The sequence below is a fragment of the Adelges cooleyi genome, unplaced genomic scaffold (genome assembly GCF_023614345.1).
Source record: "Adelges cooleyi isolate 19-005CV unplaced genomic scaffold, UGA_ACOO_1.1 ACOO_flye_CR_arks_rails_tigmint_CR_PRNA_307, whole genome shotgun sequence".
In the NCBI taxonomy this organism is placed as follows: domain Eukaryota; kingdom Metazoa; phylum Arthropoda; class Insecta; order Hemiptera; family Adelgidae; genus Adelges; species Adelges cooleyi.
The window spans coordinates 3576269-3648357 of NW_026095978.1; the positions used below are offsets into that span (position 1 = coordinate 3576269).

Below are 72089 nucleotides of genomic sequence, written 5' to 3' on the forward strand. Positions count from 1 at the left end.
ATACTTAATTGAATAAAATAAAAACAATAATAATATAGTTGTATAATATTATTTTAATACTTAATTTGGTCATAGAATAAATGACAGTCATTAGGAAGTACTTGTTTTAATTGCTGAAGATAATCCCATTTTGTTTTAGGTATTTTTAAACTTGATTCATGAGACTGGTAATAAACAATAGAGGAAATAGTTTGTCATACCTCTTTCTTTTTTTTTGTACAGAATTTTTTTTTTGTACGCCTTGAGACAGGCGTTGAGCATGGAGAGCATAAAGGCCGGATCGGCCTTGTACGTTTCGCAAGGATTGGGTTATTGATGCAGTCCGAGCCAAAGGGCTTTCTTCCTGCCTTTTACCCGTGCGACCGCCAATCCGACTTCCTCCCGCGTGAATACAGGATGGTCGTCGGTTAGCGGTCTCGAAATCTGGACCGGAACGAAGACACCATCGTCTGGAAATAGGGCACTTGTTACCCCTTCCAGAGTGGCGGCCTCCATCTGGTCCGTGACGGGAGCCCCCTTAAGCTTCTTCATCACCAGCCTTTAGGGTTTTCCCCACGGGTCCTGGTCCACGGACTGCACAACCTCGTCCCAGCACCTCCTCTTGCTGCGTTGAACTGCCACCTTGAGGTTCCGCCTTGCCTCTCTGAGCGCCGCCAGGGCTTCTGCAGAGATGTTCTCGGCTTCTCTGCCGCCCCTAGCCGCTTCCCTCGTGGCGGCACGCTTGACGGCCCTCCTTGCTCTCGTGCACGTCCTCCTGAGCTCGGCTATTTCAGCCGTCCACCAGTGGGCCGGGGGTTTTGCCCCTGGTGAACCCTTCCTGGTGGGTAGTGCGAAGTTGCAAGTGTCCGTGACACGCCTCTCGAACTCCGCCGCCCACCATTCCACGAGCTCGTTGGGGTCTTCTGGCGGCTCCATGCTCTCTCTTCCCCACTTGGCTAGCGCATACCCAGCGGTGAAGAGGTCCCTGCCGATGCCCTTCGTGGTATTCCAGCCTTTGAGATGTTGAGTGGTGCGGTGCGGATGCCTACCAGTCAACATCTCGAACTGAATGGTGTGGTGGTCGGAGTGGTTATCTTCCTCCGACCGTACTTTCCACCCACTCAACGCTCCAATAGTAGACTCACTTGCCAGGGTGACGTCTACTATTGAGCCTCGGCCCCTCCCAACGAAGGTTGGTTCCGCCCCCTCGTTGACCACCACAAGGTCTAGCCCGTCGACAAGGGATACCAGGCCATCTCCTCGCGCGTCGGACACCCAGTCCCCCTAGGCTGCCGAGCGCGCATTGAAGTCTCCCGCGATGATGATTTTAGCGGTTGGCCCTAATACCCTTAGGCTGTCCTCAAGTCGCTGGAGGAACGCCGTGAACTGCCTCGCAGTTTGATTCGGAGATACATAGCAACTGTAGATGTATACGCCACCTACCCTAGCTGCTACGTACTCGTCATCTCGCTGGATGGCCGCTACCGGGATTCCGTTACCGAAGATCCCGATCGCTGCACGGCTGGTCCCTCCGCTGGTGATCCAGCCACCGACGTCGTTGGTAACGCCATGAGGGTCAGATGCTATTGCCACATCGACCCTCTCCTCCGAGACCGTCTGGGTTAGGAGGTCCTGCGCAAGTCGGCAGTGGTTGAGGTTAATTTGCAGAAACCTCATGCACTGCCTCCCTACGCTCCCGATGTTGACTGGGAGTTCCGCTGCTCCCGGTCATCCTCGCTAACCCCTACGTCCTCGATTGTGACTGAGGGGGCTGGACGGTGGCGGCCCTCTTCACTCGAGTCGATGCGCTTGGATTGCTTGCCCTTGGCGATGGGCCCCTGGCAGTCCTTGGCCATGTGGCCCGCCTCATGGCACCGGAAGCAGCACCCAGTGCGGTCCTGCCCTTTACATTCGGTGGCTATGTGGCCGCGTTGTAGGCACCTGAAGCACCTGGGTCCCCTGTCTTCGAGGACCCTGACACGACAGTTGCTCCAGCCGACTCGGATCTTCTTGGTCCTGGCCAATTGGACCGCCACTTTCATGGGGACTGCCATGTGACTAAATCCGCCCCTGCCGGTTTCGCTCCGGGTGATAACCGGCAATGATATCTCACCCTGGAGCTCTGCCGCCGGCCAATCGCTCAAGGCTGATCTGACCGCTGCTTGCAGGTCCTCTGCCTCGACCCACTCCTGGACGTCGAGAATCAGGATCGACGCTTTCCTACTAGGTCTGCCGACCCTGATTCCCGGTCCTATTGCCTCCCTCAGCTTAGCGGCTACTTCGTCAGCCTGCATAGGGGTGCCTTTTAACTGCAGTAGAACAGCGCCGTTGCGCGTGCGGGTGGAGCTACCGATGGTCATCCCTAGCGGCAAGTTGATGGCTGCAATAGCCTTCTTCATGACCACACCGTAGGACGCGCCATCCGGTAGTGGTCCGATGACTCCGTCTTAGACAGTTTCTTCTTTAGCTCGTCGGGAGTGGGCCCTCTTCTCTGCGGCTCTCTTTCTGCAGGCCTCCTTCTAACCACCTCGCTCCACCGCACAGTGGGCTCCACGAACCTGACCCGCGGATTATTCCTATTTGCAGCGCCAGCGTTGGGAGAGATCGAGTCCCCTTGCTGCTGTAGCAATTGTTGCCGTTGCTGCTGCTGCTGCTGTCGTTGACGCTGCGGCTGCTGTCTTTGACGCTGCTGTTGCTGCTGCTGTCGTTGACGCTTCTGCTGCTGCCGCTGCTGCTGTTGCTGCTGCTGTTGCGGCGGCCGCTGCTGGTGCCTCATTTGCACCTGCGGTTGTGGCTGCTGTAACTGCTGGCCCTTCCTGCGCCGCCTTGGCCGGGGCTGTGGCTCTGGCTGAGGCTGCTGCGGCTGCGGTTGTAGTTGGGGGTGGGACTGACTTTTGATCGGTGACTTCAGCAGTTGCTTTGGCTTCAGTGGAGACTGAAGCTGCGGCGAATCCCGCATAGGCGAATACGGCTCCCAGTTCGGCGTATGCATGCCTACGTCCACCATTACTACTTGCCTTTTCTTCCGCGGGGCTTCCTGTTGGAGGAGGAAGATCAGAGTAGTTGCCTTATTCGTCTGGACGGTTTGACGTAAGGCGTTCCTCTCGGCCTCCGAGTTTTCGCGAGCAATCCGCAGCTTCTTGCACACCATTCTCGCGTCCGCCAGGAGTTCCAAGTGCTCAATGACACTCCTGATGGTTGCTTTGTGCTTTTGGCTGACAGTGCCATCTGACAGCTCCAACAGCCGGTTCAGACCCGGGTTAGGGTCGGTTCTTTTCTTGGGCTCGGCTGGCTGCACGAGCTCCTTTAGGTTCATGATGATCCCATCGACCTTATCCTCCTGCGCCTTTAATTTTGCGTGCAGATCCATTGATCTGTTCAGGGCGTGGATAAGGTCGAGGTCGGCCTGTCCGCACAAACTCGATCTCCTAATTGGTGAGGTGATATGGTGGTGGTCCGAGGCATCCTCGAACACCTCCATTTCTACACCAGGATCTTTCCGGGCTTCGGTAAATTCGAGGCCATTCGAGTCGTATCCATCTCCAGTTTTTCCGTTTACAGGCGGTTCAGTGGCTATTTCACCACCGGTGAGGCCCTGCTTCCCAGCCCCACCTACGTTTACTTTACCAGCCCCGCTGGCGGCAGGGTCACGCGAATTCCCTGCACTTTTATCGGCTGTGCTTGATGTCGACCAGCGGGACGAGCCACTCCCACCTGCCGTATCCTTGGGCTCCGACCCTCCCAGTAGGAGGGACCCAGGATTGGTTTTATCGTTATTTTGTTGTACTTCCATTTTAATTATTTTTGTATTTGGTTCAATTGGTTTACAATTGCGGTGGGTTAAACCCCCCAACCGCAAAGGAGCTGTTTCACAGCTAGTCTTAAGAGCGTCGGCTGGCACCGCGTATGTGCTCCCGAAATGTCCGCCAGGGCGGACATGACGGAACACATAGGCCGCGCCAGGGGCTCCCTCCCGGTGACCGATGGTGGCGCACTTCGGCCGATCTCTCTTCACCCTTATCCTCTGGCGTGGGCGTGGAAGGGAGGGGCCTGCTCGCCGGGTTGGGCCGCAGCGCCTTGGCCACCTCCTTCCCTCCTCGAGCGCCACTGGTGCCACCGCAACCGCCGCCGTGGGGGCGCTGGGCGCCAAGGTCCTGACCCCCTCCCTCCATTTTGCCAGCCCTAGCTGGTGATTCTTCCAGCTCGGGATTTGGTCGACCTTATTGTTGTTAATGATGGTCCCGTTGTTTTTGGGACCCCACAAGCTAAAGTTGAAGGAATTATTTTTCAATCCTTTGGCGATCGCCGTCGCCCCTCCGCCGACCAGCGCCGCGCCACCGGCCGAACCGAATGCGGCCGTCTCCCACTTGCTGCCTTTCTGATCCTTGGAGGCCGGCGTGTCCCAGACCGAACCCTTCTTCGGCGGCTTGACCTCCGAGTGAAGCTACTCTCGGAGGCATTCAGTCGCCTGGTGCTCGCTGTGGTGTCCATCGGCCTTCCCCCCAGGACGCTGCTCATCTCGGAGCTATCCAAGAATGAGGGGAAGGACGTGGTGGACGTGTTCGGCGTGTTAGTGTTAATCAGCCGGCCGAACTCCACCTCGCCACGCGACCTTATTCCGCTGAAGCCGGGGAACAACGGCATGACTGGCCGCTGCCAACGGTCCAATCCGAAGGTATCAACCGCTGGCAAACTGGCAGTTCTGAACCGATTTGCCCGAAACTCGGTAGCTGGTGGTTTTTGACCCCTACTCTGACGGTCACCGAGTTTGGACCTCACAGCCCAAAAAGGGGAGGAGTCGAATTTTTGGGCTCCCCTCAGGGGCGCACAAATGGTCCTAGCTCCTCAAAAATCGGTAGGGACCGTCGGGCAGTTGTCCCAAGCCTGTATACCAAATTTGAAAGGGATCGTCCCAGCGGAACCGGGGGTCAAAATTTCCGTCCCTTCGCAGGGATAGGCGGATCCCTTTGAAAATCGGCAGGGGCCTTCCTTAGGCCAAACCGAACTTGCCTGCCAAAATTCGGCGCTCTAGCTCGAAGTCTCCGCCCAGGGCGAAGGATTCAAGATTGGGTACCCTTTCAAGGGATTTAATCCCTTCGGGCCGCCGGTGCCCGTTAGCAGGACCGAGAACCAAACCGATTGACCCTTTACGGCCCTAAGACCTAAACTAACCTAACCTAACTTACTTTTAACATTACTTTAACTTTTTCAACCCTCACGGGGGGCACATGTTTGCCCATTACTGACCCCGTGGGTACCATTTATTGAATCAATACACACATAATACAATACATTAATAACACAAATAACATACTCTTTTAATGTGGGTCCTTCGGCTCACATTATAAAATAAACTATTTAACTTTTTAGTTACGGTTACTCGTTTGCATTCTGTCGGTCCCTCTCATGTCGCTCCTTCTCCGACATTACGTGCGTCATGAAATCCGCCAGTTATTGCCATTTTTCGCGACTCTCCATCATTTGTTGCACTATATTCGGGACTGACAGATCTTCGCCCAATCTGGTCGACACCTCTCTTCTTCTAGTCTTCCACATTGGGCAAATTAGGATGGTGTGCTCCGCATCATCTTTATTGGCCTGGCAGTAGACACACTTGGGTGTTGATTATCTCTTTCTCTCCCAAAGGTAAACCTGGTCCGCCTGTCTCTCGCGGGCTAACTGGACCATTAGGTCCTACGCCGCTCTACACACTCCAACGTTGATCTGCAAACATTCGATCATTAGTAGGTCGACTGCCCTGAGTCATGCCGCCTTCTATTGACCGGCAAATGCCCTGATCTCTATGGAGCTACTTCATGTTGCCGCGAAATGTCCCTCTTTTCCACAGCGCTTACAGGCCTTACTCCTATCCGGGCCTGTAACAGACGCCAGCTTCATGGCCGAAACCCAAGCACTTATAGCAACGAATTCGCCGCTCACACATTCGCGGCTGCCCTGGTAATCTCCGTTCTGACGGCCTTAATCTCTTCTGAGCTACCACGCATTTCGATGAGCATGTCCCCGTTACGAGTCTTCCTCAAGCCGACCAAGCTCCTACCGATGACCTGTTGATCGACTTCCGACCTCAGCTTCTTGGCCAATGCGGGGAACTCCTCGTCTCTCGCCTTGACCAAGATAGCTGGATTTCTGGTTCTTATTTTGCTCTTCAGTGTATCCATCGTCTGATCCTCTTTCGCCGTTTGGGCCACTTTGGGTTTACTTTTTCTCCTCACGACCGACCATAATCTTTTTAATGTCTCCTATCGACGAAAGTATATTATCCAACTTGTTCTCCGGACCCTCCGTAGAAATCATCGTCTTGTCAATTTCCTTTAAGGTTTTTTTCTGCCAGGCACTTCTCGTGGTACTTGCCATTTCCCTCGTGACCTGTATTCTACCGAGCACCTTTAATGAGTCCGCAATGATATTTTTAATACTCAGATTGGTATTCTTTCCGGGCGGACTTTTGATAAGGCCCGAAATACTTTCAACTCTCCTTTCCAATCTAGCTAGTTCTTCGTCCTCAACGGCTTCTAACTCCAATAGTATTGCTGCTGTTTGTTCTAGGCTAGCGCTGTCGATAGATTCCACCGCTCCAATCCTGTCCTTCTCCTTCTGTGTGAGTACTTCCTTTCCGGAAGCCCGAAGTCTATTAATCACCGATAGCGAATTAACGTTATGAGCGTCATCTTTACCTTGTCATCGTTTGTGTTGTCGTCGCCATTTTTCGGGCTCTTTGAACCACCAGGGCCATTATTTAGGCCAGGCATGTTACTTAACCGTTAAATCCGTAGGTATCAACGGCTAATAACGCTGCCGGACGCGCAAATCTACACCGATCCGCCTACAAATCGGTATCCGATAGTTTTTGGGCCCTAACGATGTGCTCACCGAGTTTGGGGGATTTGGCCCCAAAAGCGGGGAATATAACAGATTAAAAGTGACCTTTGACGCCCCCAAATTCCCGAATTTTGGATCGGCCACAACTCGGCGGGAAGTGGCCCGATCGACCCCGAACAAAGACCGATAATTTTGGTTTTAGGCAAGAACCCTTTGCCGCCTCCTTGGCTATTTCCCGTCCTGTGTTTATATCATCGATGGTTGATCGTCCTTTGCGGAAGCCAAACTGGTACTCGGAGAGTCCGTTGTTTAGCTCTAGGAAAGGCTCGATCCTTTGTACAATCAGGCGTTCTAACAGTTTGCCCGAGGTGTCTAGTAGACACAGTGGTCTGTGTAGGGGGTTTCCGGTGGTTTGCCTTCTTTTGGTAATAGAACCAACCTGGCTCTCTTCCATTGTGTCGGGAGGTCCCTTCTCTTAGACAGGTGTTATAGGTTTTCAAGAACATGTGGGGGCCTCTGTTGGCTACGATTTTGATAATTTCGTTTGGTATCCCATCGGTCCGGGTGCTTTTCCGTTTAGTAGCCTTCTGATTGCAGTCAGTAGCTCGCTTGGCTGAAATAGGGGTATCGATGGTACCGTTGGGTTTGGTGAGTACGCTGGCGTTTGGTGTATGGGAAAGAGCCCGTCCAGGACTTTTATAGGTTTTCCCGGTTTCTGAGGTAGGGTGTCCGAAATTTTTTTGGACAGTTTTTTGTCACTCTTTCGTAAGGTAGGCCCCATGGGTCTTTGTCCACATCCTCGCACAATTTGGCCCATGATTTTTCCTGGCTTTTCTTGATTTGAAGCTTTAGAGCCTTCTTGGCCGCCTTCAATGCCGTTCTTTCGGGTACGCAGTTTTCGTAGCTCCGTTTTTTAATCATTTTTTGAAGGTTTCGCCTTGCTGCCATACTCTCCCTTCTTAGTTCCGCTATATTTTCACCCACTAGTGTACCGTAGGTTTGTGTCGGGTATTTGTTCTTTTCCTTGGCATCGCTGCGTCACACACCCCAGTTAGGACTTTGTTTAGGCGTTCGGCGTTTCGGGCCGCACTTTCTGCTAACTCGTTGGCGTTTTTTGGGTTATCTAAGAATGTGTGGGCTTTCCCAATGACCATCTTCCTCAGTACCAATCCATCTCTCTGTGGTTCCAGTCTGGGCTTGGGCCCAGTTTCTTTGAATTCATACTGTATATAATAGTGGTCACTCAGTGATTCTTTATCTAGCACTACCCAGTTCGTTAGTTTTGCCACTAGCGTATGGCTGGCAAACGTGACATCAATAATGGAATTTTGTTGACCTCTTTGCCATGTAGGTTTCTGTCGTATATTGCAGCATGCTAGTCCCAACGTGGCCGTCATCTCAGCTAACGCCAAACCTTTTTGTTCACTTTGGCGTGATCCCCACTCATACTCTTTAGCGTTAAAATCTCCGCCGACTACTACTTTGGTGTTTGCCGTTCGGATGCTGCGTTCCAGTTCTTCTAAGAAACTCTTAAATTCCGAGATAGTACAGTTTGGAGTCCTATAGCAACTGTACCACCTCACTCCATTTGCTTCAACCCAGGCAAAGCCAGGCTGCCTTTGTCTACCACTACATACTTTGCCCTGGCTTCTTTTGTGATCGCAATCGCGCAAGTATTATTTAGACATGCTGACCATAGTAGCGTTCTCTGGTCATGGTGGTATTCCGAAATTAAGAGTATTTCTGTTTGCAATTCCACCACTGTTTGAGCCAGCAGTTCTTGAGCTGCTGCGCTCATGTTTAAGTAAATTTGTAGTATACGGGCGCCCGTTGCGTTTCTTGTCGCCTATTCGGCGCCTGTCCGCAGTTTGCGCTACCTGGGTAGTGACCTACACCCTTTGGATTTTTGTTTATTGCACATACAACGCAGTTTGGCTCGTTTTTGCACTCCCTGGCTTTGTGGTCGGGGGATCCACATGTCATGCATAGACTAGCCCTGTCTGTGCCGCTGCTGTCTATTTTCATATGGCCAATATCGTGGCAGCGAAAACACCTAATGGATCGCGTCTTCTCTCTTATTCTGCAGTTGACCCATCCTATTTTTAGTTTTCCTATTCTTAGCAACTGATTTGCTGCCGTTGAAGGTACTCTTGCGACCGCCGACTTGGTGCCACCCCTTCCCATTCTGATGTTATACACCTCAATCTCATGTCCACTCACTCCAGTTGTGGAATTTATCGCCTCCGCAATCTCCTCTCTTGTAGTCGTCTCGTCGAAGTCCCTAATTTCAAGTGCCGTCGTCTGCACCAGCTTCCTCGCGTCTCCTTTGCCATTTATGGCATCGTCTACCGCCGACTTAAAAGACATTAGAGATTCAGGGTTGCTGTTTGCCACCTCCATGAGGATATGACCCTTCGCTGTCCTCCTGATCGTTTGGATGCTTATACCTTATACCAGAACGTCTGATGGCATTGGTCCAGCATTTCCATCTATTAGTCAGATTGACAGGACCCTCTGGCGACGACCGAGGGGGTACCGCTAACAACGGCTGACCAATAAGGAAGTGTCCCGGGGAGAAATACTCCAAGTCATGCGGATCAGTGGATGCCGGGGTCAATGGTCGGAAATTCATTACAGCTTCTATTCGCGTGATTACAGTAGTGAATTCTTCATAGGTGAACGTATGCACGCCCATAACGCGGACAAGTAATCGCTTGGTGGACTTAACTGCAGCCTCCCAAAAGTTCCCGAAGTGTGGAGCGCTAGGCGGATTGAAATGCCATGTACAATCTGGCCGCGCGTTCGCGACTACTTTTTGACCCTCCACGCCATTGATTAACATCTGCAACTGTTTGTCAGCACCGACAAAGTTTGTCCCACAGTCCAAGAAGATGTTTGATGGCATTCCACGACGAGCAACAAACCGATCGAACGCGGCCAAAAAGGCGTCGGTAGACAAGTCCGTGACAACTTCAAGGTGTACTGCCTTCACCGAAAAACAGACAAAAACCGCTAAGTACACTTTGTAAGTACGGGCCTTCCGTAAACGTGTCTCGCGCATCTGTAGCGGGCCAGCGTAATCGATGCCCACAGATGAGAATGGCCGGCACACCTGAACCCGTGCTGCCGGCAGATCTGCCATGATAGGCTGTGGGTGGCTGGCGGTGAAGCGCACACATACCGTACAACGGCTTATTACCGAATGAATGACCGAACGCAAGGACACAATCCAAAAGTTACGGTTAATGAAAACCGACATTACACGAGGCCCTGAGTGGCATGTTATTTTGTGCCAACGCCGACAAATTAATAACGACAAATGAGACGCTTTTGACAATAAAATAGGATGTTTGCTGTCGTACGGTAACGCGGAGTGACGCAGACGTCCACCAACACGGATGAGGCCGTCCGGGTCTATGAATGGACTCAGCCGAGCGACTGGTCTGGAAGTTATGTGATTTCCTCGCTCTAACTCGCAACGTAGTGCACCCAATGTTGAACGCTGGGAGGCCATGATGACTACGCGACGGGCGGCGTCCAATTCGGTGCGACTAAGTACGTGAGTTGGCCCAACATAATTACGACGACAGCCTGTCGCAAACCGGAGCATACGAGCGACGACGCGTATCAAAATGTCGTAAGATGAAAAACGTATTCTGATGTTCTTATTTAGGTCATACCATAATTTATCTTCTTTCTCCAGTATTTGGGCCTTCTGATGCCAGGCTTCTTTTTTATTCACCTTGTCGCTAGTAGTATTTAACTCGACTTCCAGCTCCACATTTTTCTGGGGAGTCGTCACCAGGTCATAGCCCACCACCTAGTCTGAAGCGCTCGTACTCCTCCTGTGGGGGATTATTGCTACATTATTCTTATCCGCATCGTAATCCTTGCCATTTCCAGTCACTTTCGCGGTCTTTTCACCGGTGGGTAGGTCTTGGGTGAAACCTAGCCCTGCAGTCATTTTACCAACTCCGTCGTTGGCGCTAGAAGCCTGCCTCAACACTTCCAGGCTTTGGGTGGTACTCTGGAACTTCGACTTCTGGGGTAAGTACCCATGCGTTATGCCGCAGCGCTAACACTTACCTCACCGGTAGTGTTCACGCACTGTGACCGGTATATCAAAAATCAAGGTGTGAGAGCAGTGGTCATAGCAAGAAAAATATTCATTACGGCACCATCATCAAAGAACTCTATGGGCAGTTGTGTTCGATAGTAGAGTCATTCTTAGTTTCGTCTTTTTCTGCCGTTTACAGCTCAAAGCTTAAGCGTTCACAACTTTGGATGGGCCCTGCCTCATATATTAACCACGATTGTGAGAGCAATTGTGTGATATATTCTGTAGCAAAAGATGGTGCCTGTGTACGAACCGTCAGAAAAATCCAAATCGGCGAGGAAATCACCGTATTTTATGGTGAAGTCTTGGATCTTGGAAATGAAATGTGCTTATGTAAGAGCTGCGAGGCGAAAACTTTAAGCTTATGAAATTCCTTCTCTGCTTTGAAATAAATGTGTGAGCATTAGAGACCATTTTTAAAGTACAGTGTAATATTTTTAAGTGTTATTTTGCCAAATTTGCTGTTTTCTTATGAATAGTTTTAGCTACTTTTGGTTCAACTTGTAACTACTAACAAAACGGCGACAAAATATGTCCAGGCACTATAATTATATTTTCTTCTTTTTAAAACATTATATCTGTACGTTTCGTATAATAATTGTAATCTACATTTCTTATGTATTGATTAGAATATATACATAAACATATTTTGGTTAGAGTTGACTGTACATTTTTGAATGACATTTAAATTGTTTAATATATTTTTAAATTTCATTAGATAAATTTCATTTTCATACTTTTCTGCGTTCCCTTACTATTTTTTTTTCAATTCAAATACTGGGAACGAACATTCCTTCGGTTTTAGACTATCTTGGAAATAGCATACAATTGAGTTTTTCTGTATTATTATTATTAACTACATATTATTACTCTATTTACAAAATAATCGTCTTATCTGTATAATAAAAATAAACCAAAAATAACCCGTTAAGGTAAAAGTTAAACGAAAAGTAACCTCGTTTAAGAAACAGCTTTGACGTTTTTCTTTAAAATAGTTTTTTTTTGTTATAAAATCTCAACTAAATTTGAAAAAAACGTCGGGGGGGGGGGAGCAACCTTTTTATTTTAAAAATAAAAATTGCATATTCCCTCGCCGTTCCTTTGAGTAAGTAATTTCGTTACTTTCAACGAGCAAGTCTTTAGACTTTACTTAACAAGACTGGCTTACCGCTGACCAGGCGCGTAGAGAGGGACCTAACCTCAGTAAGAAACACAACGGGAAGCACGTGCCACAGGCTCCCATTGACTTCACTGGATTGCTGCTATGCGTTTTTCTCAGCTCTGTCGCATTTTCGCAGCACCTGGGGCACTCGTCCCCATCGGTGTCCCGGGTTTTGGAATCGAACTGATCAGCGGCCGAACTAGATTCGCTCTTTTCGACCATTTCATACGTACACTCCAATATCTGAATAGGAGGGTGATGGGAAATAATTTGTTTGGAGCTTAATTTTGTCCTAAATTATCAAATTTTTTCAGTGTACGGTACCCCAAAACTCCTAATGGCCCCCCCCTCCTAAAAGTTCGTAAAATGCTCATATCTTAGTCGAAAAAATAGCCTTTCGTCATACAATAACGTTTGGGTTTAGCTCTTGTAAGCTTTTGATTTCAGCTACTCCCGTGTAAGGCATTTAATAATAATGGACATAATAATATTTATATTTATATATTTTATTCATAAATCATAATACGAATCGCTATTTTATTAGTCAAATTGCTTATAATATAAATATTGTAGCATAAGCGGTGTACTGCCATAAAAAATAGGGCCGGTATTGTTTCTAATGAACTTAAGTGGATTCTGCGTTTATTGTTTGATTTTCTAGTTACACTGTTAAGTAAATTTAAATAAATGTCTAACTAAACTACTACAAGTACAATTTTTTATCTTCAAAAAAACCGAATGAATCACTGAATCAATTTACTGTTAAAAGTAAAAGACATTTGACAGTCTGAAATACATACCTTCATGTGCGGACTGACTAAATAGAGCAACGGGTTGGCCCGGAGTCGTTCATTTTCTTCTTCCATTCTTCGGATTTCCTCCCTACGGGCCGAACTTAACAGTGATACTTCCTCTCTGGTGATCGACGCTTGTGCGTAAGCAGGAACTTGTACGTCCGGCAAACTCTTTTTCCGCTGCAACGCCACTTGGACGGAAACTTCCTGTACGGCACACACACAATCGAGGAAGTTTAGCCAAGAGGTTTATGTGTGCAATCACAAAAGGGGACTTGTGGGAGGGTCAGTGGCAGGTGCGTAGCCAGGAATTCCAAAGGGGGAGCGTTATCTAAAATATTTACTTCAAGTATAACTTAACAACATTTTATATTTTTTTGAATCGTACAATCATACAAATTTGTAATGTTTACATTTATCATACTATATATATATATGTAATGTTATATTATATATTATATATATATATATATATATATATATATATATAATGTTTTATGAAATCATAACACAACCGAGGGGATGTTACAACACCATAACACCCCCCCTCTCTACGCGCCTGGTCAGCGGTAAGCCAGTCTTGTTAAGTAAAGTCTAAAGACTTGCTCGTTGAAAGTAACGAAATTACTTACTCAAAGGAACGGCGAGGGAATATGCAATTTTTATTTTTAAAATAAAAAGGTTGCTCCCCCCCCCCCGACGTTTTTTCAAATTTAGTTGAGATTTTATAACAAAAAAAAACTGTTTTAAAGAAAAACGTCAAAGCTGTTTCTTAAACGAGGTTACTTTTCGTTTAACTTTTACCTTAACGGGTTATTTTTGGTTTATTTTTATTATACAGATAAGACGATTATTTTGTAAATAGAGTAATAATATGTAGTTAATAATAATAATACAGAAAAACTCAATTGTATGCTATTTCCAAGATAGTCTAAAACCGAAGGAATGTTCGTTCCCAGTATTTGAATTGAAAAAAAAATAGTAAGGGAACGCAGAAAAGTATGAAAATGAAATTTATCTAATGAAATTTAAAAATATATTAAACAATTTAAATGTCATTCAAAAATGTACAGTCAACTCTAACCAAAATATGTTTATGTATATATTCTAATCAATACATAAGAAATGTAGATTACAATTATTATACGAAACGTACAGATATAATGTTTTAAAAAGAAGAAAATATAATTATAGTGACTGGACATATTTTGTCGCCGTTTTGTTAGTAGTTACAAGTTGAACCAAAAGTAGCTAAAACTATTCATAAGAAAACAGCAAATTTGGCAAAATAACACTTAAAAATATTACACTGTACTTTAAAAATGGTCTCTAATGCTCACACATTTATTTCAAAGCAGAGAAGGAATTTCATAAGCTTAAAAGCTACAAAACCAAAAATACGACACTCATTTACTTTTCAAACATTTGCAATTTTGTAGTTTCTTTTTTAATACATTTTTGTTAAGGTTATTTTACAATATTATGAAATAACTAATTATTTTCCTTGATTAGTATTTTCCAGCGCCCTATATCAGCGCTTAAAACTTAAATGGGATGTATTGAATAATTGTTTAAACAAAAATAATTTGCTGATAATCTTGACTGGTCAATAACCAGATTTAAATAATTCTTTCTTAATTAATTAAAGTTTTGTGAAGTTCCCGCAAGTCTGTGGCCTTTGGATACTTAGCACACAAAAGGTTGAAGAAGGAAGATGGAAGATTTGTAAATAAAGTTAATACTTTCAATCAAAAATAGGTATTATATGTATTACAATATAAGCATTAATTTGATACACAGATAACGAAAATGAGTGTTTGTTGCAGGTATGACACAATACACAGCCAGAACACATCTAAATTGCTGTGGTGAAACGGCTGGTATTTACGCAAAATGCCCATCCGGTTCGAGTGGAAGGAGTCCTTCGGATCCCCGCCTCGGTGACCTTTTCTCAGTTGTGCAAGCGTTAATCCGGGTTGTTGGAGAATGGCCAAGCTGTCTTCTGCTAAGTGCTGAACACACTAATGCTCACACATTTATTTCAAAGCAGAGAAGGAATTTCATAAGCTTAAAGTTTTCGCCTCGCAGCTCTTACATAAGCACATTTCATTTCCAAGACCAAAGAAGTCTTCACCATAAAATACGGTGATTTCCTCGCCGATTTGGATTTTTCTGACGGTTCGTACACAGGCACCATCTTTTGCTACAGAATATATCACACAATTGCTCTCACAATCGTGGTTAATATATGAGGCAGGGCCCAACCAAAGTTGTGAACGCTTAAGCTTTGAGCTGTAAACGGTAGAAAAAGACGAAACTAAGAACGACTCTACTATCGAACACAACTGCCCATAGAGTTCTTTGATGATGGTGCCGTAATGAATATTTTTTCTTGCTATGACCACTGCTCTCACACCTTGATTTCCGATATACCGGTCACAGTGCGTGAACACTACCGGTGAGGTAAGTGTTAGCGCTGCGGCATAACGCATGGGTACTTACCCCAGAAGTCGAAGTTCCAGAGTACCACCCAAAGCCTAGAAGTGTTGAGGCAGGCTTCTAGCGCCAACGACGGAGTTGGTAAAATGACTGCAGGGCTAGGTTTCACCCAAGACCTACCCACCGGTGAAAAGACCGCGAAAGTGACTGGAAATGGCAAGGATTACGATGCGGATAAGAATAATGTAACAATAATCCCCCACAGGAGGAGTACGAGCGCTTCAGACTAGGTGGTGGGCTATGACCTGGTGACGACTCCCCAGAAAAATGTGGAGCTGGAAGTCGAGTTAAATACTACTAGCGACAAGGTGAATAAAAAAGAAGCCTGGCATCAGAAGGCCCAAATACTGGAGAAAGAAGATAAATTATGGTATGACCTAAATAAGAACATCAGAATACGTTTTTCATCTTACGACATTTTGATACGCGTCGTCGCTCGTATGCTCCGGTTTGCGACAGGCTGTCGTCGTAATTATGTTGGGCCAACTCACGTACTTAGTCGCACCGAATTGGACGCCGCCCGTCGCGTAGTCATCATGGCCTCCCAGCGTTCAACATTGGGTGCACTACGTCGCGAGTTAGAGCGAGGAAATCACATAACTTCCAGACCAGTCGCTCGGCTGAGTCCATTCATAGACCCGGACGGCCTCATCCGTGTTGGTGGACGTCTGCGTCACTCCGCGTTACCGTACGACAGCAAACATCCTATTTTTAATAATCCGGGTTGTTGGAGAATGGCCAAGCTGTCTTCTGATAAGTGCTGAACATTGTCGGATAGATAATTTATACAATTTATGTGTTTGTTTGTGCGTTTTTATAATCTTTCAGTTGTACAAAGTATATGATTTGCATAAATAAATTGGCTTTTACAATTTATAATTTGGATTTTACAATTTATGACGTTGTTTACATTTGGTTACATACAAAGTATAGAATAACTCCTTTAGGTCGTATACATATTAATATTCAAGGAGAAATCGGTCATGACGTAAACTTGGCTGGACTTAGTAATCCATTACAGTTTAAATTGTAGGTCGAGAGGAAAGATAGTGTTTAGTATCAGTTTTATGTGTGCGCATTGCTCTACTACACTCCACCCCGTCTGTCCTAAATTTTAAACTTAAAAAGTAGTTGTCCAAAACTGGATATCGAACAGTCAAATTTGTTAGGAAAATATTCTTAATGAAGTATATACGTTACTATTTAAGTCTTAAAAGTTACAAATTTCAATTATTTTAAGAGATAACCAGTGTCTTATCTGCGATGTATCGCCTTGTATATGATATGTGAGAATAAACAGAAAAAACAATATTGACAGAACTATGTTGACCGGGATTATTATTGATAAATCACCAGCAACGCACTAGAGCTCGTTAATAACTGTATCATTATTTTTTTTTTATAGTGGAAAATCGCGTGTGGTAAAATCCATTCAAGGTCTATGTTATGTATTTTTAAAACATTGTACGAATATTTAATACTAGTGTTCCAAAAATAAAAGGTGTTGAACTTGTACAAAATAAACCGAGCTAAGACGCCAGAGAGACGTTTATCAGTTTTTACTTTGTTTTTTTTTGTTGTTTGTATTATAAAGTTTATTAATTTACTACACAAAAGAATAGAAAAGCATCCAAAAAAAACTGGACTTTTAAGTTCTCATTTGGCATGGCAGATAAACCTACTAAGTTTACCGACTTAAGCGACATATTAGCAGGCCGACCTTAGTAGTATATTTAATATATTATAGGTATGCAATGCATACATGCTTAGGGCAAGAGTGGGACAAATTGTCAAAGTCCTATTTCCAGTTTTAGGCAATGATAGTTTTACCCAGATGGTTTATCTATTCAGTTTTTTAGGCGTTTTTTTTTTTTTTTGGTGTTTTATCGCAGGACCTACTAGTATAACCGTACCTAGCAGTTATCGATTTAGCAACAAACCAAAAATAATACCTCAAAGGGCGGTGTGTCGATCCAACTCTCACTGGCCCGGCGAGCCATTAAAGCAGGGCTGAACAGCAGGTTTTCATCCTCTTCGTCGTCGTCCGACAGGAACCAAGACATGACGCCGGTCGATTCGAACGCACACACACACACACACACACACACACACACGCAGCTGGGAAGGATTAATTATTAAGGATTGATTTATCAAGAACAAGCACAAGTACAAGAAAAAAAGAAAGAAAATTCCGATTGTAAACCACTAACACAGTGTTCGCGAGCGTTTGATTGTGTGTGCACACAATATTGTTCGCCCGAGACGGCGGTTATCAAAGAAATAAGATGTTAGAACGACCGACGTTCATATACCATGCCAAACGGCAGAAATATTATTCACATGGACAATATCCAAGTTTAATTTTAAATGTTTCCATTCTGCGGAATCGTGCAAAACCGCCGTCTCACGGCCGACACGCGCCAACAGGTGGTTAGTTATTATTATTTTTACAATCAAGCGCCCGTTTAGCCGATACCGTCGTTATGTCTCATTAGCCCCATGTTGGATTTGAATCTCCAAAAAATCCGTCCTTATGTATTTATAACCGCCGTGCCTATCCGGTCCGTACCGGGCGACGGTCCAAAAGGCGGAAGGAACAGTTGGGGTAACGTTTTTTTGCCCTCCCCTGTCGGCCGTCCTCTTGTTTTGTGAATGATAAATACAACTTCGGGCTTGACGACTTAAATGTGTTATTATGGTTAAACGGAAATTTGAAAACTGTATAACATGAGACTACTTAGCAGCAGAAAAACCACACATCGTTAACAGCTATACAATAATTTGGTTACATTTCCAGTTTTTCAAAATTCAAATAATTCAACGTTCGAGCTAAAAATCGAATAAAACGACTTTACAAACGGCCCTTCTGCTATTTGTGTGACGCTAATACCAATTATTATATAATAGTAAGATAACAATATGTAATTTAAAACAAATAATATTAGTCAAATTAAAATGCTCATGTCGTATACAGCCGAAGAAAGCGGAGACCAATATAAAAAAAATACATTGTAAAATACCATATAATAATTATAAATTTGTTTTTTAACCGGTTTTACCTTTCTTATTTGTTTTACTTGAAATTATATATAAACTTGGACGTTAAAAATTGTAAATTTTTAATCTAAAGCTTCTTGTTTATATTCTTTGTTCTTAAGTATTACAAATTCCAAAATGTGTTTGTTATAGAAATACAAACAATTCATACAATTGCATATTTTATTATAATGTGTGTGGCCAGAGCAATATAATACTAGTATTAGTACTAAATATTTTGTGATAAAAAAATACCCTTAACTTTTTAAATATACTTACTCTAATTGTTGGTTTAACAATCAACATTGTGATTTATGATGTATTTTTTTTTTAAATATTTTCATTCAAGATAATTTTATAAATAAATTAAGATACCGTAAATTAGTCAATCTTTCACAGACCAAAACTAATGGGAATAAAAAACTGGCATTGAAATCGGCTTTAAAGGTTTTGATTGCTTGTCACACAACCATCCAATAGTTATTATATTTTACAATAATACAATTTTAAATGTAGTAAAATAGTGACACATTTTCAATTATGAGCATTAAAGAAATTCTGATTGATATTATTTTAAATTCAATTTAAATTGGTAAATTTGTAAAACTATGAAAACTTTTTCAAGGTTTTATAATAAACGTCCAACCTTTTAGGAAAAACTGTAATTTCCAATTTGACAAATTCTTCTTAACATATACAGGGTGATCCAACTAACGTAAGACACTCATTTTCTCGGAAAATATGAATATTTTGAAAAAACATTTTTTCCTATTCTTTTAGGTATATGTTTTACTACATTTTTCAATGCATCGAAAATTTTTATTTTCATCCCTTATACGATAAAAAGGGTCTAAGTTCACGTTTTCAAATGGCAACATATGTTTTTAATTCCATAAATTTGTATGCAAAAAATTTAAAAATATGTTATCGTTTGAATTATTAATTTTTATCCATCTAGTCGTTAGCTATGACTTTGTAAAGATATTACATTTTCTCTTAAATATTGTTATATTTCTTTGGTTTTCCAAAGACCGGGAGTCAATAAAATACTTATTTATGATCGCATTGTCCGATAGATGAGTACACAGATAACCAAACACAATAAAATGTTTTGTTTGACCAGCGTTTCATATTTATAGATTACCGACTTTTCTAACACACCGTCATGACAGGTAGGTTGACAGACCTATATTGACAGCAGCTAACGAATGGCTATTTAACCACAACAATCAAAAACCGTGGTACAAGTAGGTTGATAACTGCTGCTATGATGATAATACAAAATATTATTATCATTAGTTATCATATTTTTCTACTATCTATGTTCTACATTCAGCAAGTAACAGCACAGTACAACAGATCATTATTATGCTATTTGAAAATTATAATTTTTAGTTTTTATAGGTAGTAAACAATAGCTTTAAAATTTGGCTTACAATCTCATAAGTGCATACATTAAATGGACACGCGTCGCGAAGCGTTACTATTATTTGTTTAGTTATGTTCAATTTATTCAAAATATGTTCTGTGCTCAAATAATTGTTTTAAACAATTTACACTAAATAAGGAATTTTGGATTTAATTTGCTTACTATTTTAATTCTACAGTAAATATTTAAAATGTTGCTTATTTTACATTTATAACTAACTTTTTTTTATTATATAAACAACTTTATTAATAAAAAATAATGCAATAAAGTGGACTGTGTTTAAATGATTAAGTTGTCTAAAGACTAGATTTTTGTAAACAGTGTATTAGGAACCTACAACAAAATCATAGTTAAGTTTGAAATTGTATTAATTATCAACTTAATTTAAGTCGGTAGTTCCAAACTGTGATTCAAAGTACTTTTACTTTTTTTCTGTTTTCCCCATCCTGTTGGCAAAAAAGATTTGATTTTTCTGTAACGGTAAATTTTTCAACATCATTGATATTTCATTTTTTTTTAAGTCAAGTTATTTCTTATTAAGATCCCGTTAATAAAAATATGGATCAATAGTTTGTGACTCAATTACACAAAATCACACAGTGATACTCAAACTTCAGAAATAAAGTTAGGGTTTGTGTCACGCAAACATTAAATTATCAGAACTTGTCTTTTTTATTTTATTAATAACTATTAAATTAAATAGTTTATAAGTTCTTATCTTTTTATTAGTACTTGCTACTTGCTAATTATTATTATAACTTATAAGGTGTATAATGTTATAATAATAGTGATTCTAAAGCCTTTATAATAAAATATGTCTGTTTCAAAAATTTCAAATTGAAAAGTTAATTCTTTTACAGTTGAATCTGCTTATTTTGATTTTATGTATAATCAGTATTTTCTTATTTTTATTATTTTCTTCACTATTTAATATCTAGAAAATTAAAAGCTTAATAGATTTTAGTTGTTTAAAAAGAAAACCATTATTTGATATTTCCTTGTTTACTATACAAATTAAAGTATTGACATTATTAAACTATTATAACGGGTACGTTTTACTAAGATTATGTAAAAGTGGCAATATTAAATCAAAAATAGCCTTAGCTAAATTGTAGTATCTAAATTTAACAATTATTCTGTAATAAAACACATTTTTAAGGATTTAAATTTTATGGAATTTGTACGCGACAAGTTTGTCTGATTTTATACACATACACACATGTATACTATATTTATGTATGAATACAAATAATTATAAAATCAATTATACTAACTTATAATGCATAGTTGTTAAAAATAAAATTTGATTACCTTTAATGATGCAAATAATGGTTAAAAGAATATTTGCTGTAATGCGTATGCGACAATTTTCCTACTTTAAAGAGTTAAAAACAATTTTTATTAATTTTTACTGTGTAGTTTACAAAATTTGAACATTGATAACACATAGTCAAACAATTGTGTTGATAAATTTCAACGACAAATATATAGTATAGTATAACATTTAAAGAACAATAATAATCTTTTGTCTGATAATATAAGTATTTAACTAATAAAATATTCATAAACTAATTATTAATACAACAATAAATTTAAAAATTGCAAATGTTACTATTTTGAAAATATTCAATCAAAAATATTAAACAAAAACAATATCTATACATTTGAAATTGTTCAACTTCTATAATACTGATTTAAATTTTTTTCTTTTAACAATCGTTGGTAATTAAACAAATCTAACAAAATCAAAATTCAATAAATAAAATTAACTATAAGAATTATCTTAGGCAAGTTCAAAAAAATAATTTACTTGATTTACTGAATTCATTAAATACAAATTAATAGAATTACTACTTTTTTAAAGAGAGAATTATTGTATATTAATAAATTTGATATAAAATTTAACTTTGATAGCCAAATACCTGTGTCAGTTATAGCTAAAACTTTATGATAAAATATTATAGTATATTATGTATATATTGTCAGACACACAATATATGGGTTATATCATTGTAAGAAATAACTAAACTGAAAGCAGACATTTGAACTACCTTAGATAAGTTTAATCAAATAAAAATAATATACTTACATATTATTATAAATATTGGTATAATCAAGAAGCGATTCCTTGTATGTAGTAGTATGAAATTCATACATTAATTACTGATATTTTTAAAAATAAATGAAACGGGTATATGAGTATTATCAACCCACATACACAAATACATGCATTAATAATTATTTTAAGTTAACACAACACACTTTTCATTCAAATTGCTTAGTGTTGATATTATACATTCACGTGAAAAAATGTCACATTAGAAATAAATGTTTTATACTTATAATTTACACCTTGATATATAATTGTAAGGTCTTGGGTCCGATTGGAAAGACATTTCCATAGCAATTGATATGTCATACTCAAAACCAATTTTACATGATAACATTGGTTTTTAAAAGATGAAATATTTTCAGTAAAAAAGCATTCAACCTAAATTAAAAAAGCTAATTGAAATCGTATTGAATTAAATTACCCATTAAACTCTAATAAACTTACCTATTAAATTGATGCTTTATATTTATAATTTACACCTTGATATAAAATTGTAAGGTCTTCAGTCTTGGGTCCAATTGAAAAGACATTTCCATAGTAATTGGTATAGCCTATTCTCAACGCCATAGATATTTCTGACATGATAACATTGATTTTTAAATGATAAAAGATTTTCGGAAAAAAGCATTCAACCTAAAATAAAAAAGCTAATTGAATACGTTGTATTAAATTATCTATTAAACTTTAATACACTTACCTATTAAATTAATGGTGTGTCCAAGAATGTAACGTCAAAATAAAGTCGAGAGCAAATATTATCAATTGATATATTTAAAAAATTATAAAATAACGAGTTATGACATAACTACAATAAGCATGCTATCATATTTACTATAAAGTAAAATGTAAATTTACTAACATTTTTTAATTACGTTTGCAATTTCTCATTTCACTAATGGAAAACGTGTGAACTTCGAAGTCGAAATTTGTTAGCGATGAGGTTATGTACAAATAATAAATATAATGCGATTTTGTACAAATAATAAAATATATTATGGGTACTGGTCACTCGATTATTCCGTGGTAACTGATGCATAGTTTAGATACTAGATTGTTATCCGAGATAACCAGCTAATGACTAGCTCCAGCTAGATTAGGTTAAAGTGTAAAGTCCGTTATCCGTAACAGTCTACCTTTCGTCTAATAATGTATGGTTATTTATTATATCTGATTATGATACGGAATGCGTTAACATCAAATTATTATTATATTTGATGTGATGACCGTCGTAATAAAACTACTTGTCTTTGTCGAATCGAATGAAATTATTAAGAAATATAGACAAAAATTCAAATCTTTACAAAGTCATAAACAGCGAACAAATGGATGAAAATTAAAAATTCAAACGCTAACATTTTTTTAGATTTTTTGTCTTTATATTTATGGAATTTAAAACATATGTTCCCATTTGAAAAAACGAGGTTCGTACTTATTTAACGTATAAGGGTTGAAGATAAAATTTTTCTAAATATTGAAAAATGTAGCTAAATATGTACCTAAAATTTTAGGAAAAAAAAAATTCGCAAAATATTCATACTTTCAGAGAAAATGAGTGTCTTACGTTAGTTGGATCACCCTGTATACAAAAAATACTATTTCAATATTTATGTTTTTTAATATTGGGTTTTTTTTCTGAATTTCGAATAGTTTAAAGTAAATTAGAACAATTTATTAAAGTGGAAATTAATTTTTTTTAAACTTTAAAGGTAAAATAAAAGCATTAAATAAAACTTAATAAGAAGTGATTTACAACAGTAAAGATTTATTTTTTTTTGTTGCTTCACACATGGTTTCAAGTGCATTAAAATGTCAATATTGACTCCAATCAGTAACATGGATAAAAGTAGCCTTACCTAGGTATTAAATAACGTGAAAACAAATAAGTAAATAATTATTTTTGCCTCTTCCCATGACTCATCATTATTGTACCGATGCAAAGTTTATAACTTAGATATCGTTCCCAAAAGGTAATTTACAAAGCCAAAAATCGGTAAAGATCAACATCTTAAAAATCCAAATCGTGAAAAACCCCATTTACACATTTTTCAACTCTTAAAAGTATAAAACTGATAATTTTTTTTATGCCCAATAAATTTTTTTTCTGTACACCTTTAGTAAACTTACAAGGTACACGACACATTATTTTAAATTATAAACACTATTGCTTATTGGGAATCATTAGAAAGTTTATTTTAAAATATTATTTTCGAAAACATACTCAATATAATAAATAATAATGTTGTTTTTACAAAAAATGTATATTCACAGTATACAAATGATAAACTTAAAATTATAAAAACACAATGGTTATATAATTTTGTAAGCAACGTAGTACATAAAAAAAAAACATGTAATTAAAAAACCGTTTACCAATTATTATTGGTTAACTCTACAAACATAAATACAAGTGACAACTACTTTGTTTAAAATTATTTATTGTGGTTTCCCCTCCCTTAGTTATTACTATACGTGACATTGTGCATTGTACTGATGGTGCGTTTTATATTGAACAAAAAAAAAACCGGAAAAAGCTAAATGTATATCTAATGTACAAATAAGATAAAATAAACAAAATGCAATAGGGTTTTGGACTGAAAGTTTGCCGTTGTACGACTCAAACTGCAGGCGAATTTCGATTTTTCGCAGTTTCGCGTTCGTGAGTTTTAATGTGCGTTTTAAGATAAGCCTTGTATACAAACCCTTTTTGACATATGGCACATTCGTACGGTTTCTGGCCGGCGGTGTGCATCTTCTGGTGTCTCAGCATGTTGGTGCTGAAACTGAAGCGCGTGTTGCACCACTTGCACGAGAATTGTTTCTCCTTGCTGTGCGCCAGCTCGTGCATCGTCAAGTTGGACTTGCTGGCAAATGCTTTTTGGCACACGGAACACTTGTGCGGCTTCTCGCCCGTGTGCACGCGGATGTGCATCGTCAGGTGCATGTTCTGGGCGAACTTTCTGTCGCAGATTTTGCACTGGTATGGTCTGTGGCCGGTGTGCACCGCGCGGTGTCTGATCAGATTGGACAGACACGTGAACATTTTCTTGCACACCTCGCAGCCGTACGTTTTCTCGGGGTTGTGGGCTTTCTCGTGCGCTCTCAAATTGGACCTATGCGAGAACCCCTTGCCGCACGTGCCGCACGTGTACGGCCTTTCTTTCGTGTGGATGCGGCAGTGCACCTGCAGGTGCATTTTCTGGGCAAACGATTTCTCGCAGTCGGCGCACTTGTACGCCCGCTCGCCGGTGTGCAATTTCCGGTGGCTCATCAGATTGGAAGCGGCGGTGAAACGTTTGTTGCACACCTCGCACTCGTACGGTCTTTCGTTCGTGTGACCGCGCACGTGTACGGTCAGCGAGGCGTTTTCGGCGAAACTGCTCGAGCAATACTCGCACGCGTACGGCTATTCTCCGGTGTGCAGTCTGTGGTGTTTGGTGCAGTTCGAAGAGCAAGTGAAACCCTTGCCGCACACCGGGCACTTGTACGGCCTCTCGCCCGTGTGACTTCGCGTGTGCACCGTCAGAGAGACCTTCTGCGTGAACCCTTTGGCGCATACGTCGCACTTGAAGGGTTTCTCTCCGGTGTGCGCTTTCCGATGCCGGATCAGGTTCGACGAGCAGGTGAAGCATTTGGAACACACGTCGCACCTGAAAGGTTTTTCGCCCATGTGCGAGCGTTCGTGCACTTTCAGCTCGATTTTCTGATTGAATTGTTTAGCACAAACGTCGCACACGAACGGCTTGACGCCGGTGTGCATGCGCTCGTGCACTTTGAGACAAGACCGCTGAATAAACCCCTTCGAGCACACGGCACAAGAATAGGGTTTTTCGCCGGTGTGGATCTTTTCATGTGTTGGTTGACGTTGGACACGCTTTTAAAACATTTAACGCACCACATACATTTGTAGTATTTCTTACCGTGTCCGAAAAACGTCAGTAGCCAGCCTACCTTTGGTCGGCGACATTTTTTCCTCTTGTTTAAATAACGTTTAGGAGTGTGTTTGTTTGACAAGTGATCAGTGATTTTGTCTCGGCTGGTATATACTTCACCGCACGTACAGCATAGAAATAGACGTTTTTCATTCGCAATATTTTCCAGCGTTTTGTCGCTTTCTTCCCGTTTCTTTGACATCAGAATGCCATTTTTTTCTTCATCCCGTAGAATTTCGCTTATTCTAAAAAAAAAATTAGTATTATTACTATCGGTTAACTTATAAAAAAAAAAAAATTAAAAAATAAGGTATTCTTTTGCATCTTGCAAATGAGTTTCGGTCAGACAACTTTCCTCTGCCCTCACAAATTGTTGGCCCCATTTGTTTATTCAATTTTTTCTTTCATACTCATTCCTCACGCTGTCTTTATACTATTCCTCATTGCCTAATCATCCCGTCCATTCGAAAAACAAAACTAAGTATAAAAGGATAATATTTTCTATTTGTAATCAACCCTCAACACCTTTTAAAAATCAATCAAACATTATTTTAACAAACATCGGTTTTACTAAAAAAATCTACTTACTTTTTTAAATGTACACGAGGCCTGGTTTGGACATCCACGGTGGGACATTTTTTTAAGTGACAGGCAATTTGTTTTTTAGTAGTGAATGGCTTATGACAGTTGTTGCAAGTGTATGTACGTGTGTTCAGACATGTTGTCTCCTCAGGAATTTTCATTGGTCCTATTTCCAACAATATATATCCTTCTTCTTCATTTTCTTTTTCTCCTTCTTTTATTATATTTTCTACCGGTAAAATAGAGCTTGTTCTAAAAAGAAAACCCCATATTATAATCAGTTGAATTTTTGACAGAATCTTAAACAAGGTTATACATTTTATTTGAAAAATACCGAATTAGCCTAATTTTAAGTAATTTACATCGACAATATATGTAGAACGGTGAAACAATACAACAATTTCATAAATAAATCTCCAGTTTACTTGAAAAACAGAACAATTTATATTTTTCCAGCAGTATTACGAATTAAAGAAAGCGAAAACATTTTATTGCTCGTTAAGCATACCTATTTTGTTTAAATAAACTGTAGTTAGGTTTTATGTTAATATATTCCTAACTCAAATCCGTGCATACAAAGTGTGATATTTTTTTTAAAGTACCTATTACCTAAAGTCTAAAAGTAAGGGCGGGAGAGGAAGTGCGGTTAAGTAATACAAGCAGATAAAAAATATTACTACTCACCACATTTTCCTCTCATCCTAAACTAGAAACATAAATAACTTTAAGAATATGTATCCAAAACTAGTTATCGACCAGCCAAATTTGTCAGTATTTTATTCTTAATTTAAAAAGTCAATAAAATATTTTCGCTACCAATTAAGATTCAAAAGTTGATATAAATATAACTAATTCGTCAAAAGTTGAGATAACTTTGTATAAAAACACTACATAATAAAAATTCTATAACTGATATTAAACCCTATGAGATATTGAGTGGGATGAGGATCACTTTAAAAATGTCACCCTGTATAAATATATGTATACAGGGTATATATATTTGTTTGAAAGTGTTTTCTAACTTTTCAAAATGTTTAGCAGTCCATTATATCCTCATATATAATTTAAAAAAAAAAAACAGTTTTTCATACAACTTAGTTGATACCTATTGTTTAATATGTATTGCAGTTATAACGATTAGTCAAGATATTGCTACAGTACTCTAAAAGACAGATAACCTGATCTGTCTACTTAACATGCATACTTATCAATGTCTTAAATATAATTAAATAAATTGAATATAAATTCTACTGCTGTCAAATTTGAACACAAAATTTGTAAAAAGGTCATACTATCTAAAATTACTTATTAAATATTTATGTTTAGTTTAAAATGGGGGGGAAGAATTTTAAACCTAGTAGACACCTTAATCTGTTTCAGACATACACAATATGAAAACCATCCAACTGTAGGGTAATATCTTATTGTTTAATATTTGCTTCTGTTAGCCAACAACTGCTATAAACTTAATAGACTAAGACATGTTCGGTGATGTGTGAATATCAATAAAGAGTTTTACTCAAAAAATGATCTTACCTATCGGTGTTTTCTTCAATATTTGTACGTTCAACGTTAATGTGAGATTCTGGCAGCTATGTGTAAGTTCTTTCTTCACAATGTTTTCTGTCGGTTGTACGTCCAGCACATTTTCGTGATTTACTATCTCTATTAGGCTCTCAAAGTAAACATTATCGTCTATCTCATCCACTTCAATTTTAACATTCCTCGTTTCGGCTACGTCAATGTTCTCCATGTTGTTCTTTCTGTTAAATAAAAATAAAAAAACAGTTCAGTTTGGTCCGGACAGGTAAAATTTGATACGAGGGAGATTGAGATTTCCCTCGGTCTCCAAGAATCCACCATAAGAGTGATAAAATAGAAAATTCGCCCGTTCCCCCACAAAATAATAAAAAGGCCCAAAAAATGTTTACGTGTAACTTGGAAATATGATACGCTTTATACGTTTCCAAAAACCAGTCAAAATTTGTTTCATTTTGCATTCACACAAAAAACTACCATCCATGTTAATTTACTAGTTACTATCAAAATATTATGTTATGCAATCATTTATGTATATACACTATAAAATATTAAATTCATCGACTCATGCTAATATCTTTATATCTTAATATCTTGATGGTGTTTTATTCACTAGGTGGTCTATAGGTCAGAAGACAAATTTAGCCAAAAAAAAAATCTAATTCACACACACTAGGCCGTTAAAATAGAAATATAAACTATAAGACAGTTTAACCGTATTAAACGTTGTTGAAATAATGGGGAGAAAGAGTTAAACTGATTGAGATGTACATACATTTTAACCAAATAACAATACTAGTGAAATTAACAATAATCCAAAAAAAGCAAGTTTATAAAGAGTCTAAAGCGAAAACGAGATATCATATTTCAGACTTTTAGAGTTACTTTAGATTAATCTATTGTACAATGTTTATTTTGTAAAAAATCGGTTTCATTTTAAAATGTCATAAAACTAGTTTTTATTATTTTTCTATATTAATATTATACAGTAAAAAATATGAAAATATTTTACTCTGTGTAAACTAAATTGTTTCTACAAGTTTCAAATAATTTCCATTAATGAAAAAAAAACGCTATTCATCCGTAATTTGTAGTGTGTAACACTAGTTCTCTGAATACTATAGATTCCGTGTTAGTTTTAAAATCACCAAATTGCATAGAAGTAGAGTTGAATATATCCATGAATTAACGAATAGTTGCGAATTATTGATCACTGTATGCAGATGTTTTTCCACTTTGGTTGTTACCAAAACAACTGACGCGACACTGGGTAGGGTCGGGACAAAAACTATAATGAACGTGTGTCGCTCGGGTCGTGTAAAAATAGGCGGTGGCAGCTATGTGCGTTCGCGTTGACGACGGGGAGCGGAGAGAGCGAACAACATGCATGAGCTGTACCGCCAGGGTGATTAGTTTTAAATAGCGTGTAATTGTAGATGTATAATACATATCATATATATATATATATATATATATATATATATATATATATATACAATAAGTATATATGATAATTTGGATTATAATAGTGTGTATAAACCTGAATAAGAAACCGCCCACCGACGTCACTTTACGTTAATTTCATACGTTTATTTCAGCGCCACTGCACGATTAAGTACGAATACATTGTTGATATCAGTGTACCGTTTTACTACAACTACTAGGGTACCTATACTGGCTGGTGACAATTTGTACATTTATTGCATATTTATTTGTTTATTTTATATTTTATTTGCATGTACACAAAATCGTATAATTGTTTTTTGGTCCGACGTTCCGAAATTGTGTTTGAAAGTTTTATAAAAGTTTGTAAACACCGTGTTATTAAGTAAGTGTGCGATGATGTAATTAAAATCATTGTATTTAGAAGTTATGGCTGGCGGTTCTTACGAGCTATCATGGTGCGTGAAGTGCCGCAGAAAGACAAATTGGATGGGGTCGGCCAAACTGAGGTCCACTAGAAACAAAAAGTATGGACTACATGGAAAGTGTGACAGATGCAAATGTAACAAATTCACATTTGTTACCTCGATTTTTTACCGCGCCCAACTCGAGAAGAGTACTGATCACAACATTGATAATAATTAATCATAGATGTACAATTTATAAACGTTATGACCGTTTGATGATTTTATTTCACAGATTTACATAAAAAGAACTAAATACACGTCCGACATGTGTACCTAATACAGTGCAAGCCAAAATAGCCAAACCGAAAAAAGAAGTTTTGCAAAACACAGTCGATAATTAATGAAACAAATATAATATTCTGGTATCGTAATAAAACAAGTCACGAACAGATCCTTTTCTATTTATTTTAGTCTTATATTCAGTGGCGGTGAAATATACTTACGTGTAGAGGCGGTATAGTGTTAATCACATATTTTGATAAATATAATAATAATAATAATAATAATATTTATTCGCTAGTAGTAGAAATGTTACAAGGTAGATTAAATAGATAATGAAATTACTAGCTTTGCTCGACACTGAGGTAGAACCTCTTATCGTAGAGCAAGAATACTTATCAAGATGTTAAATAATTATGTAAAATAACAACAACAAAAATACAATTAAACTAGAGAATATGATTATAAGAAACTGAAAAAAAAAGTAATCATAATAATAAAAAGTAATAATCTGTTTTGGAGTATAGAGGGTATACAATAAGAATAATAATAGTATAATAACCAAAGAGAGAAGCAACTTTATTTAAAAAAAAAATCAAGCGGGCTGCCTAAAACATAGGTTGCCATATAAGACACAGCATACTAGTCAATACAATAGTACATAACACAGTTTTTCTTTTGACATTGGTGGTAATAATAGTAACATAGGTAAACATGGATTCTTTAAGACAAAAATTAATAAATGAATAATAACACTATTAATCCAATAAATGGACGATTGAATAAAAATTAAAACATTTACGTAGAATATAGGTGGAAATTGATAATATACAATGTGTCTTTCAGGACTAAAAGACACATCCTACGCAGTTCGTCGACTGCTAGACCATTCGCTTTGAAGAATGAGACTAACAGCGACGAAGCTGTTCCTCTGGCCCCCAATCGATAAGCAATGGACTCCCTCAAATACTTCAAATAGATTCTTTTTTCGAAAAATTCGATTGGCCATCGACGTACGGTTCCAATAGTTTTATTATGATTATCTAAATTGTCATATATATCTTTGGTTAGGTTTGCTAGAGCATCTTCTGTACCTAAACCTTTTCTAAACCCGTACTGTGAGTTGGGTAACAAATTGTTTTCTTTTAAATAATTTATTAGCCTGGAATTATGTTTCAAGATTTCCCACAAGCAAATATATCATCCGTATAACACAACAATTCACCAAATTGAAACACAAGGATCTCCTGTAAGTACATGATGATCCAGACTAATTATAGCGAGACATATTGTAACTTTTTATTTTAAAAACCATCATAAATTACATATAATACAAAAAAACATTAAGATAGTTAACGTGATTATCTATCTCTTTTAAGCTAATGGCTTGTGTTGGAGATAGAGAGTAATTAGTTAATAAACAAGAACATAAATTATATTATTAAGTAACAAAGTACAGTAATACAATGGTATGTAATAAATAGAAGGTATGGTAGTAATAATAGGTATGGTAATAATAAATAGAATGAAAAAAAAAAGAAAAGAAAAATTTTTTAACAATAGAAAAATTATGAGTATGAGATATAATATTAGATATAACAAAAACATACGAGTGACTTAAACTAATTGAGAAAACAACCAATGATACACAATTTTTTTAACATTACTTTTAGAATAGTGAAAATTGTTTTTACGTTGACATGGCATAAAGTTAAAATACACAGGCCCTAAATAATTAACAAAAGATTTATAAGAGAATTTGACAGGTATATTATACCGTATATTTTCTCGTTTATCTTCCAACAATTAACAATCTTTACCTCGTATGAACCTTTTAAAAGTGAACAAAATGGCAATTTTTTTATAAAGAAATCTGGTTGGTAAGTACCCAGCTCCCTATAATTTTCTGTCGTAGAACCTTGCAAGGAGTACTTTAAACAAATTCTTATGATATTATTTTGGTTAACTTGCAATTTATTTAAAACAGTATCGCCTAATCCCCCCCCCCCCTTATACTAACATTCCGTATTGGCATATTAATTGATAAATGTAGAAAAAAAAATAGTATTTAACATTGTTAGTAAACGGTTCGACGGGACCCGTTATTCATTTCTTACGATGAATCATTAAATCAGTAAAAAAATATTTGATAGTATATACAATAAGGTAAGGTTACCTATGCGATTTGAAAAAAAATATTGGCACCAAAATTATTCATGGAAGAAACAAAACATGGCTAAACGACCTGGCGTGGTTTTGTGGGGATCGCGTCCGTTGAATGCAACGGCCATAGATTAAATACATATAGATAGGCCACTGCTATATTGGGAAATGGCAACCGCTATTTCGTTTCTTTATTTTTGAAGAGATAGCGTAGCATACCCTTATTGACAAAATATATTATATACGAGAATACCAAATAGACTATCAAAATAAATTAACAACATTAAAAAACATAAATAAATAAATAAGAAACCCCAAATAAAACATACTGTTCAAAAAGGTTTAAAAACCTATTTAACCGAAGAATATTTGATTCTTTCAAATAATCAGTTTTTTGTTTACATTATTTTTAAAATTTTATTTACATTTAACATTGGAATAACCAATTAAAAAAAAATCAAATGCCTTTTAAAATGTTTAATTGTCGACTGAGCTGACTTTATTATGTTTTGATTTTGTATTAAATACTCTAAAAAGTTTACAATAAATTAATGTCATAGTTAGGTATTCTCAGTGTGGCGAGCATTCTTGTAAATTAACAACAAGCGGAAAAAATTCTTTACTAATAATATTAAACAACTTAAAACTTCTTTGTTTACTTTACGGGGCTTTTTCTAAAAAAATATGAATTATTTGTTGAGCATTTGTCACAAAATTAATATCAGAATAGGTATGCGTTTGAGCATTTGAAGGGCTGCGGGGAAAAAAGATCAATGTCAATTTTTTAACATTCTGAGAAAATCATGTTTTTGATTTCAAAACGTAATACATTTTGCCTGTACCCCTGAACTTTAGGCGATCGTTACTCTCGACTTATCTTTTTTTTCCCTGGTTGGAGCGCATAAAAGATACAATACATCAATACAAATAATTTGATACCAAAATCTCATTTTCAAAAAAAATTGACATTGATCTTTTTCCCCCGCAACCCTTCATTTAATAGTTAACAAAAGTCAAAACTGTACAAAACCCTAAACACTTAATAATTAAAATATAATTATTAAATTATTATTTATTATATTTTTTTACTTTAAGTTCTAAATTACTCCAGAGAGTAACATTGTAACAATTATACAATAAATACCTATAATATATTACTAATTCACATTTTGTTTTTGGCTCTGGGAGGTTTAAACGAGAACTCCCCCCCCCCCGTAAGTACGCCACTGTTCAGTACTAAAAACATTTTGCGGTTCTTATCCAAATATTTCAATAGCATTCAATAACGGCCATCCTTCGGAGAACTGTGTAATTTGAGAGCTGGGTCTTCTCTATTGTTTTTCCCGCAATTAAAAAATACTCATTTATTTTCTCTTAATGTGCCCATTGTTATGATAATTAATTGTTAAAATAATACAAAAAAACAATGAAAACAAATAAAAAGTGAACTAAAAAGTAATAAAATAACTTTATTAAAGGAACAATTTACCAATCAATTGTAGCACATTTAATTTAAAATGTCAATTACTTTGAAAACAACCGAATATTAACTAAAATTTTATAGAATGTTAAACATCTTTAATTTTTTACTAATAAGAAAAGCGACGGCCCTATTTAACAAAGTCCAAATTCGTTGGGTTAAGTTTTATGAAATGTTTGTGTCACACACAATATTGAACCAAATTAAAATTACAAAAGAACTTACAATATAACACATTATCTGATAAATTTATGAGGGACTTTGTTGAATAGGGCCCACGCTTTTCTTTTTTTCAAAAATTAAAGATGTTTAACATTATTTAAAATTGTAGTTAATTTTCAGTTGTTTTCAAAGTTTTTATTTTTTACTTTTAAGTCCAATTAAAGTTACTTAATAATTGGTGAATAGGTTACTACTAAATTTTAGTGAAATGGCCCCCAAATATAACTGCAGACCTCTTCGACACCCTGTATATTGTTAAAATATTATAACATTTTTTTAGTATATTATACACAGGTAAACTTTTTTTTTTGAATTAGTTTCATATAAGTAATGAATTCGAAAACTTAGGTAAGTGTTTCATATTAATATTATAAATATTTATTATTTTACTATTAAAACAAAGTTAAAAAAGTAGTAAAAAAATGTTAATATTGATATTTCAAAGCGTATAACTAAAAAATAACCCATAATAATCGTTATTCAATATATATACAATATAGTACTTGTTCTTCAGTACCAGATCCCAAAATTTGGTTTGCATCCATTAGCATCTGTATTTTTAATAATTTTTTTTGTAGGTAGCTCTAGCGACAGTGTTGGAATAAATGATTCTGAAATTGACGACAATTTGGATTGGAATAACACTGATTCTCGGTATTATTGTTATAATGATTTTTATCAGCTATTAAAAAATAGAGGTCCACTAAATCCCCATTCTTTAAAATCGAGAAACTATTTATTTGAAATTTTGAGGGCACGGTATGAAAATGTAAAATGGGAACCGCAATACACATTAAGTTAGTCAACCATTCAATTTTAAAGTTTACTTTGGTTTTACAAAGACTTTGGTGTAAAAGCCATTATAAACTTTATTATAAATAACTAATGTAATATGAACATTTTTAAGGACAACTTTCCGAGGAAGCACAGGAAGCTCGAAATAAAGACTATAAAAATTATCGTGAACATCACTCGCGAAAAATTAGTAGAGTAGCTCAAAATGAAGCCGTTCTACACTTATTACTTGTCACTTCAGATCCATATATTTCCTCAATTTGCAACATACCAAAAAAAAAAAAAATGAATTGGACAATGACGTAAAATCATTATTAAATTTAAGTTATGAAACAGATGAAGAAGTTTACGAAAGTTAAATTTCAATTTAAAAACAAAATATTATGTTTATTTGCATCTTACAATTATACGTGAATTTAAAAATTGATATAAATTTTGAACTATTTGACCCTAAAAACATTAAGTACCACTTTTTTATAATTTTTTGGACAAAATCTGAGGAAAATTTGATCAATATAAGTTTTTTCCACCTAAAATTGCGTTTCAGACCACTGTGAGGCGGCGTCGTGGGTTGTCAGGGAGAGTGAGGAAAGATAATTTAGATATTAGTGGATTTTGGTGATTAAAAATAATCCTCCTGAAAAGTTGATAATTTTGACTTATCACGTTTTGACCAACCATTGAAGATATATTCTTGACATAACACACCTAATTTAACTTTATAATTATATTTTATATTTATTTAATATTTATAATTTTATAAAATTATAACACAATTGATTTTTAGAATGAGTTTAATTTGTGCATGAAGTCTAATAGTGAATATAATTTCTAAAGTGATATGTGTGACTTGAGGTACCTTCTCAAACAACTAAAATTGGATGCAATTTGAGTCCAGACATAATTAGTATTACTCAAATTTTTCGGCGTTCTGAAAAAAAAAATTGTAAGATAAAGTATGGCACTTCATCTTCCAAAATTTTTTTTTTTTTGTAAATACTAAACTGATGTTTACAATTTGATTGTATGCAAAACTTTTGTATTGTACATTAATCTACTTGTAAAGCTAACACTGATTGAGTAAATTTCAATATCGTTTGTGAATATTATTTTAGAAACCGAATACCGAATACTTTTATATAAAATACAGAACCTGTTTGAAATATTTAATGACGATTGTTTCAAAACATGTTCTGGTTAACAATAACACCTACTTAATGTTATTTATTTTTTGATAAACATGTAAAAGAAGTAAATATTTGGTTTAAATCACCTGGATCGCCTTTACAAACAATTTGTCTTAATTGTTATAGTATCCTTGTGAATGTTGCAATCTTTAAAAATATTTAATGTAAATCTATTTTATAATTTTCTATTATAGTTAGATTAGTTAATTAAATACAAGTATAAGACATATTGTTTTTACTCAATATATATTTTTGACATAACACACCGAATAAGTATAATAACTTTATATTTATAATTCGATAAAATTAGAATAAAATCGATTTTTAGAATGAGTGCAAAATAGTCGTGCATATAGTTTAATAGTGAATATAATTTCTAAAAAAACTGTAGGTGATATGTGCGACTTGAGGTACCCTCTCAAACAACTAAATTTGGGTGCAATTCGAGTACAGGCATAATTAGCATTAATCGATTTTTTCGGCGTTCTGAAAAAAAAAACAAAAATTGTTCAGTGAATAGTCGAAAAATGAAGTGTCATCACGAAGCTATATTATTAATCAGCTGTATAAAATAAAGGTGCATAAACGGTATTTTTAAACCCCCTTTTCTTCTTCTATTTGTATTTATAAATGTTTTCACTTTTAAATAATTACTAAAATTCGTTTATTTTGTTAAATTCACAAATGTTTTTGAATTAGGTAGTTACCCGCCTGAAGAACACTTAAGGATAGGGAAATAATTTTAAAACGTCAAATAAAATGGACAGCTACAGCTAAAACGAAAAGAAAACCTAAAACCAATACTTACATCTATTATCGCTTTTTCTGTATTTATCTGCTCCGGCCGACTAGTGCTCACATAAATAAACTGTTTCACGCTGAAGGTTTGAGGGTTCCGACTTGCTGTAATCGTCCAATAAGTTTCGCTGAAAAAATGTGATTGTAAAAAACATATATGAGTTAATTTATAGAATCTGATAGTTTTCTGATGTTTGACTGATAGAGACTCGAGCGTAAAAAAAAGTCTACCTTTTTAACGGCTTTGACGAGGAATTTGCACCTCAAGCCATTAGCGGTGACTATAGTGTTCGTCCGGTTCATTTTTGTATAGGACCAAGGCGTGTCATTTAAAAAATGTAACTTGTTACCGGGATGTTTGTATTTTTTTCCATAGTCCCTTGTTGTTGTCTCAAATGAGTTGGATTCACTTGCAGCTTCGGTGCTGTAAACCGACAATTATTTAATCAAGATTAGTGATTACCATCGATGCACGAATATTGTAATCGAACCTGAGCATTATATTAACAAATAGATGTTCAAGTAATAATTTCAAACAACTTGTTATTTAAATAAAATTTTCCAGGTTCAATTCTAGGGGATTAGGTTGAATAACAGGTATGGAAATGACTATTAAAATAAAAAATTGTCTTAAATAATAATCGTCAATTTTCAATATAAATTGAAATAATAAAATAGCCAGCATTGTGGAATCGGAGTCACGGATTTTTCGCAATTACCTATACAGAAAGTTAAACTTTTCTTGATCAACAAATAATTATCACCAAAACAGGAAGATATATTATTTGAACTTGGTAATTATTTAATATTCCTTAAGTAACTTAATGCGTTACTGTTTCACTCATTAGTGAAATACTACTAACGATGTGTAAAGTTTATCTATAACATACTCACACTTCGTATACATATCTACGAAACAGATACATTGGTGGTACAGGCCAGACGATCCAACCAAAATCACCCTGATGTACCCAACGACCATGTGACGAATTTCTGGTCGATAACCGTGGTCTGTTAAGGCACAGGAACAACTTTCCTTCCACGACATTTTCATCGATCTTCAACTTGTTGGTCAAATACATTTGTGTACCATTAGCTTGCAACTAAAAATCATGAAGGGTATTACAATTAATATTCATATATATATATAGAGAAGGATAGGGCGAAGGCAACTGACGAGATCTGAGGGCCTAATATCATATACCTACAAATGTTATATTTTCTTTTGTTACAATAAGACGTCAATTATAATGCTACATAATATAATATGAATTATAAAAAATGTTTTTGACTTTTAGCGACTTTTTAGAATTAATTTTTGATTTTTTTTTTTAACTACATATTGAGATAACTAAATCTATCGAAATTCATAATGAAAAATAAAACGTAACGCACAAGCACAGCATTTTTACGTTTAACAGTACGACAAAGTGTTTAAAGCGTATACCAACGTATTTTATCAATACAACTGTCATCTAAACTAGACCTAACGAAACTACTGACTAAAATATATTATGATACGTTTTTATATCTTATGAACGAACAGTATATTAGTATTAAACTAACTGGAATTGTTTTGTTAAAAGTAATGCACCACGGGTACGATGGTATTTAAAAATTGTACAAGCCGATATTATTCATATTCGAAGTATTAAAAACATAAATGTTGGACTTACTATTTTAAACGAGTTTCTCTGGGAGTCGGCATACTTATATTGTTGATCTGTGAAGCATAATGATCCACGCCCCTTAAAAGCTGAAGTCGTACGCACCATTACATCTTTCGTGAGACCTACGCCTTCTACTAACAATGTAATTTGGACGTATTGGTTGTTATCGACGATGGTAAAGTTGACAACGTTTGCTGATAGCACGGCATAAACATGGTCGTCGTGAGTATATTCGTGTTGAAGCCGAGATCTACCCGTGGCGGTTCCAATGTCCAACCAAAGCGATAGCACTGCAACCGATAAGACAATATAGATTTTAAACATGATGAATTGTTTTTATGATGGGAAATTCACTCAAAATGTGCAAAAAAAATTAGCGACCGAACGAGTAAAGTCTTCATGATCGAATGACGATTGCCAAAGCTGGCGTGTGACACAAACCTCAGCCGACCCCTCTAGTAATAATTGTTTGACAGGCGAAGTCGTCCCGGCAATTATTGCAGTTTATTAATATATCCTGCGAGAAACGCTAGTATTCATCGACCCTCCAATTTATCAACGGGTTCCGTTGATAAATATAATAACACAATTGATTTTTAGAATGAGTAGAATACTTGTGCATGTAGTCTAATAGTGAATATAATTTCTAAAAAACTGTAAGTGATATGTGTGACTTGAGGGTACCCTCTCAAACAACTAAATTTCGATGCAATTCGAGTACAGGCATAATTAGCATTATTAAAAATTTTCGGCGTTTTGAAAAAAAAAACAAAAATTGTTCAGTGAATAATTGAAAGATGAAGTGGCATCATGGAGATATTTTATTTAGTCGGCTGTATAAAATAAAGTTCCATTAACAGTATTTTTAAACCCCCTTTTCTTCTTCTATTTGTATTTATAAATGTTTTCACTTTTAAATAATTACTAAAATTCGTTTATTTTGTTAAATTCACAAATGTTTTTGAAGTAGTTATCCGCCTAGAGAACATTTAGGGATAGAGCAATAATTGTAAAACGTCAAATAAAATGGACAGTTACAGCTAAAACGAAAAGAAAACCTAAAACCATTACGCTGTTATCGCTTTTTCTGTATTTATCCGGTCCGGCCGATTAGAGCGCACATAAGTAAACTGTTTAAACTGTTTGTATTTTTTGCCATAGTCGCATGTTCTTGTCGCAAATGAGTTAGATTGACTTTGTTCGCTGCTGTAACCGACAACTATTTCATTAAGATTACCATCGGTGCACGAATATTGTAATCGTACCTGAGCATTATATTTTTAGGTAAGCTTATTTTACAATTAGTTAAACAAACATAGAAAAATCTATAATCCTAACCTAACTAACCTAAACGTTGTTGTTTTTAGTCAACTGGTTGGTTAGGTTAGCCATTAGGCTACTACATTTTGTAGAACAGATCGCTGAGAATATTAACAGATAGGTGTCCAAGAAATAATTTCAAACAACTTGTTATTTTAATAAAAATGCCTAGGTTTATCCTGGGAGATTAGGTTGAATAATAGGTATGGAAATAATAATTAAATTTAAAAATTATTTTAACGAATAATCGTACATTTTTAATATAAATTAAAATAATAATATAGCTAACATTGTGATTGTGGGATCGGAGAATCACGAATTTTTAGTCATTATCTTTACTGAAAGTTAAATTTTTCTTGATTAACAAATAATTATCACCAAAATAGTAAGATAATATTGAACTTGGTAATTATTTAATATTCCAACCTAATGTGTTACTATTTAAACTTAAGTAATAGACAGTAAGTATACATGAAAATAAAGCTTACACTATACTCTGTTGATTTAAAACAATATATAATAGATTTCACTTACCTTATTTCGGAAAAACGTTATTTCATAACACGGAAAATAAAAGTGTGTATGGTGTGTATAACAGAAAATCGCAAATAAAAACACATGGGCTTTATCAGGATTATATCTTATCGGTAAACTAGTTGTTCCTAACATCATTCTTTACATTTCTTGTAAAATATCAATTGATGGTATAATCTACAATCAGTTATTATCAATTCGTCATCTTACCCAGCTCGTCAAATTACCCAGGTTTCCCCATTTTTCGTTATTCGTATTAGATCGCTCCGCGCATTTATGCAAATACAATGTAGTAATATTTAATTTAGTAAATATGTTATCACACGTCAAATAATTCGTGTTATATATGTTGTATAAATAAATATAAGTCCTAGTATAAATAATAAAAGTATAAACGTATAAAAAAAAGTCCTAGCATATAATTTTGGGCTGTACTATTTCAACCAACAAATGATATTATTGTACACCATACATTTAATTTTTTTTTGGTCAACACATTTCGTGGATTTTCATGTCCTTAGCGCTGTGGGGACACTTTATTTCTACCAAGTCCTCTTATCCTATTAACCCAACAGGAGTACACGCCAGAAAATTAAATTCGCCCAAACACATTTCCCAAACACATAGCTGACATCAATCACGCGACGGCCATGTATAGTAAATCTATTACAATAATTTACATCATTTGTAAAATATATAATAGTTCACATATTTAAATCTATGCATTTGTGTATTTTTAGGAACGTCTTACAATAATACATAATTTGATCCTTCTCCATTTGGAATGCACTCGTTAGGAGTAGCAGAAGCAACACTAGGCGGTATTATTGAACGCTTCCTAATTGATATTCAAAGAAATTATATTGACTATGAACACATTACACAAATGTACTTTTTAAATATTTTAGAACTTACTTAGCCTTTTTTCCACCTTTACGCTTTCTATAGACTGACACGGTTTCTTTTTTGGTTTGGACCATTTTTTAAAAATTTTAAAAGAGTTTTCACAATATTGAAAAATATAGTCAAAAATAATTTCATACTGCAGGTAATTCAATAATAACAGTAGTAATAGGTATAGTAAAATAAACCCATAAATAATAGTATGATAACAATGCCGCAATGAGACGCAATTACCTGCTACGGTGGAGCGGAAGGTAGTGGTACACAGATCATACCGCACTCACACTAACAACCATTTACACACAATACTAACACAAAAAATCTACGGCGGCGACGACAAGCTTAGAAATTGCCTTTATTTTGCCCATTAATAAATAGCAACGTTCAGGCCCCTTAAGTTTAAACCTAGTCACATATGACATGCATTATTATACAAATACAAAGATGGTTAGTTGTTGGGCTGTGCAATTAAAATAAACATTTTTATTGGATATGAGAAGATCAATTGCCTCAGGTACCTTGATAAAAAAAAGATTTTTTGGAAAAAAGGAAAGTAAAACAATTTTTGAAATGCAACAAAATAAACTATTTAATAAAATAACCCATTAGACATTAATAAAATTGTTTAGAAAGATTTGCCAAATTATCACAAAATACCTAAACTAAAATAACAAAAATACTGACTTAACTCAACACACAATAGTTTATTATTATTACTATTACTTATTATTACTAAATACTACGCTTTAAATTAAACTATAAGGCACAAACGATTATTTTTTTTTTCTCAATTTATCGATATTCATTTTATCCAAAATGTTGACATAACTATTTTTTCACGAGTACTCAAGAAATAAATTCCATATAAACCAGTCAAAATAATAATTCTACTAAATAAAAACGTTTATCATGTTGCTTAAATAAAAATTGAAAGTACTTACATAAACAACAAAAGTTGCAGCGTCAACTTCAGTTACAACTCACAAAATATGCGTTACCTGTTTATACGTCTTTATGCAAAGAAAGGTAACAGCGTTTCTGACTTGTGCCAAATGTAGCTTATATGCAGTAGGCGGTAGAGTTGTTAGTATATTTAAAATCAACAAAATACATATGTACTCGCAGTGTGACCACCTAGTTAAGTGGATAAATGAATTCTAAGTGTGGGTGATAAGAGTCTACTATTAGAGTGTATATACTGTAGAATATATATTTATATAAGTCATAGTTTATAACATGTTTTATCATACAGGTACCGGCTAATTTTTAAGGTGTTCTGTTTAGGCAATATTTAAGAAAAAAGTGCTTTTAATAAATTTCGACAATTTCAATTAATTTATTGGTTAATTTGTATAAGCTTCATGGTATTATTTTTAATTTAATCATTTTTTCTCTGAGTAAAAACCATTTTAGTTAATATAATATACATTTTTTGTTAGTAATAAGTAATGGTTTTTTTTAATATACATGTATACATGTATATGTTAAAAAACCATTTTTAAGACCACAGTGACTTTACCCTAAATTTGATGAAAGTAAACTACGTGGCTTCATTTTCTTTATAGTTTTGGATAGCCTAGTTTGACAATGCTTGCCTTAGTAAAAAAAACCTTTGTAATTTAAAGCTTCAGTAACTTATGTAATTTTCAGATTCCGGTATGAATAATTTGGTTAATTACGAGAGGTATATTGAAAAAGTGCGTTATCAGTAGGGCGACCCGGCGGTAGTGGCTAAATACTACGCTTTAAATTACATTATAAGGTACAAACGATTTTTTTTCTCAATTTATCGGTATACATTTTGCCCAGAATGTTGACATAACTCTTTTTCACGAGTACTTAAGAAATAAATTCCATATAAACCAGTCAAAATAATATTTCTGCTAAATAAACTTTTATCACGTTGCTTAAATAAAAATTACTTACATAAACAACAAAAGTTGCAGCGTCAACTTCAGTCACAACCATAGGCGGACTTAGGGGTGGGCTAAAGGGGCATTAGCCCCCCCAATATGTGATTTAGCCCCCCCAAACCCAATTGGCTTTTTTTATTTCAGTAAAATTCTTATTTAATTTTCTGTTACCTAAAAATTTATAAACACCGTATTTTTTTTCAAATGTGCCTTATTTATAATATATAATTCAATACTTAGGTTTTTTAGACTAGTTGGATAACGTATGATTGTGGTTAAGGTGTCATTTTACACAAGGCAACTTCTGATGCTTTATATTATTCTGGCGGCGACCGCCAACCGTCTGGCGGCAAGACCTGTTGGGAAGGTGTGGTGAAGGGTTGTTATTGTCATTTTAGACTACTTTTCACAGCTAAGTATAAACAAATACAAAATATAAACATTGTATATATATATATATATATATATATATATATATATATATATATATATATATATATATATATATTAATAATAAAGCAAACTTATCGCAGATATTATAAAAATAGTTGAAAACCCGTGGTAAAATGAAATGTATTTAATTTTTTTTTCATGTTAAAACATTTTGGGGTATATCTCTTTTCTATAGGTTTATGCCATGCTAAAAAATATAACCAATTCATTGCCTATTTTACTGACAAATAGCGCAGATAGTGTTTTTAATACATCAAAAATATTTCGGTTTGTTTTGGCAAGTGGAGCAAGTTATATTTGTAAGTTGAATTATAATTACTGTAGTTGTTTTAAACAAAACAATTTTACAGTAGGTATTATTTTAAAGGATAAAAGGTTGAAGATAACTTTTAAAAGTCAAATTTTAACCTAAATATTTAATTCGTTTATTAAGTATAGAACAATAATGTACCTAGTGAAAACTGAAAACTGGTTTGTTATGGAATAAATCATTTTTGTATAATACGTTTTTTAAATTATAGACGAAGTATGCGGATGGAAATAATAGTATTCTAGCCTTCTATCACCTCATCGAGAACATTAAACTAAATTTTATATTTGATTGGACATTTTTTAGCTAAAATAAATAGAAAAAATTATGTATAGGCGTTAAAAGGCAAATTTTTGATTAAGCTATTAGAAAATTAATTCGATTTATAGTAAGAAAAAAATTTTAAAAAATTAATTACAAACACTTCCACAGTAGAGGCTTTGAATCTTTGCCTGGGGGGGGGGCAATATTTTTTGTATGTAAACATACTCAAACTATAATAAAAGTAGTCAGCAAGTGTAAAATATAAATTAACAGTATATTTATAGTATATACTATATAGTAATAATTTTGTTATCAGTTGATAATCAACTTCGATTATAATATTATACATATTGCATCAATAAAAAAATATAACAAAATATTGCATATACATGCCCACACATACTTAAAGCGAAAAATGTACGAAAAATAAAGATTTTGTAGGCTACATCAGTGTCTAAATATTGTCTGGGACTAAAGCCCCCCCAAAAGTCAACCCCTAAGTCCGCCTATGGTCACAACTCATGGATGGGGATAGTAATAATTTGTTCTGGTAAAGGAAAAGCTTCGTCGCCAATGAATACATAGAGTGTTTTAATTTTGGAAGTATCTTTATGTTTGTTATTTTTAATACGGTGTTACACTTTTAAATGGTGTAAAACACCACTGCAACTATCTTTACTATAGCCCTTTAAACAATTGAAAAGAAAATGTTTGTAATTAACGTACATGCTTCCTGAATTTGACGGACATTTTATTCGTATATGTTTGCCATCAATATAGATGATATACCAGTTCCTCTTGGCCGGGGAAGTCTACGCGGCCGTCGACCGAATGAAGAACAAAGGACTAATGCAATGGGAACTATAGTCTGTATCAATATCGCGTTGATTACGATCCGGAAGAAGATCGAATTGCAGCTAAAAGAAGCTTATTGGCTCACATAGCAATGTTTTTGGTGGTTTTCTTTTGATTGGAACTATGTTATTCACAACCTATATCTGTTTCTGAATTTTTTATGAAGTTATGCAAAACAATGGTTGCTTTTGTATTGGGAATAGTTGTATCTTATTCTGTTATTCTTTTGTCTTCTGTTTCCAACAGATACGGAATCTAGATGCCATTATTCCTAAGGTATTTTCAATTGTTCGTCTTGTTCTGCTTAACCTAAACAGTCATTGATTAAATAATTAATACTGTAGTATGGCTTAAAAAGTTATCATCTCTAACTCATAATTGATTTTGAATAAATTGTGTTTTTTACATGTAGTTGAATACTTCTTCATCTTTTGACATATTGGACTTTCCTCTAGCAGAATTAGGCCTCATTAAGTTTTCTTAGAGAGGAAACGCTTCGTCGCCGACAAAATAATACGGTATGCATCCATTGACACGATCCAGACATTCTAGATTAGGCAAGTCCATTAATTTTTGGGATATTGCTGTTCCTGGTACTCCAGTATCAACTAACAGAAAGTATAAATGACACCGCACAATGCCAGTAAAATTATGATATGAGACCCCTTGTAGTTGAAATTGATAGAACCACTATTTCAAAAAGCCTAGAACATAATTAGTTATAATATAAACATAGGAAAAAATTGGGCCATATAAGACTTCTTTGCACGTCTACCGGTGACACAATCCCGGACACTGACAACATCTCCGGTTGTCATTGACGGTCGCCCTGCCTCCCATATTGATGAAAATGCGTTCTTCACATCGGATGTATTTTGTATTATAATCACAACAATAATTATAATGTCCGTCTTATAACAACACTACTTTTGGTAAAATACTATTATATTGAAATACTGAATAAGCTAGATACAATATTAATTATATAATAAATAATAATAATAATATTATATACATATATATATATATATATAATATGTAATTTATTTATTGTTAATCTGGGGCAAGATTAATATAACAACAAACTGAAACGTTTCTCTGTAAAAATGAGTTTATTATATTCTAAGGCTATTTACGCTATTTACAACTTGTTGTGGTCGTAAGGAGAGGGTTGATTGAAGGGTAGTTTTAAATAAAGAGAAACGGAGTTAAGCTATCACGGATGATTATATTTTCATAAGTGAAAGTAAACAATATTATAATACTGACGAAGGCCGTGGAAGCCGTGTAACGGAAGTGTCAACGGTTTGTCCGGCGGCGGCGGCGGCAGTCGGTGTCAATTCTTTGCAATTTTTAAAATATTTGCTTCTTTTGTAGTTTTGGGGTACTGGGATAGGTTCTTATTAATGGCTATCTTCTGGTGCTTGTTTACGATTTTTCTTCTTTTTTAGATCAAATAATTCAGTTGCTGTTACGGTAGGCGATATTTGCAAAAAGTTGTTTAAAATTAAATTTCTAAATTCTTTGAAATGCATATTATATAACATTTAAAATGTTTTTTTATAGAAGTAAAACGTGTTCCAAATTGTTATGTCGAGTAAATGGAATAAAACTTTTTTGTACCATTACAAATTAACGTGGCCTTAAGTAACCTTTTACACGACCGCTATATATATATATATACATAATACTATAGATACTTAATGATTTATTTATTTATACTTACAGTGAGCAACAACCCGGTAGCGATGATGAAGAAATGAATGAGACGAAGTGATCGTCTACCTACTCCGTTTTCATTAACAATTTGACGAACGGAATAATACCATTTAAATAAACAATGACGTACCTTTCATAATACTAATACTTGTATTATTATTGTAATTATTTTTGGTGTTTATTACCTATCAACATGTAAAACGTCTTGTAAATGTACAAATCATTAATGTTCCAAAAAAAAATAATGTATTATAACCGTTCACTAAACAAAAATAGTATTACTATTATGTTTAATGGTAATTAATTATACGATATTGTAGTTAACCATACTTTAAGTCATTATTGTTATTTTTAGTATTAGTAGATGAAATAGTAATAAAAAGTAAAACAAATAAATGTAAAGAAAACCAGCAATTTCGTTAACAGTTATGTCATTATTATTATAATAAAAACATATTGTTTGCATTATTTCATTATAAAAATTGAGTTTTAATATGTACATAAAAAAAACTAACAGATTAATAAAAAAAAAAAAAAAAAAATACATACACAGGAAATCAACATAAATTAATAAGTCTATTAAATAGGTTGAATATAATATTGTGTGAGGGGACATCGTTAAAATGCTCTTCCCCGGCAAAAATATCTGACTGGCTTAGCCAGAGTTTAGTCTGGCGCCGCATCCCTCACACGTCTTAAACTGGGATAATTCATGAATTTATCTAATTTGATTGGGTATTTCCCGGGTAGCTGAAACCACGCGCACATAGGTAGCTTCAGGAATGAGGTACGTCGATCTCTCCGTATTACATACAAACTGAAAACGACGCGTTATTACCCTCCCCGAGGGTAAGATTATGCGCATGGTCGCCACCCGGTAATTATCCCATACAAAATTTTTCTGCCAACGATTGAGGAAAAACAGTCTCTTCTCCATCGAGTAACAAAAAAAAATTAGCCCGCACTAGGTCCCCCGTGTTAAACCCAACCGAACCAATTGGATCCTAGAAAATGTACCTAAGCGTCCTGTAGCGTATTCGGCGGTAACAAAGGACCGGGTCACCGCACGCTAGTGAGCGACTTGCGTCCAATGGCCAGGTATCTGAGTAAAGTGTCCTTGGGTTTGTAAGAGCTACCCGGCCACGGATGAGCACTAAAAATAATAAATACGAATTATAAATTTGATTTTGTAGTTTAGTAAGAAATACAGGAAACGAGTAGCCATCAGTTTAGTGATAAAATTCGATTTTTAGGCATACGGTGTAAAATATAATTTTAGTGATGAGACACTTGACTTGACAAAAACAAGAATTATTTAAATTAATAAATTTAATTAATTATTGGTTTTGTATATTCGTAATTAACAAAAAAACAATTTTATAGAGATTCTGCAGGTTTACCAATTATGGTATGTGCAATTTGAAACAAAGAATATTTCACTCTATCGCTGTTAGAAAAATTAATTGATTATTATTAGTTTAGAGAGACAGTATAGTTGTTTTACTTAGGTGGAAAAAAGTGTAGATTGTTTTAAAAACTGTCAACAGTAAATATTTTATAAGAAGACTGAACATTAAACGATTAATAAAACTATATATATTTATTTAAAAGTGACATTTATTCCGCAAACATTGCGTGACCGATTGGAAATTATTCATTTAAAAGGGTACACTGGAGTATGTTTTTTTTAATTTGATTTTTATTTAGACTAAAATTGTAATTGTCTTAATGGTCATATAACTGAGACCCAGTGGCGGACTAACGGGGAGGGGGGTATACGTGGGTTGTATCCCCCCAAGGCCCTAACAGTACACAAAAATATAACAGTCACACTTAATGAAGTACTCAATATTTTTTCACTGTCCTCGAGAGAATTAGACTTTGTTTTGTAATTAAGAATCCAAACTTTTGTTTACATGCAACATGTATATAATAATATGAATATATGTTTATATTGAATAGGTATGGCTGTTAAAATCTTTATTCCCACCCCTCCTCCCATGGAAAAATCTTAGATACGCTACTGCTGAGAACATGATATTGCATGACAAATCCAGCTTGATAAAATAATGTATGCTAATATAGAGATACCTACACTATTAGTGTCACACAGTTGGGATTGGGTTGTAAATTTTTGTTATTTTTTTAACTATCGTAATTGAGTGTTTAAAAAACCTTAAAAAAATCGTCAGATACTAATAATAAACTATGTTATATTGTTTCGTTAAAAGTAATTTTATAACTAACTTTTATTTAATTAACAATACCAGTATTTTATATCGTACATGTTGCTGTATAAAATATTTACAGCATCGCATTTTGTAATACTCTTACTATTTAAAATTGTATTTTATCGAAGGAAATGAGTAAACTACATACTATTCGATTGAATGTGTTTATTAATTTGTTTTTTGTTATGAGCTCTAATATTTTGTTCACAAGAAAATCCTATAATATTTGAATAAACTATGTGTTTACCGCCATACGGCGTGTGTACGGCTTATCAGTTACCGTGTTATCTTTTATAACCGTATTCGACCTAACCTAGCTAGATAACAGCGTCCCTATCCCAGTCGTTTATCACTATATTTCTTTCGTTTTGCATTTCGGATACGTTGCTGCTCGTGCCTCGTTGTAGTTAATAATTTTGTAAAATTAAAAAACTAGGTATTACGAATTTGTAGTCAATATATTTCCTTCAATTCAATCTTTCGTATCGATTGGTTGCGAGTGCAGACGCCGGTTAGTATTTCGTATTGTACGTTTTTTGAGTCTCCATAGACCGGTGACTTTGGTGTTGACACGATTCGTTTACTTAATAAAAACAAAAAAACACTGGTCTTTGTCGAAAAGAAAGCTTTTATGCTATTACATCTTTTTCGTTAAACCGATGCGTTTGTGGTGTAAATACGGTATACTATTTGTACAAATGTAATAAAAAACCTTATATTATGACTTGTACAATTTTAACATACCGGACATGAAATGGTGTACTCGTATAGTCTTGTCCGTGTTAAAGGTAATAAGAAATATGACATTACCAAATGTCACGTATTATAATGTATAACAAATACGATACACATATTTTGGTCAAATACAATGCGTGTCAACCCGAGCTGACTTGCATAATATGTTGAAATGGAAATAAATTTATATATTAAACCTTAAATGTAAAAAAACGAGCATTTATTAAGGTTGTCGGTAGCCAAGAGTTAAAAACTATTGTCGGCTTTGTAATTTAGTAAACCGTATATTTCACCATTTGCTGTTGTAAACGATAATTATATTGGAGTACACATATTAGAATAAACTTAATCAATTGTGATATGCTAAACAGTAATTAAAATTTAGTTTACCCATTGTCTTTACTACAGACTTGAATAAACAACGTATGAAATGTTACACTTTTTTTCTTGATTCATATATACTTATGCAACTAAGACGGTTGTAATGTTAACACACTGATTATAGTTAGCTGAATATATATGCCTTTGGTGTCACGCCTAAATCTTTTTGGAATAACTTGAAGATATGTCCAAAATTTTGGTACACTATGACAGTTATGTTTGTCATTAAAAAAACTAATTGTTTTAACGTAAAATATAACTGCAGACCTCTTCGACACACTGTATATTGTTAAAATATTATAATATATGTATTGACTTTTAATACTCTATAAATGTACATTTGTTACTTACTTTTTGTTATTAAAAAAACAAAGTTAAGTTAACATAGAAGGAATTTAATTTAAGTCGTTATATTGAATATAATTAATATTGTGTATTTGGGTCTTGGAATATAAGTATGTTATAAGTAATAAATATAGTATAACCTTATACAGTAGTATATGCGAATATTGGAGAAGTCATTATGTAATATTTAAATGTTGTTTGGTACAAGGACCAACTTTATTTGTAACCTATAGCATAGGTTTGCAAATTCTGTGATCAAGAACATTGACAGAGTAATTGTAATTAATGGATGTAGTAACTAGCTCAGTATGATGTTAGGAGTTAACAATTGAAAAATTATTCGTTGATTAAGTAATGTCAACGTTCAGTTTTTAGAAGTTGTTAACATTAAATTTAAAAATTGGTCCAGACTTTTGGGACAGTATTTGGACTGCTATTCTGCAACTAATCGGTAAAATAACATTATATTTAGAGTTATAAAAAATTATAATACAATTGATTTCTAGAACGAGTAGAATAGTTGTGCGTGTAGTTTAGTAGTGAATATAATTTCTAAAAAACTGAAGAATGCTAGAAAACTAGTACAAGAAAAAAAAATAAAAAAGAATTTTTTTAAAAAAATGATAATTTTGGTTCGACCTACTGTATTGTATTTTATACATTTTTTAAATAATTTGTTTAAATATTTACAATCTTTATTTATATATACAATAAGTAAAATTTAGGGCTTATTTATTTACAAAGCTGGTCGACTTGATCGAAGGGGGCGTCCATTGACACTACTTCAGATGTGTAAGTTAATATTTGATTAAACTAGTGTGTGATGTGGTTTTATTTTATATTTATATATTTACATTTGGGTTGAGAAGATCTCTGGGCCAGTTACCCTTAAGGCGGCGTCGTGGGTTGTCAGGGAGAGTGAGGAAAGATAATTTAGATATTAGTGGATTTTGGTGATTAAAAATAATCCTGAAAAGTTGATAATTTTGACTTATCACGTTTTTACCAACCATTGAAGATATATTCTTGACAAAACACACCTAATTTAACTTTATAATTATATTTTATATTTACTTAATATTTATAATTTTATAAAATTATAACACAATTGATTTTTAGAATGAGTTGAATTTGTGCATGAAGTCTAATAGTGAATATAATTTCTAAAGTGATATGTGTGACTTGAGGTACCTTCTCAAACAACTAAAATTGGATGCAATTTGAGTCCAGACATAATTAGTATTACTCAAAATTTTCGGCGTTCTGGAAAAAAAATTGTAAGATTAAGTATGCCACTTCATCTTTCAACAATTTTTTTTTTTCGTAAATACTAAACTGATGTTTACAGTTTGATTGTATGGAAAACTTTTGTATTGTACATTGATCTACTTGTAAAGCTAACACTGATTGAGTAAATTTCAATATCGTTTGTGAATATTATCTTAGAAACCGAATACCGAATACTTTTATATAAAATACAGAACCTGTTTGAAATATTTAATGACGATTGTTTAAAAACATGTTCTGGTTATCCTTACCTGATTAATTTAAAAACAATAACACCTACTTAATGTTAACTATTGATAACCATGTAAAAGAAGTAAATATTTGGTTTAAATCACCTGGATCGCCTATACTAACAATTTGTCTCAATTGTTATAGTATCCTTGTGAATGTTGCAATCTTTAAAAATATTTAATGTAAATCTATTTTATAATTTTCTATTATAGTTAGATTAGTTAATTAAATACAAGTATAAGACATATTGTTTTTACTCAATATATATTTTTGACATAACACACCGAATAAGTATAATAACTTTATATTTATAATTCGATAAAATTAGAATAAAATCGATTTTTAGATTGAGTGCAAAATAGTCGTGCATATAGTTTAATAGTGAATATAATTTCTAAAAAAACTGTAGGTGATATGTGCGACTTGAGGTACCCTCTCAAACAACTAAATTTGGGTGCAATTCGAGTACAGGCATAATTAGCATTAATCAATTTTTTCGGCGTTCTGAAAAAAAAAAACAAAAATTGTTCAGTGAATAGTCGAAAAATGAAGTGTCATCACGAAGCTATATTATTAATCAGCTGTATAAAATAAAGGTGCATAAACGGTATTTTTAAACCCCCTTTTCTTCTTCTATTTGTATTTTAAAATGTTTACACTTTTAAATAATTACTAAAATTCGTTTATTTTGTTAAATTCACAAATGATTTGAAGTAGGTAGTTACCCGCCTGAAGAACACTTAAGGATAGGGAAATAATTTTAAAACGTCAAATAAAATGGACAGCTACAGCTAAAACGAAAAGAAAACCTAAAACCAATACTTACATCTATTATCGCTTTTTCTGTATTTATCTGCTCCGGCCGACTAGTGCTCACATAAATAAACTGTTTCACGCTGAAGGTTTGAGGGTTCCGACTTGCTGTAATCGTCCAATAAGTTTGGCTGAAAAAAAGGTGATTGTAAAAAACATATATGAGTTAATTTATAGAATCTGATAGTTTTCTGATGTTTGAATGAACGAGACTCGAGCGTAAAAAAAAGTCTACCTTTTTAACGGCTTTGACGAGGAATTTGCACCTCAAGCCATTAGCGGTGACTATAGTGTTCGCCAGGTTCATTTTTGTATAGGACCAAGCCGTGTCATTTAAAAAATGTATCTTGTTACCGCGATGTTTGTATTTTTTTCCATAGTCGCTTGTTGTTGTCTCAAATGAGTTGGATTCACTTGCAGCTTCGGTGCTGTAAACCGACAATTATTTAATCAAGCTTAGTGATTACCATCGATGCACGAATATTGTAATCGAACCTGAGCATTATATTAACAAATAGATGTTCAAGTAATAATTTCAAACAACTTGTTATTTAAATAAAATTTTCCAGGTTCAATCCTAGGGGATTAGGTTGAATAACAGGTATTGAAATGATAATTAAAATAAAAAATTGTTTTAATAAATAATCGTCAATTTTCAATATAAATTGAAATAATTTATTAGACAGCATTGTGGGATCAGAGAGTCACGGATTTTTCGCATTTATCTTTACGGAAAGTTTTATTTTTCTTGATCAACAAATAATTATCACCAAAACAGGAAGATATTATTTGAACTTGGTAATTATTTAATATTCCTTAAGTAACTTAATGCGTTACTGTTTCACTCATTAGTGAAATACTACTAACGATATGTAAAGTTTATCTATAACATACTCACACTTCGTATACATATCTACGAAACAGATACATTGGTGGTACAGGCCAGACGATCCAACCAAAATCACCCTGATGTACCCAACGACCATGTGACGAATTTCTGGTCGATAACCGTGGTCTGTTAAGGCACAGGAACAACTTTCCTTCCACGACATTTTCATCGATCTTCAACTTGTTGGTTAAATACATTCGTGTACCATTTGCTTGCAACTAAAAATCATTAAGGGTATTACAATTAATAGTCATATATATATATATATATATATATATATATATATATATATATATATATATATATATATATATATATATATATATATATATATATATATATATTTTTTTTTATAAAGGATAGGGCGAAGGCAACTGACGAGATCTGAGGGCCTAATATCATATACAAATGTTATATTTTCTTTTATTACAATAAGACGTCAATTATAATGCTACATAATATAATATGAATTATAAAAAATGTTTTTGACTTTTAGCGACTTTTTAGAATTAATTTTTGATTTTTTTTTTTTAACTACATATTGAGATAATTGACATTTTTACGTTTAACAGTACGACAAAGTGTTTAAAGCGTTTACCAACGTATTTTATCAATACAACTGTCATCTAAACTAGACCTAACAAAACTACTGACTAAAATATATTATGATACGTTTTTATATCTTATGAACGAACAGTATATTAGTATTAAACTAACTGGAATTGTTTTGTTAAAAGTAATGCACCACGGGTACGATGGTATTTAAAAATTGTACAAGCCGTTATTATTCATATTCGAAGTATTAAAAACATAAATGTCGGACTTACTATTTTAAACGAGTTTCTCTGGGAGTCGGCATACTTATATTGTTGATCTGTGAAGCATAATGATCCACGCCCCTTAAAAGCTGAAGTCGTACGCACCATTACATCTTTCGTGAGACCTACGCCTTCTACTAACAATGTAATTTGGACGTATTGGTTGTTATCGACGATGGTAAAGTTGACAACGTTTGCTGATAGCACGGCATAAACATGGTCGCCGTGAGTATATTCGTGTTGAAGCCGAGATCCACCCGTGGCGGTACCAATGTCCAACCAAAGCAGTGCAACCGATAAGACAATATAGATTTTAAACATGATGGCGTTGTCGAATACCCAAAAACGAAACTGTTTTTATGGGGAATTCACTAAAAATGTGCAAAAGAAATTCGCGACCGAACGAGTAAAGTCTTCGTGATCGAATGACGGTCGCCAATGCTGGCGTGTGACACACACTCAGCCGACCCCTCTAGTAATAATTGTTTGACAGGCAAAGTCGTCCTGACAATTATTGCCGTTTATTAATCCATCCTGCGAGAAACGATAGTATTCATCGACCCTTCAATTTATCAACGGGTTCCCTTTGTTGGTATATCCGTTTGACCTCGTTTCCAGACCGGGACAATTAATACAAATTGAGCAGTGTGCATAAGCTATAACAATCTTTATTGTGATTTCTATAGCGTCGTATTTCCCATTGTCTGAACACCGGACGCCACGTCGGTGCAGGGCAATCCGGCACAGAACGAGTCATCGCAAAACATGTACTAAATCACATAGGTCTTTAAAAAACGTTTTTTAAGTCACTTCAAAAAAAAAAAATACACAAACATTTATTTTATCTCGATTTTATAGTAGTTACCCTTAAATCGTAATTAACAATATAATGTAAATAGATGTATTACCCGTTGACTACAAACAACAGCCTATAAGCGACTTGAGCGATTGAGATATTTTATTTAGTCGGCTGTATAAAATAAAGGTCCATTAACAGTATTTTTAAACCCCCTTTTCTTCTTCTATTTATATTTATAAATGTTTTCACTTTTAAATAATTACTAAAATTTTGTGAAATTCACAAATGTTTTTGAAGTAGTTATCCGCCTAAAGAACATTTAAGGATAGGAGCAATAATTGTAAAACGTCAAATAAAATGGACAGTTACAGCTAAAACGAAAAGAAAACCTAAAATCATTACTTACGCTGTTATCGCTTTTTCTGTATTTTCTGTAATATAATACTCGCGTTAAGTTAGATAAATTAAATAAATACCTCTACGCTGAGAGTCCGAGTTTCATTGAGACGACATGGTGTTATGCCTGGTCAGGTAGGTTGCCACAAGAGACTTTGCACAACTGCAAGGGTAACTAAAACGGTTTAAGAGTAATTTATTGCACAAATAGCGCGTTATATACGAAAATCGTATAGGATTTTTTTTTTAAATTTTATGTAGTTTCTTGGCCAATGAGCGTCGAAAACGACGTTTTGTAAGAAAAAGATTTGTTAGAATTTATTACTTACACATACTTCAGTGGGCATTTTCGCCAATTGTATATACATATGGTGGCCAGTTATAAAATTCCATTTTAAAACATGGCTCCTCCACCGTCATATAATTGGCCTATAAGTACTTTTACCAGCCATGCCATAATAGCAGCTTTAATTATATTTTATTTCCATCTATATAAATTGTTTTTTCTTTATCTGATTACTCTATTATCAACTACACCAACTAATTATTTTAAATTATAAATTCATTATAATGTGTTGAATTATTAAAATAAACTTCTTAGGTATGTGTGTGTGTGTGTGTTTCTTTACGATGACAATACTTTAAAATTTAACACATTTGAACATAATTCTCAATTGGTTCATCATTCACTCATTATTTCTGTAAGTGGTGCGGCCGCACCATCGCACATAGCCACGAGCCGCTACTGATAAATATTTTTTCTTTTTTGTTGTGCGATTTTTTATTCGAATAAAACGTTATTTGAATAATCATTTTACAGTTTATTTGAATAATGTTTTTTAAATTATTCGAATAAGAAAAATATTCTTACAAAAAATTGGTTAGAGGAATATTTACTGGTTTTTTATATTTTTTAAATGTAGTAAATATTAGATTTATACGAAATCATATTTTCAAATATAGTTACATTAAAAAAGTACTTAAAAACTATTTAAATACTATTTTTTTAAATTATTTTAATCATTTCCAATATTGTATTCGACCCATTCAAATATTATTTTCATATTACATACAATGTAACATATTACACACAATAATTAAAAAAAAACTTTTTTAAAAACATGCTTTTCTAAAAATAAAAATAGTAAAAAAAAATTTTATTACAAGAAAATTTACCAATCAATTGTAGCATATTTTATTTAAAATGTCAATTACTTTGAAAAAAAAACCCGAAAATTAACTTCAATTTTAAATAATGTTAAACAACTTTAAATTTTGACTAAAAAGAAAAGCGTGGGTCCTGTTCACCAAAGTATGTGTCCTATACAAATATTAAACTAAATTTAAATTACAAAAGATCTTACAATATAAAATATAACCTGATAAATTTATTACTATTTTTTTATTTTAAAAAAGCATGTTTTTAAAAAAGTTTTTTTAAATTAATTAATTTTTTTTTCTTTTTAGTCCTATTGAAGGTATTTAATAATTTCTGAATAGATTACTAAATTAATTTTGGAAGATTTTGAATAAAACATACAATTTTAGTAAAATGACTCCCACATTTGACCCTGTGTAGGGCGACCTGGATGTCAGAGTCTCAATATGATTACAGGATATTGATAACCTTCACTTATTGCCCTGGCTGGCAACACCAACCACAGGCTTGCGACCTAAAACAGACATAATATAAGAAACAATAAAATTATCTAACAATAAAATATCACATAAAACCAAAACAATACTTTTGAAATCAACTAAAATTACGGAGCAATTCGAAAATCCGAATACGTATAATATCATTTATTAAAATTAAAAAAATGTAAGATTCACTAATAATCTCATAAAAAACATCAAATCCCATAAGTGATAAGCTTTGATTTGTGTAGTATGTTGTACTAAATTGCTAGGATTCAGCGGTACATTTATTTATAACAGCTATTGAACTCCTAGCTTTTGGATTCCTAACAAGACATATCCGCGCGTTTCTTTATATTAACGTGTTGGGCGACAGTACATCAGAGAGCCGAGTATGGCGGACACACCAAATGTAGATAACTAAATGGCGATTGGTAATTAAATACTTACTAAGGCTAAAACCCAAAACGACGAGACTAAATCCATCACCAAACAAATTACAAAATGTATAACTGCACCGCATTATAAATTATAATATTACATAATGTATTGGCAGACAGTACTGCAGAGAGCATGGCGTACACACCGAATGTAGACTGTAGTTACGAGTAATTATTCTATATAATATTAAACTCGGGATCGTTTTTCGTAATTTTAATTTACTTATTTAATACCTAGTATAATATTTAAATGTTGTTCAAAATGCACAGTATTGTTTCCAGAATGTTTTTCGATTGTTCATAACAATTGTTGTCGCGCTAGGAATGTGAAACGGCCCAAAACCTAGTTAAAACAACGACTAACACATCAAAAATTAACTATATAATAATAAATAATAATATACGAAGCGCTGTACTTAAAAGAAAACCAAACAACGGCCATAATTAATTATTAACTAAAATTAATATCCATAGTGTTTCCTATAGTCATCAGTACATTCGTAGGTGATGATTTTAAGTGTGCTTTAGAAACATAATCGATTAAAAAACTATCTAGATTTCTGGTGGATTTGGTATTATTTGAAAATTTAATCGTTCCAGTAAATAAGGGCAATCGTTTCCGGGTAACAATCTATCATTTCGTCCATCATTTTTCGTTGTGTGTCCACCGTTTTAACGGTCGGTGGTCCGCTTTTATTATTAACTGTTTTTCTTCCATCTTGTTCCCACGATCGTCAAGGGAAATAAAGGTCCGCCGTGCCAGAGCCCCGAATGGCAAATCTATAGAGTTATTTAATAGTTTTAATATTTCGGGGGAAACCCCGTGATAACGGCCGTGTCAGTATTAAAAGTTCAATGATATGAATGTATTAAGCAGTTCAAATATTAATTTTACTATTTTTTGTATTGTAAAATAAATATTACAATAATCTACAAAAAAAAAATAATTAAGCTATTATAATCTAGAAACTATAATTATTATTTTTTTTATTAAAAAAACAATTTTAATACGAAGATGATTACTTACAATAATATCAGCTGAATCTCATTTATAGCCATTAAGTTTTAAATCCGAATTAGTATCTTGATGTTTCAAACAAAAATTCTTTTACTCTAAAAGTCTATAAAGCATTTTATATAACGCCACTCGTTCCACCGAGTGGCGTTATTAATAATATCGTATATACAATTTGTTTTCTTTAGCCAACTCGCATATTTAGGTGTTCTTAGTTTTTTAACCATCTATTGAAATATGTTTAGTTATAAACATTATAATAAACAATAGTGTTAATTAATTTTATTTGTCTCGCATTGGTGATACATCCAGCTATTGGAGCAGATTTTAATCCGTCTAAAATACATAACTATAGTGTATGCACTGAACATCTCCCACAGTTTGTTAGCGTCGGTTTAATTGTATTTAGGACGTATTGTTCGAGTTGATTAGTTTCTTCATTTGTTACATCTATAAAAAAAAAAAAAATGTTTTAACGCTATCCAAGTAATTAAATTATACTAATAGAAATTATTTAAAACTAAGATCTAGGTCTGAAAATTAGACCAAAGATATATCTAGAATAAAACTAACATTTACAATTTTTTTTTAAAAATCTGTAGTCAACATTTTTTTTATTAAGGAAAATAATGAACGTTGTTTAAAATACTGTTCGAGTCATGCGCGCGCAATAGCTAGTGTAATAACGCAGTGCCGCCCCCAACGCCTACCCGGTTTTTTTTTTTTTTTTGTGTAATAACGTTTTTGGGGGAAATGAGTAGATTTTTCCAAATCTTACCCCTCTATGTAAAGTTAGTAATAAGTTATCGTCTTCAGTGGAACAACCAAGATGTCGTCAGCATATCCCAGTGTTATTGTCTCTCTTGTTAGGGGCAATCTAAGCACCGCATCGTATGCTATGTTCCAAAGCAATGGACCAAGTACGGAATCTTGCGGTACCCCACATGACACCGTCGCAGTCGCTTCCTCCTCATGGTTTTTCCCGCACAGTTCCACGACACCATCCTTCAGGTATGACTTAATAAACCTTCTGACGTAAAGTGGGAAATTTGATCTTTCCAGAGCATCGTGAAAGATGTCTAAAACAAACCCTACCTATCAACACTATCCTATCACTTATGTTATTGACAGTGTAGGTCTGTTCTTTATTTTACGATGTATATTTTAATGAAAGGTTTACTAACTACTTTTTAACTACAATTACATAACTCGTAATTTTCTCGTTGTTTTAAAAGAAATTGTTTATTCCTTTATTATTCTTTTTCTAATAATACAATATGTGTTTATATACGTTACACTGGTGTTTTGAATATATGGTGAAAAATGCCAAAAAAAAAATTAAAGAATGCAACCGAATCGCCCAACCGCGGTTGATACTTTAAGTATAAACACCGCTGGAGCGAATGGGTTAGAAAATTACTCCTAACTACGAATATTTAAGATTCTTACTTACAATAACGTCCCAAATAGTGCAAAAGAAAAAAAAAGAAACTATTACTGAATTATACATAAGTTGTAGTAGTACCGAGAGAGGTGGGACACGGTGGTTAGCCTAGAAAAATAAAATAACTATTAATGCACTTGATGTAAGCTGTTTGGTACGGACAGTAGTGGAGTAGGAGTGATACGGTTGTTAGCCAGTGGCTAAAAACACCGTAAAAGATACAAGGAAAATTAATGCAAGCGGTTGTCGGCTTGTAGCCAAAAACACCGATGGCTAGGAAAGGTTGGACTTACAAGTTCAGTCAAACACCGCTGGACCGATGAGAAGATAGATGACTGATTAACTGGCCGCATGCCTATTTCTGCCCTTGGGGCCGCCCCCGAAACGCGTTTAGTTATACTCGACGTGCGTCCCTATTTTTTAAATGTTAAAAATGTGGTGGAGCACTGTATTGCTGAAACTAGATTTGTCGCAGATCATTATTCGTTAATAAATTTATCGCTGGAACTATTTCATCTCTTAATAAATTGTAATATTTTATTCCATTTAAATTTTATTAGTTATGAAAAAAGGTCCAACAATTTTGTTTTTGAAAATTCCTGCCCATACATTAACATTAGACAGATGATATTCGAACTTTGTCACTTCCAAGTTGGATGGTTATTGAGTCAATGGTTGTTTGTATGTGTTCTTCGTTATGTATGATGTTTTCCCTGACAAGGATTGCGGTGTCTCCTGTGGTGCTGTCTGTGGTTTGGGTGGTCTGTCTTGTCTGTAGTCTGTAGGTGAAGTAGTTTGGTAAGTTGAGTGAAGTGATGGGGTTCATTCTTGTTTCTTGAAGTAGGGTGATATGTATGATATTGAGTTTTGTTAAAGTAATTAGTTCGTTTGTTTTGTGCTAGATGCCATTACAGTTCCAAAATAGAATGTTCATGTTATTTTGAATGTAGGAGAATTCAGAGATGATTGGCAGAATGGTGTTGATGATTTCGTCTTTTGTGATGAGGTCTGAACAGTTTTGGGCCGATTTTAGAAGTTTTTTGAATTATTTGAACTGTTTTATGTATTGTGATCGTTGGTTCTGGGTTTTTGGTAACGAATATGATATAGTTGGGTTATAGCTTTATTGATAATACTCTCTTTAAAGTTTCTATAAGCGTTAACATTTTGACGGTGAGCTTAAAACTCAGTCTTACGAGAATTATCAGGATCTTCTTTAAGTATAACCACGCATGTAGACCCAATATCAGAAATACTTTTAGGGCATTTAACATTTTCTCTAATACAAACATTGTATTTCCTTTTAACCAATGTAATATTCTACCCTTTATGTGAATGGATGAAACTGTCTCCTGATGTAGCAAAATCATAATCACCCATATCAAGACTTTTATCTGATTTTAATAGAGTTTTAGGGAAAAACTTTCTGTTTTGCAACATTGTGTCACAAGCAAATATTTTTCTTTTTAACCCCTTCATGCATGACATTTTATTTTTTTCCCAAAAAAATTATACTGATTCTAAAATATATCAGGATTATGGGGAAAATATTAAATAAATGATTTCAGCACAACTTCCCCTTAATTCTCCTCAAAGTTTAATTCGTGCCTAATATGGCACAACGCGCATCAAATGTATGTTTGTGCCACTTATGGCCATCATGCATTAAAAAACACAATTTTTGTTTGTGCCATATCTGGAACAATATGCACTCAAAACAAATGTTGTCATAATTGGTATTCATTTTTTGGCATTTTTCTTTATTACTGACATTTATTTGTGATATATATTATATAAGATAATTAAAAAACATGATTTGTGTAATTATCATATTTTTTTTTTAATAATGTAAGTAACAAATTATAATAACTTTTTATGCATGTTGTCCCATATTGGGCACACAATAAGTTTTTGTTGTATTTCAAAAACTATTATACTTAAAAAACTGTTCTTACTTTTAAAATATTCTCCACATAATTCCCTACAAAGTAGTAATTTTTTTTTTTAAATTCGGTAGTTTCAATTTTTTGTTATGATAGCATGAAAGAAATAGTTTTTACCCGACGCGGTGATAATATTTTCAGTTGTTTATTGTTCATCTATAAATCACAATTTTAACGCTAGATGAAGGTACTTTACATAAAAATGGGTCAGTTTTTTGTGCCCAATTCGGCCATCTATGCAGTTATGTCATAAATTAATTTCCAAAGCAACAAATAACAAAAAACGAATTTGTACCAAATACGGCACAACATGCACGAAGGGGTTAATAATTTTGAAACAAGATTAATACTGGAAAAAAATCTATCAAAAAATACACAATACCTTTTATCTTGATAGCTGTTTGTCATTTCAAGTACTTTTTTTTCACCTAGAGAGCCGTGTTCCTTAGACTCTTTTTTTTCCCTTCATATACCATAAACTTAAGCAAGTAACCAGTTACTGCACAACATAAGGCTCATATCTTAAAACCTAACCTAACCGATTAATTTCATTTCGCTCTTCACGTTGCTCTGCAGTTCGATTACATTAATAATTCCTTGAAAAGTAACATTGCGAGTTCTGCGACCTGAATTGCTTCGTCATATTGGCGACATTGCAATGCTATCAATCACTAAAATGGGCAACTATGTAAGCTATGAAGTGTGAAATGAAAAACTATGTTTTTTTTTTTTGCAAGAAACTCTGAACAAATGTGATCAGCTGTCCAACTGAAAATCACCGGTGCGACGCCCTCTTAAGTACATTTTCTGAACATTTTTTACTGCACAGTATTAATGAATTTTGATTATCATTTAAAAAATTCGGCTAAATACATAAAAATGAAAACATAATAAAAAAAAAAACGCTAATATAACGCAACACAATAAACATTTGAACTGTTGTATGAGGTCTAATATATTGTGTCACAACATGTTAATATTTTAATACCTATAATTTTTTGAATATAGAGGTGTTTACCGCCATACAGTGAGCGTGTAGCTTATCAGTTACCGTGTTATCATTCATAACCGCGTTCGACCTGTCCGAGCTAGATAAAATCATTCGGCGTCTCCTTCGCTTTAGGTTATCATTATTATTTCTTCGTTTTCCATTGTCGTAGCTTGTTTTGGCGTTATTAATTTGTATTTCTTAGTAATGAACTATGTATTACGAATTTGTTTTCAATATTTTTCTGTCATTCCAAATTGTGAAATGTCATTTTACAAAGTTTACATTTAAACGGTCTGTCACCAGTGTGTTTTGTCCTAGATCGGCTATTTGGTGTTCACCAAAGCAATGTAATAAAAACACGGGCTTTGCCAAAACAAGAGCTTTTTTGCAATTCCACTTTTTTCGTATAAGCTAATGCTCGTGTAGTGTAAATTCGGTATATTATTAAAACTATAATTTTAATATGAAAAAATCGTCTTTAATGTTTATCATACCGAACGTGTGTAATGTGTATAATGTGTGAAATGTCGTGTATATGTTAAAGGTAATTAGAAAATATGACATTACCAATTGTCTCGTAAAAACAAAAAAAAAATACTCTACACATTTTTTTGTCGACTATACAAATTGTGTCAACCCTAGCCGACTTGCACGAGTTGAAATCAAAATACATATACAACGTTACATGTGAAACCATGTCAAAAAAACGTGCATTTTTGGTTGTCAGTGGCCAAAGTAAAAAAACGGTTGTCAGCTATGTAATGTTATAAACTAAATATTTCACCATACGCTGTTTTAAACCATAATATATCAGAATGCTCATTTTTTTTAAATAAAAAACTTATGTCTAATCCGGTTTGCTGATCGGACAATTAAATCTTAGTTTATGATTGCCTTGCCCTACAGGCTTGAATATACTACGTATGTATTGTTACACTTTTTTCTTAATTTATGAGTACATACGTAAGTAAGACGATTGCATCGGTATCATAGATGCTTACATATAAAAACATTTATTTTAATTTTAGGGTGTACTTTAGTTATGCCTTCTAAGTAGTAGAAAATTGATGGGAAATAATTTCCCACTGACCGTTGCGGACAATAAACTTATCGCTGGCAAAACATTTCCTATTGTTTTTGCAATAAAAAATGAATCAACAAAATATTTCAAAAATGATCATAATCATAAAAATTTATTGTTATACAATTTAACAATATTTTGGTAAATAATATAATAACTAATATTTATGTTGATAATTAGATACAGGCTTTTGTTGCAAATCACTTTGTATATAACGTAATATAATAATATAATCACAATCAAACAATAAGTACAATGTTAAAATAATAAATGTACTAGTAGGTATAAGCTATATATTTTTATAATACATTGGTAATGTAAAGGAAATAATAAAATAAATGAGGAACTGTGTCTTTTCACTTGTACACATTTTTTTTTTTTATAATACATAAGTAATGTATACAAATTACAAATTAAACATAGAAAATATATAAAAAAACAAGTTATAATAATTATGTTCGGATAATGTACTTTTTTAATTTTTAATTATGACTCATTGTAGCTTTAAAAAAAAAAAAAATTGTGATTTTTAAAGGTTTAAATATTCATTTTTTTACATATATATATTTTATATAAAATAAATGCATACAAAGCATACATATAGATATATATTTATTTAAATAGGTGTGAGCGTTAATCACTGCATATAGTATGCACCACGTACGTTCGGTGCTTCCTACAAAAACGAGCCAGGTTGCCCGCTCTGCGACACACCCAGCACCCTGGTCCCTGGAACAAAACATTCGATAGTATATATATAGTATTTATGACGTTGTGATAATTGTATGATAATTAAAATACAGTAATAAAAAAAATTATATTTAAGATTATTAATCTTTGAAACTACTGAATAATATTATTAACTATTAAAAATAATTTATTTTGGTGTTTTTTTAAACTAATCTATAATTATCTAAAGCCATACCTAATTATCATAAATATGGATCACCTTTAACAGCTAATTAATTATGTTTTTACATTTAAGGGGAAAATTGACTTGATACATTTAAATTTGCTTACATTTATGATTTTAATGATAGTACAAATTACAACAATTGCAATTTAATTTTTGTAAAAAACTAAGATACTACTTATTTAGTAACACTGCTCTACACTACAATACTTTTCACTACATATTTATTTTTATTTTAAATATTTTGTAACTAATAAACTGAGATTCCAATCAAAAAACTCAACTTAATTGTTATGCATAATTTTGTTAAAGAATTTTTAACATATGAAAATATAATAAAAAGGTATTAGTAAATGTATAATATAATAACACAAGATGATTATAATAGCTTAAGGCTTAAAGCTAAATTTAATATCATACTTACATTGAAATAATTGCTATACTACCCACACTTAATTATTTATGTGTATTTCATTATTACAGCAATGTTCGTACGTACTTTTGGGGATTATTACTGATCAAAACTAACAATCCAGTTTGTGTTTGTAGTCAAGGAAAACAAATTAACCCTATACAATAGCATTTTTCATACTAATTTATTATGTTTGTTCTTATTATAATATTTTGTTTATCTAAGTCAGACTTAAACCAATCAATTTCGCATATATAATGTTCATTCATGTGTTGTATTATTTCCTCAAGAGGCATCTTTAATTAAATAAAAGTAACAATTGGCAATAAAAAACAAATAGCAAATAAGCGTTTTTTAGTTTGATTTTTGATAATGACATTACATCAAACGTGCAAATCTTGAACGGACCATGAAGAATAGCGTATTAAGACCAGGCGCTGGGGTTATAGAGGGTTTGTAAATACGGACCCCGACCCCACTGTACTGGTTTTTTTTTAAATCCTGATCACTAATTTTACATATTATATATTTTGTATAAATTATTGTTTTGATATAATATACATTAGTCGTTGGGTTACTCGAGTATTGGGAAATTTTAGGTATTCCCTTTTGTCCCCCGACGAATTGCTCCTAGATTCCGGACACCGGTAGCACATGTCTGTCGTAGAGTTTTCTCCAGCACTGTTAAGCCGATGGTCCACCGATGGACTTAGAAAACGTGTCATATCAAAATCGCTATACAAAACTCCAGGTGTCCAGTTACCCAAGTCTCCTGTTCCTTGTGTCTTGTGCGTCCGTATCCAGTAATTCAATTTGCCATTGCAGCAATAATGTCGGTGGCTATCTCACCACCGCCGATGGCCTGCTTCTCACCCTCGGCTACGGTTGCGGTACCAGCTCCGTAGCTGGCGGCAGGACCCCGTGACGTATATATATATATTATACATTCATATTTGTACATTAGTGAAGTAAACATTAAATAACAATTCAACAGCAACTTATAAACTAAACTTGAAATATTTAACATCAAAATTAGGCTTAAAAATTAACATTAAAATTAGGATCCACATTGGCATTAGATATTAGCCGTCGTAATGGTTCATTTGCTAAATAATTAGTGGTGGCACGTGGGACGTAAAAAGGAGCACTAGTTCGAGATGAATGCTGAGGCACATTAAAACGGAGGAGTGAGACAAGTGCAGACTATTCAATTTTACCATCCATAAACCTAATACCATTTTACCATATTGTTGTTGTTATAACTATTGTTAACAATTTTATGAAAATAAACTATCAATGACAAGGCATAATAGAAATAAAACAACATGAAATACTGAGAACCCTTGGTTTTTCATTTTCGCCGCGCCGCTGCTGTGCCAAGTTAACTGGCAACGATTGTAATTCGCTGCTGTTTGAAATTTAAGTATATATCAATATAATTGTATACTTATATCCGTCTTAAAGTTAATAGATTTAGTATTAAAATTAAAAAAATATTAAAAATAAAATTTAAAAAATTATTATTATTAAAATTAAAATTAAAAAAATAATATTAAAACCAATTGAATCAAATGACTCAACTTAAAATTTAAAAAAAAAACTCAAAACGTAAGGAAAAATATCTAATTTATACAGTGTAGTAATATAAAATAACTTTTGAAAACGTTTTTTTTTTAAAGTATTCTTAGAAACAGTACATTTGAATTGAAACATATGTTTTTGAACATAAATAGATTCTGTATGCGTTTTAAAAGTAAAAAAAAAATAAATACTTCTTTCCTATGGTAATATAAATGTTTTAATATTTTAGCTTAAAAACTATATAGTTTGATCATTAGTTGACTAATTTAACTAATGTATAAAAAAAAAACAAATTTGCTGTTTTTTACTTATAGAGTAATGAGACGATCAATGAAATTAATGGAATTGAAGACTATTGTATTGAATCGTTGATACAAGTTGAATGAACGACGCATATAGACAAAATAGACGCCTATGGACGACTAAAAAAACATTTTATAACAATGTATGTGAATCATAAAGATGTTATACCGAATTATATTGTACTAATTTACATACTTGTTCCAGGCCATGAGAAGTATATATTAAATGAATCGATTGATTATATTGAATATCTCTGTAATAATATTTTGCCATTACGAAAATATACTCAATATATAACGTAGGCACTAGAGAGCCTCGTAATTTTTAACATTTTTTTTTTTTGTGTATAAAATAATTGAATTGGGAATTTCGAAAAGGGCTTATATCGGAAAATTAAAATTTTTCAGAAAACTCAAAAACATGATTTTTTTTTATAACTTTGTTTTCGAAATTTTACGAGCGAAAAGAGCCCAAATCTGTTTTCTATTGAGATGAAAAAAACATCCTATTTTTAGGAAAATTTCGAAAACTAAATTAAAAAGTAGGTACTCACCGACGTCGTAGAACGTCTCGTACGATGGGGCATTGTGGCGTTGCAGCAAAATAATTTTAATGTTAAATTATAAAAAAACTATTGCGATATACGCCTGTATATCTTGGTGGAAGTTAGTATTTAAGTAGAAAATAAAACACAACAATAATATGTTTGCACACAATACTATTAAACATAAAAACACACAGTATAAATATAGAGAATATTGTTGTATATATTATATATACAACATATGTTACAGTTATAACAGCAGAATGGTAAATCCAACACCTTAATATTATGTCTTATATATGATATAATCTAGGTTACAAATGTAATTGGTCCTTGTATAAAACAACTTTTAAATAATACTGAATAATAAGATATCTATAGTGTTCACATATAATACCCTATAAGGTTATATAATATTTATTACTTATAACATACTTATATTTCATGACCCAAATAAACAATATTAATTATATTCAATAAAAACTGTTAACATTTGTAATCAGCTGAACAAAAAAAAAAAAAAAAAAATAGCCGATTGAGCTCGGAGGAAAAAGTTGATTTCTTACCACTAAAATGAACAATTATTCAAGCTATGAAATGTGAAATGAAAAAACTATGTCTTTTTTTTTTGCAAGAAACTGAATAAGTATGATCAGCTGTCCATATGTCAGCTGTGATATTTGCGCACTTTGCATATTACTTTGCTCTTAGAGCGTTGTTGATTTCATGAAAAAACGTACCCCCATAAACAGGATATGGCAATCCGAATATTTTAAGTATTAATATGATCACATTCATATTGTCCTTTTATTGTAAAAGTAACTTGGTAAAAAAACTTAATTTTGGGCAGTTTTTGTATATTTACTTTTTGTTTCTCTTTGGCTGTCCGAAATAAAAAAAAAAACAGTCGTAACTTTAACAATTATTGAGCTAGAGAGCTGAAATGTATATCAAATGTTGAGTTCAGTCAACAGCATTAACTGTGTAAATTAAAAATATCAAAGTTCAATATGTCGTGATAAAAAAAAATTCTGTAAAAAGAAAAACTAATTTATTATATATATATTTAAAACAAAGTGTAAATTCGATAATATTTATAAATGACAATTTAAAAAAAAAAAAATAGAATATAAGATATGAAAAACACCAGTTTCCAATTGCCAGCGTAGAATGGCTGCGTATAAGCTATTTAACGTATTAACAAGGTAACTGTTAAAATTAAATCGTCCGTATTTACATTAAGTATCGTCTACTTTATTTGCAAGCGTAGTGTCGTGCGGAACAAATTATAAAATAAACCTATTATAATACAATTTGCCGGATCCGGTGGCACCGTAAAACTGTGTAACGTATAGGCTGTGGGAAAATGTACAAACTTCGGTAATATAACTTAATAAAAATGTTTTATTATAATTCAAACAATTTTAACGTTCCTCGTTATCTTCATAGTAGTAATCTTCATCATCAACATTGTTTAAATTTTTATATTGTATATAGCCATACGATCCTGAAATAAAGAAATATTTAAAAAAGGTATTTTTAAAAACATTAATTGACTGTAATAATGACAACAGTAAAACTTGAATATAAGACGTCTAGATTTATATTATGCAAAATCGAGTTTTATCTCCGTGAATAAAGAAATTATTATTATTATTATCTATTATTTTTCATAGTTTTCCCTAAAATCTGGCCAATCCTAGATTAAAAACAATTTATTTTATTTTGTTACAAGTTGAAATAGCTTCTAGCTTGACAATAAAATAATTGTTATTGTCATCATCATATTATCTTCATCATTTACCATTGGTGTCCATCACATCCCCAACATTCGTTTGTTTCTGAAAATAGGAAATATACTGCAATATTTTAGAACAGTATATTAAAAGAACAAAAAGCATAGATTAAATATACTGTGTATGAACAATGTTTACGTTGGGACTGGCAACGCGTACAACACAAATAATGTAGTGTGGAATATTGTCACCGGGAGCAGCGCTTATTAATAGAAAAATTATTGGAAACGTGTGATGTATAGCTAAAAACAGAATAAAACACACGTGATACACACCGGCAGGCGTACATTTGAAATCCAGTCAGTCTTATTGACACAAAAAAATTGAACTACAAAAAGACATTGATGCTGCCTGTGTCACCAACGAAGGTCGTCGTATTCTGGCATACGAAGACCTTCATTGGTGGTTTATCACGCGTAAATTGCACATCCTATGAAATATTCATAATAAATAAAAAGAATGTTAAATTCCAATAAGTTTGCGTGTTTTTATTGAACTTTACTTTCGTGACCTGACTTTTGTCGGACCCTGTGCAATCCTTGGCGTTGTGTCCCCGACGGCCACAATTATAACATAACTGTGACTATAATATAAATTTAAACTTAAAAAATTTTAAGACATAATCGTGTAATAGAACACAGTAATTGACACCAAGTTGAAAACTTCCCAACGTGCTACAGATGATTATAGATATGAAAATATTGAATAATATTTTAATTTAACCAATTATTCTTCTATACCACCGGCGGACGTTGTTGCTGCTTCTGCTGTTGTTTTATGTGGGGTGCGGCCTGGTGTGAGAACAATACTTACCCCAATTTCATATTTTTCTATTTGTTTTATTATATGCTAGTGGTAGCGAGACCTCATTGATTGAACAGTCCTTTCTAACAACTAAACGTCAAAATAAAAATCAAGTTGCAAAATAATTTTTAATAATATTACAGACGGACTGGCCCATTGGTGTTCAGACATGCAAGCGTGTGGGGCTCTTTTCGGTTTCATTAAATTGTAGTATATTTCTTCACCAATTAATTGTTGTATTAAAAGCAACCATATACAGTGTTATTTGTTTTCTAAAATATAAACAATTTAATCTAAAAAAAAAAAATGTTATTTCTAAGACTTAATGCAATACTCCTCTATATAAACTGCAGGGTGTTCTGCTAGTGGTAGCACAAATGTTGTCCAATTTTCCGACGGTGGTTTGTGTATGTAAAACATTTTTGTATTCCCTATCTCGATTCCAACCGCATGTTTGTTTCCCTATAACCTCTTTATATTTTTAGGGTCCAAGTCTTGACTCACATAGGTAGCCATGCCATGTTTGTTGTGCCCTATGTAGTCGATCAGCTGAAACCATGGAATCTTTAGCTTCTCTAGCTGATCATCTGAAAGTGATGGGTCTCTTGCAGGGCCAAAATGTCCGCGTAGTGAAATACACGACTGATTAAAATTCAGCCTTTGACTTGGTCATTCCTTCTACGTTGAGCTGCACAATTTTCAAAAGATATTCCGTGGATTTATTACCATTTTTATTTTTACCAATATTTGAATTTTGGTTTTAAATGCTGTTTAATAAGGCAATTAAAAAATGTCTAAAACCGAATAACACCAAAGATGATGATAAATTAATAGATACATTTAAATATCACAACGCTAAAACCGTCGTTCAGCAAACACTTGAACATGAACAAAATAGTGTTGTAGTTTCGGTGCATATTTCTTCTAGATATTTTGAAACTGACGTTGTAGTGATGTCCAATGTCGTAACTTGTAATTTAAGTACTATAAGTTACTATAATTCAACTGATTTTTAGTACAAAATAATATTATTTGATCAGCTACATTGTATATTGAAACTCGAAACTTCTTACGAGTTGAATATTACAACTTGAGTATTAACGGAATTAATTGTCAACAAAAGTGTTATTTAAAACTCAATAAAATTCCACCTTTCGACAACTGTAGCTCGACAACTTTTTCATAGGAGTCGTCTCTTTTTTTTATTATTTAGAAATAAAATACAACAATATAATGTAGCGTGTGTATAAGTGGGTATAATTTATGCATAGTTAATCCGGTTTTTTTTTGTTGGTTTAATATGAAAGTTGTTGAAATATTCTAGAGTTCTTTTTGATTGCTTAAAATATATATTTTTTTTGGAAGACTTCATAAAAATGCAAAACGATTTTAGCACTTTTATGTCAAATACATTCAATCAAAAACCAATAAAAGATGATCCCAAAGTGGGAAAACTACTATGCTCTATGTGACAATAAAAAATGGCACAGGGTAACGGTAAAAAGCGTTGGATATTGTACAAATT

At 33.9% G+C, this 72089-nt stretch overlaps 3 protein-coding genes across 3 annotated transcripts; all 3 read right to left on the reverse strand.

The window, feature by feature from the left end:
* Nucleotides 1–24583: 24583 nt before the first annotated feature.
* Nucleotides 24584–28233, reverse strand: LOC126839792 (zinc finger protein ZFP2-like). The gene is made up of 5 exons (XM_050575202.1): nt 28017–28233; nt 26487–26709; nt 25918–26143; nt 25617–25840; nt 24584–25343 (listed from the first exon to the last, which is right to left on the reverse strand). Exons 1-5 carry the CDS (start codon nt 28231–28233, stop codon nt 24584–24586), a joined length of 1650 nt encoding a protein of 549 aa, XP_050431159.1.
* An 8084-nt stretch (nt 28234–36317) lies between these two features.
* On the reverse strand, nt 36318–40386 carry LOC126839692 (uncharacterized). The gene is made up of 6 exons (XM_050575101.1): nt 40318–40386; nt 38470–38753; nt 37688–37896; nt 37025–37217; nt 36804–36921; nt 36318–36481 (listed from the first exon to the last, which is right to left on the reverse strand). The coding sequence occupies exons 2-5, from the start codon at nt 38566–38568 to the stop codon at nt 36844–36846; spliced, it is 579 nt and encodes a 192-aa protein (XP_050431058.1). The 5' UTR covers nt 38569–38753; nt 40318–40386; the 3' UTR covers nt 36318–36481; nt 36804–36843.
* Nucleotides 40387–52923: 12537 nt separating this feature from the next.
* LOC126839793 (uncharacterized) lies at nt 52924–54675 on the reverse strand. Its single transcript, XM_050575203.1, has 3 exons — nt 54474–54675; nt 53656–53864; nt 52924–53185 (listed from the first exon to the last, which is right to left on the reverse strand). The coding sequence occupies exons 1-3, from the start codon at nt 54570–54572 to the stop codon at nt 52924–52926; spliced, it is 570 nt and encodes a 189-aa protein (XP_050431160.1). The 5' UTR covers nt 54573–54675.
* Between the last annotated feature and the right edge of the window lie 17414 nt (nt 54676–72089).

Coding starts and splice junctions, on each gene's coding strand:
- LOC126839792 (XM_050575202.1), bottom strand. CDS start 28,233: ATGGAGAACATTGACGTAGCCGAAACGAGGAATGTTAAAATTGAAGTG. Junction 25,841..25,917: donor AAAAATGTCGCCGACCAAAG/GTAGGCTGGCTA, acceptor ATGTTTTAAAAG/CGTGTCCAACGTCAACCAAC. Junction 25,344..25,616: donor ATGGGCGAAAAACCTTTCAG/GTGCGACGTGTG, acceptor TTGCTCGAGCAG/TTTCGCCGAAAACGCCTCGC.
- LOC126839692 (XM_050575101.1), bottom strand. CDS start 38,568: ATGGTGCGTACGACTTCAGCTTTTAAGGGGCGTGGATCATTATGCTTC. Junction 37,897..38,469: donor AGAGAAACTCGTTTAAAATA/GTAAGTCCAACA, acceptor CATGATTTTTAG/TTGCAAGCTAATGGTACACA. Junction 37,218..37,687: donor CGTAGATATGTATACGAAGT/GTGAGTATGTTA, acceptor GTCGGTTTACAG/CACCGAAGCTGCAAGTGAAT.
- LOC126839793 (XM_050575203.1), bottom strand. CDS start 54,572: ATGGTGCGTACGACTTCAGCTTTTAAGGGGCGTGGATCATTATGCTTC. Junction 53,865..54,473: donor AGAGAAACTCGTTTAAAATA/GTAAGTCCGACA, acceptor AATGATTTTTAG/TTGCAAGCAAATGGTACACG. Junction 53,186..53,655: donor CGTAGATATGTATACGAAGT/GTGAGTATGTTA, acceptor GTCGGTTTACAG/CACCGAAGCTGCAAGTGAAT.